Below are 69,634 nucleotides of genomic sequence, written 5' to 3'. Positions count from 1 at the left end.
TCGCGAATATCTCAAGGATCATCATATATGTCCCTGATATATTATAGTTCATCACGAAGCTCTAGCAGCTTGGTGGTAATGACTTCAGAGAAACATCACTATCTCATTTGGAAGATCAACTCCCACTTGATTCAAATGATTGTTGTACTCAGACAATCTGAGCACAAGCTCAACAATTGAGCTTTTCTCCCTTAGTTTGCAGGCTAAGAAAATCGTCGGAGGTCTTATACCTCTTGATGTGGGCACGAGCCTGAAATCCCTATTTCAGCCCTCGAAACATCTCATATGTTTCGCGACGTTCAAAAAACCGTCTTCGGTGCCTCAACTCTAAGCCGTTTAACTGAACTATCACGTAGTTATCAAAATGTGTATGTCAGATGTTCGCAACATCCACAGACAACGTTCGAGGTTCAGCACACTGAGCAGTGCATTAAGGACATAAGCCTTCTATGAAGCAATGAGGACAATCCTCAGTTTACGGACCTAGTCCGCATAATTGCTACTATCAACTTTCAACTAAATTTTCTCTAGGAACATATCTAAATAGTAGAACTGAAGCATGAGCTACGACATAATTTGCGAAGACCTTTTGACTATGTTCAGGATAATTAAGTTCATCTTATGAACTCCCACTCAGATAGACATCCCTCTAGTCATCTAAGTGATTACATGATCCGAGTCAACTAGGCCGTGTCCGATCATCACGTGAGACGGACTAGTCATCATTGGTGAACATCTTCATGTTGATCGTATCTACCATACGACTCATGCTCGACCTTTCGGTCTCTTGTGTTCCGAGGCCATGTATGTACATGCTAGGCTCGTCAAGTCAACCTAAGTGTTTTGCGTGTGTAAATCTGGCTTACACCCGTTGTATGTGAACGTAAGAATCTATCACACCCGATCATCACGTGGTGCTTCGAAACGACGAACTTTCACAATGGTGCACAGTTAGGGGGAACACTTTCTTGAAATTTTAATGAGGGATCATCTTATTTACTACCGTCGTTCTAAGCAAACAAGATGCATAAACATGATAAACATCACATGCAATCAAATAACAGTGACATGATATGGCCAATATCATATAGCTCCTTTAATCTCCATCTTGGGGCTCCATGATCATCTTGTCACCGGCATGACACCATGATCTCCATCATCATGATCTCCATAATCGTGTCTCCATGAAGTTGCTCACCAACTATTACTTCTACTACTATGGCTACCGGTTAGCAATAAAGTAAAGTAATTACATGGCGTTGTTCAATGACACGCAGGTCATAAATAAATTAAGACAACTCCTATGGCTCCTGCCGGTTGTCATACTCATCGACATGCAAGTCATGATTCCTATTACAAGAACATGATCATCTCATACATCACATATATCATTCATCACATCCTTTGGCCATATCACATCACATAGCATACCCTGCAAAAACAAGTTAGACGTCCTCTAATTGTTGTTTGCATGTTTTACGTGGCTGCTATAGGTTTCTAGCAAGAACGTTTTTTACCAACGCAAAAACCACAACGTGATATGCCAATTGCTATTTACCCTTCATAAGGACCCTTTTCATCGAATCCGATCCGACTAAAGTGGGAGAGACAGACACCCGCCAGCCACCTTATGCAACTAGTGCATGTCAGTCGGTGGAACCGGTCTCATGTAAGCGTACGTGTAAGGTTGGTCCGGGCCGCTTCATCCCACAATGCCGCCGAATCAAGATTGGACTAGTAACGGTAAGCATATTGAACAAAATCAACGCCCACAACTACTTTGTGTTCTACTCGTGCATAGAAACTACGCATAGACCTAGCTCATGATGCCACTGTTGGGTAACGTAGCATAAATTCAAAATTTTCCTACGTGTCACCAAGATCAATCTGTGGAGTCATCTAGCAACGAGAGAGGAGTGGATCTACATACCCTTGTAGATCGCGCGCGGAAGCGTTCAAGAGAACGGGGTTGATGGAGTCGTACTCGTCGTGATCCAAATCACCGATGATCCTAGCGCCGAACGGACGGCACCTCCGCGTTCAACACACGTACGGAGCAGCGACATCTCCTCCTTCTTGATCCAGCAAGGGGGAAGGAGAGGTTGATGGAGATCCAGCAGCATGACGGCGTGGTGGTGGAAGTAGCGGGATTCCAACAGGGCTTCGCCAAGCGCTGCGGGAGGAGGGAGATGTGTCATGGGAGGGAGAGGGAGGCGCCAGGGCTTAGGTATGGTTGCCCTCCCTCCCCCCCCCCCCACTATATATAGGGCCAAGGGAGAGGGGGAGGGCGCAGCCTTGCCCCTTCCTCCAAGGAAGGGTGCGGCCAAGGGGGGGAGGAGTCCATCCTCCCCAAGGCACCTCGGAGGTGCCTTCCCCCTTTAGGACTCTCCCCTCCTCTTGTCCCTTTGGCGCATGGGCCTCTAGGGGCTGGTGCCCTTGGCCCATGTAGGCCAAGGCGCACCCCCTACAGCCCATGTGGCCCCCGGGGCAGGTGGCCTCACCCGGTGGACCCCCGGGACCCTTCCGGTGGTCCCGGTACAATACCGATGACCCCGAAACTTGTCCCGATAGCCGAAATAGCACTTCCTATATATAATTCTTTACCTCCGGACCATTCCGGAACTCCTCGTGACGTCCGGGATCTCATCCGGGACTCCGAACAACTTTCGGGTTATCGCATACTTATATCTCTATAACCCTAGCATCACCGAACCTTAAGTGTGTAGACCCTACGGGTTCGGGAGACATGCAGACATGACCGAGATGACTCTCCGGTCAATAACCAACAGCGGGATCTGGATACCCATGTTGGCTCCCACATGTTCCATGATAATCTCATCGGATGAACCACGATGTCAAGGACTTAATCAATCCCGTATACAATTCCCTTTGTCTAGCGGTACGATACTTGCCCGAGATTCGATCGTCGGTATCCCGATACCTTGTTTAATCTTGTTACCGGCAAGTCTCTTTACTCGTTCCGTAACACATCATCCCGTGATCAACTCCTTGATCACATTGTGCACATTATGATGATGTCCTACCGAGTGGGCCCAGAGATACCTCTCCGTCACACGGAGTGACAAATCCCAGTCTTGATTCGTGCCAACCCAACAGACACTTTCAGAGATACCTGTAGTGTACCTTTATAGCCACCCAGTTATGTTGTGACGTTTGGCACACCCAAAGCACTTCTACGGTATCCGGGAGTTGCACAATCTCATGGTCTAAGGAAATGATACTTGACATTAGAAAAGCTTTAGCATACGAACTACATGATCTTTGTGCTAGGCTTAGGATTGGGTCTTGTCCATCACATCATTCTCCTAATGATGTGATCCCGTTATCAACGACATCCAATGTCCATGGTCAGGAAACCGTAACCATCTATTGATTAACGAGCTAGTCAACTAGAGGCTTACTAGGGACATGGTGTTGTCTATGTATCCACACATGTATCTGAGTTTCCTATCAATACAATTCTAGCATGGATAATAAACAATTATCATGAACAAGGAAATATAATAATAACTAATTTATTATTGCCTCTAGGGCATATTTCCAACACGGCCCTCTCTATGGCGCGCCCAAGGGGGAGTCCTACTCCCAGTAGGAGTAGGTTCCCCCCCCCCTTCCTAGTTGGAGTAGGAGAAGAAGGAAGAGGGAGAGAGAGGGAAGGTGTCGGTGTCAAAACCGGCGGATCTCGGGTAGGTGGTCCCAAACTGTGCGTCTAGGCTGGATGGTAACAGGAGGCAAGGGACACGAAGTTTTACCCAGGTTCGGGCCCTCTCGATGGAGGTAAAACCCTACGTCCTGCTTGATTAATATTGATGATATGGGTAGTACAAGACTAGATCTACCAGGAGATCGAAGAGACTAAACCCTAGAAGCTAGCCTATGGTATGATTGTTGATGTGTATGTTCTCCTACGGACTAAAACCCTCTGGTTTATATAGACACTGAATAGGGTTAGGGTTACATAGGGTCGGTTACAATGGTAGGAGATCTGAATATCCGTATCGCCAAGCTTGCCTTCCACGCCAAGGAAAGTCCCTTCCGGACACGGGACGAAGTCTTCAATCTTGTATCTTCATAGTCCTGGAGTCCGGCTGAAGGTATAGTCCGGCCATCCGGATACCCCCTAATCCAGGACTCCCTCAGTAGCCCCTGAACCAGGCTTCAATGACGATGAGTCCGGCGCGCAGATTTTCTTCGGCATTGCAAGGCGGGTTCTCCTCCAAATTCCATGTACCTGTTGAATAAAGTCCGGTTTCTTGTAGATGTTGCACTCCTTGGCTTCTGTGCCCAATAATGGCCGCTCCCCACGTGTCAAACAAATATGAAAGGTCTGAGTGTTTTTACATTCACACCCCTAGCCGCGTAAACTAGCTGACCTATTTAAGGAGACGAGGATTTAGATCCAAACCACACCTTCCCCCTTCGCGAGTGTTCATCAGAGTGCATTCGACAAAGATCCATTCCACCATGGCCAGCCGCCGCGACTCCTCCTCCCGCCCTTCCAGCCCTAAGCCTAGATATTGGGAAAGATGCTCCATCCCGCATAGCGAGCTAGTGACGCTCCAGACCAAGGGATTTCTCCCCCCGGCCTATATGATCCCGATTCGAGCCGGTCTTGCCGTCTATAACGGCGGAGAGCAAGCGGAGAGCGCCCCTAATCCCTCCAAGGGAGAGCGGGTGTGCCTCGTCCCTTATTTAATAAGGGGGCTCGGATTTCCAATTCATCCATTTCTCCAGAGGCTGCTGGAGTTCTATGGCCTCCAGCTACATCATCTCACGCCTGCCTCAGTATTGTATATCGCGGGTTTTGTAGCCCTCTGCGAGCTGTTCTTGGGTATTGAAGCTCATTTCGGACTGTGGAGGGAGCTATTTTGCCTCGTGCCCCGTTCCAAGAAGGGGTCTATGTATCAAGTGGGCGGAGCCGAAGTATGGCGCATCGCCGGGACCGGCTATCTGTCCGGAACCCCAAAGAAGGCATCCGAGGACTGGCCCTCGGAATGGTTTTACATAGAAGACGTCCCGCTGCTGGATCCTGTCCGGATCGGCCTCCCTGAATTCAACAATGCTCCCTTAAAGAAGCGCCTAAGCTGGCGCCCACGGAGCCCTCAGAGGGAAAGTGACAGGGACGTTGTTTACCTGATGGGCCGGATAAGATTGTTAGCTCATTCCGGACTAACCATGATCGGGGTCATGGCCGCATGCATCATGCGAGGGGTGCAGCCGCTACAGTATAGAGGCCACCCCATGTGGGATTTCAACGGGGAGGACGACACCACCCGCTACGGCCGTAAGGGGCCGGATTCGGCTGCGGCTCTAATAAAGACCTTGTCCGCTTTGTACAAGGGAGAAGAGGAGGATTTTCTCCGCGTTGACCCAAAGGGTGGATTTTCCATGTACAATCCTCCAAGCTGGGTGAGTGGTCACATCTTGCCCATCCGTTTTATATCCCCATTGTTAAATATTCAATCTTAGTGATTTCGACGCAGGAACTGCGCTAGGCTGTCAAAGAAATAAACAGCCCTCCTCCACAACCCGAGGACCCAGGACGGTCCCTCAACCCGGACTCGCAAGAGGATCCGGAGCTTTCGGTGGATCTGATTGATGGAGTGTTCCATCAATTGAGCAAGGACAACGCCATGATGGTTCATTACAGTTGATTATCTGGGGCTAATCCCGACCTCCCAGAAATGCGAGGCCGAACCTGCGGCGATAAGCCAACGAGGGGCCGCAGGGCCCCATGGGCAGAAAAGAGGTGCAGTCCAGACCGGGGCGTCAGCGCAAAGGTATGGCGCACCCCCTTATCCCAGGTGTTGTACCTTCAAGGCATATTAACACTTGTGCTCTCTTTAGGACAAAGAGACCTCGCCGAACTATATTCGGAGAGACCGCCAATCGCACCTCCACCAGCCAGGCTCCAAAGCCTGGCCCGGAAGCGGGGCCGAACACAAGGCGCGCACCGGACGCTCCTCCGACGGAGGATGTGGACAGGTTATCCGCCACCAACTCTGAGGTGGAGAGTGCTATGAACCACAGGCATCGTCGGACAATTCTTCGCGACGCTTGTTTCTCCCAAGAGGCGTTAGATGCCTTTAAGTCGGGAGATGCGTACCTCCGTGCCGCTCAAAATGGTCTAGCCAGAGCCACGGAACAATATGTAAAAGACATACGGGTAAGAAAATTTTGGTAATTATATATATACCAGTAGCCCCCGAGACTTGAAACAGTTAAAATAACTGATTTAAGGATCATTTGTTATGCAGGTTCTTATAGAAAAGAATTCCCTACTGTCCAAGGAGCTAGAAGAGTGCAAAGCCCAACTTGAGGCCGCACTAGCCGCGACAGGGGAGCCTAAGGAGACCCCCTCTGGTAATATACACTTCAAAAGATAAGTATTTTGCGAAGCACGGCCTTGGTGCGAATCTGACAAATGAAATTGCAGATGGCACCGGATTGGATCCGGAAAGGCAACACCTCCTACGCTAGCTAAAGGCTGGTGAGAGGGTGTTGTTAAAGGTTATGGGGGAGAATAACGATCTCCGAGATGCCAACACCAAGCTGGGCGTCGAGCTGAAAGATGTTCGTGCCCAGCTGTCAGACTCCATGAAGGAGAATCAGCGGCTTCGGCGCGGCATATTTAGTAAGTGCTTGAACGAACCTTTTGAAAGAAAGTTTGGCGGGGAAGTTGACTAACAGAGCAATGTCTGTAGGTATGCTGACAGGTCGTCCTGCAGAGGAGATGCCCGGTTCTACTAGTGACCTTCTTCCCGAGCTCTCGCAACTGCTCGATCGAGTTCGGCAGGCGATGTGAGGCGTCGCCCAGGCCCTGTGGCCATCCGTCTCCATGCCCGAAGGTTTTGGAGAGCTTGAGGAGAAGCTAAAGGGAGCACGACGGTGTTTCCGATTGTGGAAGATATCAGCTTGCCGTCAAGGCGCTAGGGAGGCCTGGGCCATGGTGAAGACGCGGTACGTAAAGGCTGACCCCAACCACATGGCCGAGGTCGGTCCTATAGGGCCCGATGGGAAGGAGATCCCTGTAAGCTTAGTATACGGCCAAGTAGAGTTGGCCACAAAGTATTCCCAGCAGGACTGTAAATTAGACAGCCTGTTAGATGGTATTGAAGAGGAATACAATCAGTCAAAATGACTATGTAATTTAATTGACATTTATAATGCCTTCTAGCCGGATTGTAGATCATTTGTCATGGCCGACCTTTTCGCTTCAGCCTTGGGACCTGACGGTCCGGAGTGTGTCCGAATTCCCATGCGGTTATATAGGAACCGGGGAATGCATGGAGACCAGGCATAGGGGTCATTAGTGTGTGAACAGACAAGTGCCCGACTAGTTATGTTATATTACATGGTTAGTAAGAAACATCTTCCAGGGAGAATAGTTCCGTTAGGGGTTCCTTTCCCTGGGAGGCATGCCCTAGGGTGCATGTCCATGCTACGAAAAGAAAAGCAGGAAAAACATCTGGGGGCGTATAGATAAAAATAAAAAAGATCATCTTTAGTTCACCGACCGAATATTCCCTTAAGAACGCTAGCTTTCGGCTTCACCCAGTCTGAGGTACACGTCCGGCTGACCCGGCAGTAACAATCACATAGGTGCTCCCTTTACCACCTAGCCGAACAATCAGGAACGTAGGGGTAAGCACAGGAGCCAGGCAACCCAGCTTGGCCAAAACTTAAGTCATATCGATGCATATAATGGTGAATAAAAGGTACATGCGGAAGTATGACGCATGTGTTGGGCATGAAGCCCGTATGAATAAGCTTCTGTTTAAAGAAGCCCCCGGGTTTAATGAGCACGGATGGCGCGTCACTTTATGAGCCTTTAAGGGCTATAAGAGAGAGAGAGAGAGAGGGAAGAAGAGAAATGCAACACAGAAAATATATAAAAAATGAACAGAGGAAGGAGACGAACATAGAGTCTGGCGCTAGGCATAGAATCTTCGGAGACGGGCTATGTTCCATGGGTTCGGCTCGAGTCGGTTATCCGATGCATCTCGCAGGCGGTATGCTCCACCAGTCAGGACTTGGTCAATTATGAAGGCACCTTCCCACTTGGGCTTGAGTTTGTCCTTTTTCTTGTCCGGTAGTCGTAGAACTAATTCACCAACATTGTAATTTTTGGCCCGTACTTCTCTGCTTTGGTATCTTCGAGCCTGATGTTGATAGAATGCGGAACGGGCTTTTGCCACGTCACGCTCCTCCTCCAATGCGTCTAAGATGTCCAACCGATCGAGCTCGGCTTCTCTTTCTTCGTACATGCGCACTCGAGGTGAGTCATGAATTATGTCGCAGGGCAAAACTGCCTCTGCGCCGTACACCATAAAGAATGGTGTGTATCCCATGGTGCGATTCGGCGTGGTCTGCAACCCCCAAAGTACGGAGTCGAGCTCCTCTACCCAGTGCGTGTTAGATTCCTTGAGGGACCACACTAATCTGGGTTTAATGCCGCTCATGATAAGACCATTTGCACGTTCGACCTGGCCGTTAGTTTGTGGGTGATAGACGGAAGCATAGTCGAGCTTGATGCCCATGTTTTTGCACCAGAGTTTTACCTCGTCGGCCGTGAAGTTCGTGCCGTTATCAGTGATGATGCTGTGGGGAATGCCGTAATGGTGTATGACCCCGGATATAAAGTCTATCACCGGTCCGGATTCGGCCGTCTTAACAGGCTTGGCTTCTATCCATTTGGTGAATTTATCCACCATGACCAGTAAGTATTTTTGCTTGTGGGTTCCGCCTTTAAGGGGTCCAACCATGTCAAGCCCCCAGACCGCAAAGGGCCAAGTAATGGGGATAGTTCGGAGGGCGGTGGGTGGCATATGGCTTTGGTTTGCAAAGAGCTGGCAACCGGTGCATCGTTGGACTAAGTCCTGAGCATCTGCACGGGCCGTCGGCCAATAAAAGCCTGTGCGGAAGGCCTTGCTTACAAGGGACCGAGCTGCAGTGTGATGACCGCCCAGTCCGGCATGAATTTCAGCCAGGAGGTTCCGCCCCTCCTCTTCGGAGATGCACCTTTGAAGGACTCCGGTAGTGCTTTTCTTATAAAGCTCTCCCTCGTGGACTCTATAGGCTTTGGATCGCCGCACTACGCAGTGTGCCTCATTTTGGTCCTCGGGGAGTTCCTGCCTAGTGAGGTAGGCGAGGAATGGTTCTGTCCACGGGGCGATGACGGCCATTATTACGTGGGCTGAAGGTGTTATTTCATTGGCAGAGCCTCCGATTGTGTCAGAATGTTTGGTGTCGGGCAGTGCGGTTGGGTCCGGGGTGTTTTTGTTTGGCTCCCCTTCCCATACTACAGATGGCTTGAACAGCCTTTCCAAGAAGATGTTGGGGGGGACTACATCGCGTTTTGCGCCGATGCGTGCCAGGACATCTGCCGCCTGATTATTTCCCGGGCTATATGGTGAAATTCAAGCCCCTCGAACCGAGCTAACATTTTTAGGACGGTGTTGCGGTAAGCTGCCATTTTTGGATCCTTGGCATCGAAGTCTCCATTTATTTGGGATATTGCGAGGTTCGAGTCCCCGTGCACCTCTAGGCGTTGAATGCCCATAGATACTGCCATCCGGAGACCATGTAAAAGGGCCTCATATTCGGCTGCGTTGTTGGAGTCTGTGTACATAATCTGGAGTACGTATTGAACGGTGTCTCCTGTGGGGGACGTCAAAACGACGCCAGCCCCTAGTCCGGCCAACATCTTAGAGCCGTCGAAATGCATGATCCAATTTGAATATGTGTCGTACTCTTTAGGGAGTTCGGCCTCCGTCCACTCTGCGACAAAGTCGGCCAAGACTTGCGACTTGATGGCTCGCCGTGGCTTATAAGTTATGTCGAATGGGAGGAGCTCAATGGCCCATTTTGCAATCCGGCCCGTTGCGTCACGGTTGTTTATAATATCGTTAAGTGGTACTTCGGAGGCTACTGTTATTGAACACTCTTGAAAGTAGTGTCGTAGCTTCCGGGATGCCATGAATACCGCGTACGCGATCTTTTGTTAATGCGGGTACCATGATTTGCAAGGAGTGAGGACAGTGGACACATAATAGACCGGCTTTTGAAGGGGGAATCTGTGTCCGTCCGCTTCTCGTTCGACGACGAGCACTGCGCTTACAACCTGATGTGTTGCTGCAATGTATAATAGCATTGGTTCGCCAATATTTGGCGCGGCCAGGACTGGGTTTGTTGCCGGTATGGCTTTTATTTCCTCGAGTCCGGCCGTGGCTGCATCCATCCATTCGAAGTGTTCGGTGCGCCGAAGGAGGCGGTAAAGGGGTAGGGCCTTTTCTCCCAAGCGGGAGATAAAGCGGCTTAGAGCTGCCACGCATCCGGTTAACTTTTGTATTTGTTTGAGGTCCTTTGGGATATCCACTTGCGACAGAGCTCGGATCTTGGCTGGATTTGCTTCGATTCCTCTACCGGATACAATGAAGCCCAAGAGCTTTCCGGCTGGAACGCCGAAAACGCATTTTTCCGGGTTGAGCTTGATGTCGTATGTTCGGAGGTTATCAAATGTGAGCCTCAAGTCGTCTACTAGAGATTCGACATGTCTTATTTTGACGACCACATCATCTACATATGCCTCCACTGTTTTGCTGATCTGGCTTGCCAGACATGTCTGAATTATGCGCTGATATGTTGCGCTGGCGTTTTTGAGCTCGAAGGGCATTGTGTTGAAGCAGAATGGGTTGTATGGTGTGATAAATGTCATTGCGGATTGGTCTGATTCTGCCATCTTGATTTGATGGTAGCCGGAATATGCGTCGAGGAAACACAACGAATCGTGTCCTGCGGTAGCGTCGATAATTTGATCGATGCGGGGGAGGGGGAAGGGATACTTTGGGCAAGCCTTGTTAAGGTCTTTAAAATCAACGCACAGGCGCCAGGATTTGTCCTTCTTTGGTACCATCACCAGGTTTGCTAGCCAGTCCGGATGTTTTATATCTCTGATGAATCCGGCCTCCAATAGCTTTGCTAGCTCCTCTCCCATAGTCTGTCTCTTAGGTTCGGAAAAATGCCGAAGAGCCTATTTGACAGGTAATCCTGTTTGGATATTTAAGCTATGCTCGGCCAGCCTACGTGGGATTCCTGGCATGTCTGAAGGGTGCCAGGCGAAAATGTCCCAGTTTTCTCGTAGGAACTCTCGTAGTGCGACGTCTACATCAGGGTTTAACTGTGCCCTGATGGAAGCTGTTTTATTTGGGTCCGTTGGATGGACTTGGAATTTGACTATTTCATCCGCCGGTTTAAAGGAGGTGGACTTGGATCTTTTGTCCAGTACCACATCGTCCCTATTCACCGTAGAGCACAGCGCAGTCAGTTCCTCAGCCGCTAGGGCTTCGGATAGTGCCTCGAGGGCCAGTGCGGCTGTCTTGTTTTCGGCGCGGAGTGCTATGTCCGGATCACTAGCTAGAGTGATGATCCCGTTAGGCCCGGGCATTTTGAGCTTCATGTACCCGTAATGGGGTATTGCTTGGAAGATTGTAAACGCTTCCCGCCCTAGCAGAGCGTGATAACCGTTGCTGAATGGAGCCACATGGAACATGATCTCTTTGGACCTGTAATTATCCAGCGTGCCGAACACCACATCTAGTGTGATTTTTCCTGTATAGCGCGCTTCCCAACTGGGGATTATTCCTCTAAAGGTTGTGCTGCTTCGCTCAATGCGGTTCCAGTCTATTTCCATTTTTTGAAGGGTTTCCTCGTAAATGAGGTTCAATCCGCTGCCGCCGTCCATGAGTACCTTGGTAAGACGAAAGTCGTCCACTATTGGGCTGAGGACCAATGCGGCTGGTGCTCGGGCTGTTCAGAATTTAGGTTCATCATTGGCGCTAAAGGTAATAGTCGTGTCACTCCATGGGTTTATTGTTGCTACTTGGTAGACTTCGGCAAGGCTGTGGAGTGTCCTTTTTTGCATATTATTTGATGCGGAAGTCTCGAAGACTGTTAATACCGTATGGGTGTCTCTGGGGTAGCTTCTGTGGCCTCCGGAATTAGGAGGTTTTCACCAATTTTGGCCACCTGCCGGAGTATCCAACATGCTCTAAGGCTGTGAGTTGGTGTGGCGTCCTCTGTACTGTGAATTTTATAGGGTCCGTTAAGCCATCCTTCCAGTACGGTTCCATGCCCTATAGAGGGTTTTAGTTTTTTGGTATTTGACCTGGGTGTCTGGTTATGATGCACCCTTTTATTTCGGACTGGGTTTGTATTTAGGGCCGGATTGTCCCAAAATTTTATTTTGGTTTTCCAGGCACTTTCCATTGCACAATACTTTCGTACAATGGACGCCAAGTCAGCGAAGCGTGTAATATCACGGCGACTTATGGCGTTGAGTATTCCCTTGTCCGTGCAATTATTGCAGAAGATTAAGATTGCATCTTCCTCGCGGCAGTCCCTTAGCCTGTTCTTAACCAGGAGGAATCTGGCCCAGTAATGATGTACTGTTTCGTCGGGCTCTTGCCTAATTTTGGATAGATCACTTATGTTGGGGTGGGTGGGTGGAGTTAAATTCGAAGCCTCACCCCGTCTGAGGCTCAGAGGCCAAGGAATTTTTGAACTCGAAATTTTGGATCCCTGGGTGTTGTCCAATGAATCCAGCCCATCGCGTGACTCTAAGTTCAGGTCTTGAGTGATATCCTCCCCTCCGCGGGTATCCGGCTTGGAGGGATTGGGAATCCGGATGTGGCAAGTCCTTAAGATAGACGAAGGATCGCCGCACTGTCCCTCTACCACGGCAACATGATGGGTGACTTGGGGAGAGTTAATCTCTCTCAGATCGGTTTTAGGCCCAATCTGGTCGTAATCCATAGCGACTCCCAGGGCGGCGAAGCGATCCAAGAGCTCATTTATAGAGGAAAGCTCCATTGGATCTAACTGTTCGGCGAGTTGCGAACTAACATGAAGATTGTTTTCGATGGCTCGAGAGGTCATCGTCGGCGTAGAAGCCGAACAGGCGGTCATAAGAAAACCACCTAGCCGGAGGGTTTGGCCGACAGCCAAAGCTCCCTTAGCAACAGTGTCGTCTTTAAAGACGGGGCGAGGCATCCTTCCCGATGGCGACGACATAGAGGAACTCTCAATGAAAGCACCAATGTCGGTGTCAAAACCGGCGGATCTCGGGTAGGGGGTCCCGAACTGTGCGTCTAGGCTGGATGGTAACAGGAGGCAAGGGACACGAAGTTTTACCCAGGTTCGGGCCCTCTCGATGGAGGTAAAACCCTACGTCCTGCTTGATTAATATTGATGATATGGGTAGTACAAGAGTAGATCTACCACGAGATCGAAGAGGTTAAACCCTAGAAGCTAGCCTATGGTATGATTGTTGATGTGTATGTTCTCCTACGGACTAAAACCCTCCGATTTATATAGACACCGGATAGGGTTAGGGTTACATAGAGTCGGTTACAGTGGTAGGAGATCTGAATATCCGTATCACCAAGCTTGCCTTCCACGCCAAGGAAAGTCCCTTCCGGACACGGGATGAAGTCTTCAATCTTTTATCTTCATAGTCCTGGAGTCCGGCTGAAGGTATAGTCCGGCCATCTGGACACCCCCTAATCCAAGACTCCCTCAGAAGGAAAGGCGGGTCGGCCCCCCACCCAATTCAGATTGGGCTTGGGGGCGCGCCCTCCCCCTGGTCGCCTCCTCCTCTCTCCCACTAAGGCCCAATAAGGCCCATTGACTCCCCGGAGGGTTCCAGTAACCCCCCGGTACTCTGGTAATTGCCTGAACTCATCTGGAACCATTCCGATGTCCAAACATAACCTTCCAATATATCGATCTTTATGTCTCGACCATTTCGGGACTCCTCGTCATGTCCGTGATCACATCTGGGAATACAAACTACCTTCGGTACATCAAAACACATAAACTCATAATACCGATCGTCATCGAACATTAAGAGTGCGGACCCTATGGGTTTGAGAACTATGTAGACATGATCGAGACTCACTTCCGGTCAATAACCAATAGCAGAACCTGGATGCTCGTATTGGTTCCTACATATTCTACGAAGATCTTTATCGGTCAAACCGCATAACAACATGCGTTGTTCCCTTTGTCATCGGTATGTTACTTGCCTGAGATTCGATCGTCGGTATCACCATACCTAGTTCAATCTCGTTACTGGCAAGTCTCTTTACTTGTTCTGGAATGCATCATCCCGCAGCTAACTCATTAGCCACATTGCTTGCAAGGCTTATAGTGATGTGCATTACCGAGAGGGCCCAGGGATACCTCTCCGACAATCGAAGTGACAAATCCTAATCTCGATCTATGCCAACTCAACAAGCACCATCGGAGACACCTGTAGAGCATCTTTATAATCACCCAGTTACGTTGTGACGTTTGATAGCACACTAAGTGTTCCTCCGGTATTCAGGAGTTGCATAATCTCATAGTCATAGGAACATAAGTTATGGAGAAAGTAATAGAAATAAACTAAACGATCATAATGCTAAGCTAATGGATGGGTCATGTCAATCACATCATTCTCTAATGATGTGATCACGTTCATAAATGACAACTCATGTCTATGGCTAGGAAACTTAACCATCTTTGATTAACGAGCTAGTCAAGTAGAGGCATACTAGTGACACTCTGTTTGTCTATGTATTCACACATGTACTAAGTTTCCGGTTAATACAATTCTAGCATGAATAATAAACATTTATCATGATATAAGGAAATATAAATAACAACTTTATTATTGCCACTAGGGCATATTTCCTTCATCCCCATCATGGGAAGATTATAGTGAAGACAAACACCATTTTCACATCTTCCTGTCCCACTTACGTGTAAGTGCTATTATTCATGGTGATTATTTTCTTGTTTTCTGCTGATTGAAAACATCAATGATTTACATTACATTGTTGTAAGTTGGCGAGGGTCAATCTGGATAGTCATGACGAGCAAAGCTTGCTTGCGCTTTTCAAGGAAGCATTGTAGCAGTATCGGTGTTACCTGAGAAAATCACACTTTGATGGCAAGTCTATAAACGAATTTCTAGTGAAGTCTCCTCTACTAAATTTAGAAGAAATTGAATGGAAAAACCTTGTTATGCACTGGTCTCGTTCCTAGGATGAGGTACTGTCTATGATATCACATGACAATTTGAACTTCTACTTTTCTGCATGTGCCTTACGGATCTCTTTTGCAAGAAATCTGCTCGAAGAAGAATTCCAGCTTGAAAAGGACGACAGGATATCGCAAATATGATGCCCGCTGCTTTGCTCTTGTTAGTACCTGTTGTCATGTATCATTGTACTTGCATTCATACCTGGTTCATTATGTGACAGCAGTATGCATGATAGCTTGCTTATCAATTGTTCGCTCCAAATTATCGAATCTGTATGAATGGTTACATTAGTGTAGAATATATCCAATGCCAATGAACTTTTTTAGCTCTGCATTGTTCTTGTAAGTACGTGTTGTCCTGTATCAGTGTACTTATATTGACATCATTCTGCAGCTTATTTTCCTTTGCCCTCCATTTTCTACACATCAGATCTGTATTTACTCTTACCATAAGGTTGGATAACACCGACGGTACTGAAGAAGTTTAGCTCTGCATTGCTCTTGGCTGTACCTTTTGCCTGTATCGCTATACTTACACTTATAGCTACTTGGTTATGTAGCATCAGTCTTCATCTTATCTTAAATATTCTCCATTTTTTTCTTATATTATCACATCTATATTTACTCTTACCAAAATGTAGAATAAAGGCAATGCTTATGAAGAAGATTCTATGGTAAACTTCTTGAATTGCCCCCCCCCCCCATCAGCATGGACAAGGGCTTTACAGAGCCTGACTTCACCAATAATGTAAGTTTGTCTTCTCAAGCCTTCAAACTTTGTTGTGTATACTTGGTTAGGGATGACTATAATAGCTATTTATTTTTGGTGTTTGCATCAAATTGCATGTTTAAAGTTTATTATGTGGTTCATAAACAAAAGTTTGTCCTTCTCAATTTAAATTTTCAGTTGTACAACCAAGTTCCTTCTTCATACCATGTAAATTAAACTATACAGAGCAAGTGATCTTCTTTTGCACTACATGTATGCTTCTATTCTTGATCTGTAATCCAGTGGTGTGGTGAACCTACCCACTATAGCATAATGTCATATTATGCAATGTCTTACTATGAACAATGTCATATCATTCTACTATTATTTAAACCATCTCTTTATTTGCCAATCTGAAATGGGATAAATTGACAGCACACTAACCATTGATACTTATGAGTTCTTAATCTGTAATCCAGTGGTGTCGTGAAGCTGTCAACTCCTTCACAATGTCATTTCCTGCCATGTCTTAACCTGAACAATACCATATTATGTTATTGCTATTTTAAACTGTGTCACTTTATTCGTCAGTAAGAAATGTGATGAATTGTCAGCACTGATACTTATATGTGCAAAACCTATCATCTGTCTGCTTGTTTATCTTTTAGAATGAGGAGGATATAAGTGTCAAACAAGCGTAGTCTCATCAGCTTGCTCAGCTGCTTGCGCTGCAGCTCCCGAGCAGGGCTAACCTTTCTTGAACTCGGTTGAAGTGTTGTCGGTTTTGTATATTATTTTGTCGGCGTGTTTACTTGCACTGGTGGCGATCTTTGATGCCCAGTGTATGTAATCTGATGTCTGCTTGTGCTTTATTATCATAGTGGCGAACTTTGATGCCCAGTGGATGTAATATGCCGTAATTTCTTTATTGTATAGTCTAAGTTTTTTCTTATTCACGATGCTGCAGTTATTTTACTGTATATATATCCTGTCCTCGCAGTAAACCGGTCAAACCATAAAATTACGGTACATAATCGGGCCCTCATGCAAATCACTATGTATGATCCGCACCATGGGGCCAGTCATCTTGGTACGTTAATAGGCCTAAATGTAAACTGACCCACTAGTAGATTCAGGCCTTTAATACGCTGAGTAAACCGCCAGCCCTATTTTCGCAAGAAAACTCAATGGGCTTTTAGGAGGCTGAAAAGTAGGTTGGGCCTGAAACGTGCCGAACAGCTCACGGGCCGACAGCAGGACGAAATAGACCCTGGCCCATGATTGTGCCAACCACATCACAGGCCGTTAGCAGGCCAAAATTGTCTTGGTCCTTGTTTGGCCCAATCAGACTATCGGTTGTGAGCGGTCCGGATGCAAACCGGGTCGTAGTTAGGCCCAAATATATGACGGGCTTTTAACAAGTCAAAATAAATATAGGGCCAAAATGTTAAACGGTCGAAACTAATATCAGGACGAATTACTAAATGGACCTTTAGCAAGTGGGCCCAAAAGTATAGTGTCCAGTTGACGGGCCGAATTTGATATGGGTCATAATTTAGCCCAAAGCCTCTTAAAGGGTCGGATCTGATCTGGGCCATAATTTGGTCCAGAACGTGGTAGACTTTTAACGGGTCGGATCTCATATGGGCATTTATTAGGCCCAGAATATGGCAGGCTATTAATGGATCGGATCAAATATGGGCCGGCATTTGGCCCAAAACATGGCAGCCTGTTAACGGGCCGGCCCACTAGTGTCCTCAAAATCTTGTGGCCCTTTAGCTGGGCCGTCCTATTATGATCGGCGAAATCTCGTGGGCCTTTAGCTGGGCCGGCCCATTATGGTCCACAAAATCTTGTGGGCTTTTAGTTGGGCTGGCTCATTTAATCTTTATGGGCCACTTTTGGGCCGGTCAACGTGTCAACATATTATAGGCGCATCTCGCCCATTGAATGAGTGACATGTGTGCCAACGCGGAGCTGACACGTGGTTCCGTCGGCCAATGAGAATTTTACACGTGGAAAATCGGCATTGGTCGTGGCTGTTAGGGGGTTATTGGATCCAAAACCAGACCCGATAGCTTAACGGCGACCCATTACGGTGGATGCCACGTGTCGGTCACCCTTAACGAAACCACTTCCATGATGCGGCATTTATCGTCGTGGAAGTGAACACTTCTGTGATGATAATTTTGATAATGTCATGGAACACTTCTACGACAGCACATGTATGACTATCTTGATTCTGCCATAAAATCATCATGGATGTACGTGCATGACAGAAAACGTGACCTACTGTGACAAACATGTATCATCACAGAAGTGTATTTTCTTGTAGTGTATTACTCTAAAAGAAAAATAAGAAGACAGATAACAGGTTTTCCACATATATATAAGCAACTGGTCAGTTGTTGGAAATATGCCCTAGAGGCAATAATAAAATTGTTATTATCATATTTCCTTGTTCTTGATAAATTTTACTCTCCAATCTCTATGCTATAATTGTATTGACCGAAAACTCAAATACATGCATGGATACATAAACGGACAACGTGTCCCTAATGAGCCTTTACTAGACTAGCTCGTTGATTAAAGATGGTTAAGGTTTTCTAACCATAGATATGAGTTGTATTTAATAACGGGATCACATCATTAAGAGAATAATGTGATGGATAGACCTAATCATAAGCTTAGCATCTGATCGTGTCACTTAGTTTAATTGTTAAGACACATGTCTGTATGATTCCTTGTGTAAATTGGTGTGTGACAACCCTGGTTTATGCAGCTCTGCATTTTTTACTATAGACAGTGAGAGATCCTAGATCTGGGCTTCACGGGCTGCCTTTTTGGTCCGTTCGCTCGAAAGGAGAGTGAAGTCGAGCGTGCCCTAAGATACAAAATGGCTTGGCCTGAGGAGGACTAATTTACCGTCACTCTGGTTTGTACAACTGCTCAAGCTTGTCGACAGCTTGACGCTTCAGTTTCAATGTTTTTAAATAGTGTTTTGTATCAAAAGGATGTTACTTTAGGCATCTTAATATATACTCCCTCCGTTCGGAATTACTTGTATCGGAAATGAATGTATCTAGAACTAAAATACATCTAAATACATCCATTTCTACAACAAGTAATTTCGAACGGAGGGAGTATGTGCTTTGTCCAACGTTGGAGAAGTTTCTAGGCCCGCCGCTACATGGTGGTCTAAATTAGTCATCTCACACCATCATAATTTACCTTGCATCGATCGATAAAATGCACAACAATAGTTAATCTTCCTTTAAAAAACACAATACAGACACAGATGATCACATACATACACACAAGTGCATCCACCACCACACACGCCTTATAGTTGATGGGCAAGTCATATCACTGAAAGAGTAGCACCAAAAAGACTGAAAGAGTGAATGAGCATGGACTCGAGGGACCAATGAATCACAGCTTTGGTGGAGCGGTGCTTCATCCTCCACATTCATGACGACGGATCTTGACATCGTGGCGCAGTGCAGATTCGACGTTCGATGTACGGGGATGGACACGCGCAGAAGGACGACGTTGTCTGGCATCGTGGTTGCGTCGATTGCAGAGAGGTCTGACACGGTTGATGCGTCAGTTTCTGCTCTGAAGATGGATCGATGGAAGACGGTGGTGTCGGGCCTTGCAGGATGCACATGTGGTGCCCGCTGTGAGTGCACCAGACCGGTGTGTGATCCAGTCCTGATCAGCGAAATGATTTTCGGTTTGTGTTTTTTTTTGTCCTTGGCCGAAATGGCCGAATTTCGGGAATTTCAAAAAAATCGGCAAAATCTCGGACGAAATTGCAAAATCAAAATTTGAAAATTTGGCCAAAATTTAACCGAAATTTGGCCGAAATTCGGCCGAAATTTGAACAAAACTTTAAATAAAATAGAGCAAAACATATCAGCACAACAACCATCAGGAGAGATCTTATAAACTTTAGCAAATAAGCTCTAGGGATTAAGAAAATTGAATCTACCCAACATAACAGGCACATGTTAGCTATAATGTTGCCTCCAACATAACAGTTAACAATCCAACATAGCAGACACACATTAGTTATAAAATTGCCTCCAACATAACCCTTAACAGTCCAACATAACAGGCACACATTAGTTATAAAGTTGCCTCTGACATAAACCCTTAACCGTCCAGCATCAGTTCAACCATCATAGCATAGTTCAAAGTTTAAATAGTCCAGTACAACCAAAAGACTTTAAAGCATTAAACATAGAAACATCTCCAAAAGACAACCATCAGCTTATTTGAAGCATCAGCTCCAAGCTTCCCAACATCCAAAAGCTTCTTGATATCCTTTGCTCACGTGCCATGTCTGGTTTGGAGAAAACAGAGGAAGGGTCATGATACAGAGTGCATACATCTAAGTAACTAGCAGTTCCAAGTAGCAACTAAAATACTGTGTTAAGTAGCAATTAGAACAACACTACTAAGTGATTGGTAGCAACTAGAACATCACTGGTATGTGATAAGTAGCAATTATAGCAACAATACAAGAAGATAAGTATCAATTACAGCAACACTACTAGGTGAGCAATTAGAACAGCAGTACTAATCATACACAGTGAGCATAAACATTAGAGCACGAGAACAATTAAAGATCAACCTACTTAAAGAAAGCAATATACATCAAGCTATTTAAAGATCAGCCGCTTTGAACATATACATCAAGCTAGATTTTTCTAAGTAACAAACCTGAATCAGAAACACCAAAAAGAAGAGACTTACCAAATTTACGAGTAGAGGCTGTTGACGTTCTTGGTCTTCTTCCTAATAAGTCGTCCAGATCTAGTCTCCAAATGGCCAGTGCTTGTTGGTGCCTCCTTTTGAACTTGTACTTGTGTCTCTTCTTCAAGTTGCATTTGTGTCTCTAGCTGATCTTGTTCACCATCCTCATCATCCTCACTCACCCCATCATCATCCTCGATGTCATTATCAACATATTCATTCTCTTCTCCATCATCCTCACTCTCAGTTTCAAGAAACTCATTCTCATCATCATCATTCCTCTTTCTTTTCTTGTTATTACCCTTTGAACCAACATAAGACGCCTTCCTGCTTGAGTTGAGGCGCCTTATTTGCTCAAAAACAGCACTAGCTGCATCAGCTCCATCCACAATCGGATCCTCTACATCCTCATTCAGCCACTCCATTATTGGGTTTGTTTCATCAAACATTGTGGTATCCATTAGCAATGCACTTGGATCAATTTCTTTATCTATATCTCTCTCTTTCTCTTGATCTTCTTCAGCACGCATCTTCAAGGTTTGAATAGTAAACAAGTAAATTATATGGCATGCAAGGACAACACAAAGTAGAAAGTAAAAGTGATGGTTTATACCTTTAAGTTGTAGCGTACAGAAACTAGCTTGTGGAGCTTGTCATATAGAAGACGACTTCTTTGCTTTGTGTGCACCAAAGCAAAAGCGCTCCAATTTCTCTCACACCCACTAGAGGAGACACATTGTGAGCAAATTCTCATTGCACATTTCTGCAATGCAGGAACATCCCCTCCAAACTGAAACCACCATTGGGCTGCAAGATAACTTACTTGGCCCCATTCTCGCCGCAGCTTCTTCTGCCAATCTGGTCCCAAACCTCCCTTGGCACTCCCTGAACTTGCTCACTTCATCAATGGCTGAAAGAGCACTCACTGGGTCTAATATCTTCGCTATCGCATCTGTTAGTGAAGTGGCATAATCTGTGTGGTTGCAAAGGTTCAGCTTGTAATGTGTATATGGGTCAAGGACAGCAGCTGAAAAACAATAGAGCCACATGAGTTAAAGAACAGAAAAAAGAGAAACATAAATTGCGAAGGCCGAATCATTTATCACTACCTGCAACCATAAATGTATCTTCTTCCATTGCATCTATCCTCTTGCCCACCTTGCGCATGAACGAAAGGTACAACCTTGATGTAGGGCCAAGATGGGCTTCCATCCTTTGTATAGCAAGCATCATGCTTTTTTTGAAGCCAGAAAGTGTGCATTGTTTTTGTGTATCAGCATACCTCATGGCCGTATAAAGTGGCCTCAATGAACTCAATACCCACTCTAGTGCGTTCCACCAAACATTACTAGACAAACACTCTTCAGCAAACACATACCCAGGCTCATACCTCCACTGACACTCCTTCCAATCCTTTGAAACCATCCACTCCCTAAATTTATCTTTCTTTGAATGGTAACTCTCAAGGAACATGAAGACAGTCCCAAAACGGGTGGCATTTGGTCTAATTAGTTCACCACCTATGTTCTTCTTCATGTTATCATGGAGGTTATTGTGCTTATGCATGAACCTACAGATTGTCTTGGCACTCTTGACTATCACATCAACCTCAGGAAATTTTGCTATATCTTTTAGCATAAGATTGACGGTATGGGCCGCACATGGTTGCCAAACAATATGAGAGTATTTTGGTTCTTCTATAAGGGTTTTGCAAGCTTTCTTATAATTGGATCCATTATCGGTTACTATTTGAACTATATGCTCATGCCCTATCTCTTCGACAACCTTTTCAATCTCTCTATAGATAAAGTCTGCAAAATTACGTAAAATGCATATATACCTAATGAGAACAAGCCATTAAGAACATAAAACAACTATAGGACAGATCCAAGTATTCAAGAACAATATTGTAATAACATACGTAAAATGCATATATACCTAATGAGAACAAGGCATTGAGAACATAAAACAACTATAGGACAGATCCAAGTATTCAAGAACAATATTGTAATAACATATGTACATACCTAATTAGAACAAAGCAAATATTTTAAGAACATAAGACAATTGTAGGACAGATCCAATTATTCAAGAAGCAAGTAAAGTGCTAAGAAGAGAAGGAAGAAGTAACCTGAATTCTGAGTTTGTCCGGATGCATCAATGGTATTGAGGAAGAACATTCGTGCATTACAATACACCATGAAGTTTATGATGCTCATTCCTGTAGGACCAGTCCAAGAATCGCACATAAGAGTCACACCAAAGTTCTTCCAGTCTTGTTTGAATTTTTGAAGAAACGAATTAGCTTCATCATAGTTGGCCTCCAAATATGGCCCATCAATCTCCTTCGCGGTTGGTATAGGAATAGGCCCTAATTGTTGAGTGATCTTCACAGCAGCTCGAAAGTATGGGCAATCAGCTTTACGTCCAGCAATATCATTGGCATGAAAAAACTTGGACCAAGCTAGACCAAGTGCATCTCTTGAATTAGGATCCAAAGCACTACTGATCCTGGGCTGCATAGATACTTTGTTGCTAGATAATTGCCTGTCAAAATAGGACTCCTGATATGTGGCTAGGCTGGGGCACGCACCTGGTGTTAGATATTAGACTTTGGTTCACAAAATATGCTCTCTCACCTAAACTACCTTCTCAATGCTCTTGGAAATCTGCACATTCCCGAGCTACCACGACTCACTCATCAACTGGAATGAAATTAGTAGGCAATAGCTTATGAACTTTCTGAACATGCTTTCAATGATCCACTAATATCTGAAATTTAGGTAATCTCACTAAGAACGATTTATATCTTCTTTTTTCCCTCCTCCCTAACAACGCATACTTTATTTCTGCAGGTTCAGGTTCAGAACCACTCATCGTCATCTACAGCATCTAAGGTCCTTTTCGTCACATATTCATATTTACTTGAGTTTGTGCTTACTTTGTTTGGAACATTTAAGAATTGAGCTTCTCAATATTGCATGACAACTCCGCATAACAAAAAAATGCCTCTACAGCATCGTTTTGTCATCCTACTGATGTAGGATGTTCCCCATTTTTTACCATGGCATAGATGAGGAATCATCGTCCGCATGCGTTGCGATCAGGGGATTGTTCCCCATTTAAAGATCCGATGAATACACCTACTCATGAGACTGCAAATCAAGCACATTCTTCGTCATCGCTCGATGTGCCACGAACTCCTTTGAGCAACATAATCAACTCAGTTGTAAATCAAGATGGTGAAAAACCAAAAAGTGGTAACAATTGGTATGTACTGAATCATGTTGTATTAATAAGTATAACACTAGAATTAGCTTGTCCAATAGCTTAATATATTTTACAATAGATTTCACTTTTTGGGTTTTTTCTTCTAAAGAAAAAAATACTTAATATTGGTATATCCTGGACCTTTTTATTTGAACTCCATGCTACCCTGGTAGATATAACAGTTATCTTGTTTCAGTTAGGAGGAAAAAAGTGAATTTGTTTGTCTGACCTTACATAATCTCTAAATATTGCGGTCGTATTTTATATCTTATCTTTTAGTTTATCTAAATATTGCGGTCAAAACTGGTATGCCAGAAGAAAGTGGGGAATTTTAGAGCGAACCCAGGAGACGTTTCTATGACTTTGTGATTGTTTTCTCAGTTTAAATGCAGCTCTAATGGCCCATGGAAACGTACAGAAGTTCAGCCTTAAATAAGTTAGAGTTTCAAAATGTATTGCAAGTTAAGAGCGAAAATAGTCCACCACTAAGAATGCAGATGTTCTATCGGGAAACTTTGGAGTTTCATGCTGCTCTTCGTCTCATGGAAAACTATAGACATGTCATGAGTGCACCTTATTTGCTTTCTTTTTTTGCATACATGTCATTAGGAAACTTATTGTGATACTAAAGTTAATACATTATGAGTATGGTACCCGTTCTTACAAGAAAAATAAATTCATACAGTACATTATACTATTTTGATATTGTCGGTCCTTTCATGCTTGTGATGCAGGATGTTATAGAGTTTATGAATCACACATTCATTTTCTTTGTTGATCCTTTTATAAAATGAATATATGTTTTCAGGCGATCACTTCTGTGGAATGATTGGAGCGCCCGCCGAACACTCGGAGGTAATGGGCACTCTATGCCATATTTGTGTGCTCGGCTCTAGCCTTCAACAAGTCATTCTGTTTTTGTGACGTGGTGTGCAAGTGGTCAGCAAGTTGCTACTGAAAATATTGATTATTTCGGGTGGGCCAACCGCCTCCTTTCCTTTTGAGTTGGGTTGTATTCACTCCCTCTATGACTTTGTGATTGTTTTCTCAGTTTAAATGCAGCTCTAATGGCCCATGGAAATGTACAGAAGTTCAGCCTCAAACAAGTTAGAGTTTCAAAATGTATTGCAAGTTAAGAGCGAAAATAGTCCACCACTAAGAATGCAGATGTTCTATCGAGAAACTTTGGAGTTTCATGTTGCTCTTCGTCTCATGGAAAACTATAGACATATCATGAGTGCACCTTATTTGCTTTCCTTTTTGCATACATGTTATTAGGAAACTTATTGTGATACTAAAGTTAATACATTATGAGTATGGTACCCGTTCCTACAAGAAAAATAAATCCATACAGTACATTGTACTATTTTGATATTGTCGGTCCTTTCACGCTTGTGATGCAGGATGTTATAGAGTTTATGAATCACACATTCATTTTCTTTGCTGATCCTTTATAAAATGAATATATGTTTTCAGGTGATCACTCTTGTGGAATGATTGGAGCGCCCGCCGAACACTCGGAGGTAATGGGCATTCTATGCCATATTTGTGTGCTCGGCTCTAGCCTTCAACAAGTCATTCTGTTTTTGTGACGTGGTGTGCAAGTGGTCAGCAAGCTGCTACTGAAAATATTGATTATTTTGGGTGGGCCAACTGCCTCCTTTACTTTTGAGTTGGGTTGTATTCACTCCTAATTTGACTAGGAATGTAAAGAAAACATAGTCGATTCCCCATTATACAAGGCTGCTAGAGAATGAAAACTGCCTCCTTTCCTTTTGAGTTGGGTTGTATTCACTCCCAATGTGGCAGCTTTATAAAAGTCAATGGTACTGACGTCATTAACTCGCTAGAGAATGAGGATAAATCATGAGACAAACTCTGCAATGCTGCAACTAAATTGACAAGTGCACCATTCAAATGACAAGATTGGATCATTGACTAAGGTACTAGCTTCAGCATGAAAACTTGCCACCTTTGGCATTTGGATTAAGGGTGTATAATTGATATACACATTTTTGTAATTGGACATTGAAGTTATGCATCACAAACATCATGGGGATCTAGGTTTCAATAGCGTAGAACACATTATGAGAGATGTCGAAGGGGTTGCGTGCATGCTTACTACTCCCTCCGTTTTGAATTACTCATCGTAGAAATGGATATATCTAGATGTATTTTAGTTCTAGATACATTCATTTCTACGACGAGTAATTTAAAACGGAGGGAGTAGTTAATAAAATGGCTGCATGCATCCGGGAGTGCATCCTCCTTTTCAAAAACAAAACTAAAATAAATTCAGAAAAATACTATCGCCCATGTCAAATCTAGATCTTACACCTGGTTGGCCAAGTTCGACGAAACCTAGCCGTCTCAGCTGTGCTCATTCACTCTCCCTTTTCTTGCATCGGTCGACCATCGAAGACGATGGATGGACAGAGTGTGGAACGAAGCATGGTCCGATCGAGATTGGCCGCGACCAATCCGCCAAAACAAAGCGACAGCGACGGGCGTGGATGCTTCGCCTCCTTGCTCCTGTCTCCTTCCCAAGCCATATCAATCCACCTGTAGCAGCCAAGATAAGGGAGTGTGGGATACTAGCCCGTACGTACGTGGACAGACTGGAACCCGGGCCCCAGCCCCGTCGTCGTCTCCCTCGGCTGAACAACTAGCCCATGACGGCAGCAAGGCAGTACCAGTAGCTGTATCGGTGCCGGTGCCCCCCAATTCCTTCCTCCCTCCGCGACCATGCCGCGCGGTCTTCCGAGCGGGCATATACTGTGCAGATCGCTTCTCGCAACTTGGCGCGCGCATGCATGCTAACGTTGTTCACGCACCCCGGCGCGCCGCTGTAGCTGGCGGAGTAGCTAGTTAAATTGCCGCTGCCTCAGCTGCTCTGCCTCCAACCTCTTCAGCAGCCTTCTTCTTCTTCCTCGTGCCCAATAAAGAAATATTTGGAGATGGAGAGCTGACGACGTACTACGTCTCGGTTTCTCGGATCACGCGCGCGCGGAGCCGGAGGAAGAACCGAAGAAGAGGAGGGAAGGTGGGGCGCTAGCTGAGGCTTCGTACTGACGATGGCTTCCAAAGGTGCCCGCCGTAACCATTTCGCTGCTGCTTCATTCTTCTTCGGTTTCTGAGTCGAGTGTCAGGCTGCCAGCTAGTCTAATTCGAATTCGGTGCCGGTAAATTTGAGCAGACCTGCTCGCGAGGACGTAGAACTGCCCGCGGGTTGCTCCCATGACTAGTTTACTTCAGCTAATATATTTTTAATGCAGTTAATTTCAGCTAATTAGTTTTGCACTGACCCTAAATTACTGTACATCTAAGCTTAGGCTGTTCATGGGTGCACGCGGTTGAGAATCCATTGACTCAGCTCGATCACTCTCAGCCACCAGTGTAAGACAATAGACTTTGGGGGGAACCAGCACAACCCTCTAAGGGTGGCCTATCACATATATATATATAATGAGGTTTTTTCGAAAAGGAGGAATACCCCCGGCCTCTGCATCTGGTCGATGCATACAGCCACTTTATTAATTATTAGCACAAAACCTTACAAAGTCGTACAACAGTAAGACCAAAGCCACCATCTTCGCAACCTCTGTCGCTACTCCTATCTAACTGATGAAGGGGCGCTGATGGTCTGGGCCTAATACCAAACAGACCTCGCAGCCAAACCTAACATCTAAGACCTGAGGTCCCAACCTGGACGCCTACCGGGTATGGGCACCCACCAGTCCGGCGTGCTCCTCGACCAGGCCGCCCGCCGGATATGAGGCCGCCACAACCACCTACCACATATCCATCTTCAGAGCTGTACTGTTGTAACGGCCTTGCCCGGTCTCGCTGCCGCCGACGCCACCACGACGCCAGACAGCGTCGACCTCCTGCGCGTGTCCGTCACCACACATCTGACGCCAAGCCTCCGCTGCTCCATGCCGCCAAGAGCCGCCGCCAAGAATATGTAGAACGAAACACCGCTCCACCGAAGGGAGGCAGCACACCCCAACCCCTCACCTGCAGACCCTTCCATCCGATCCCAATGTCCTTGGCGTCGCCTCCAGGAAGGTTACGGTGCACAGGACGCCGCCGACGCCCGATCCGCATCGGATCTTGGGCTTTCACCTGGACATGGGTTGGAGAGGAGAAGATGGTGCCCTCAGCAACGCCCCCAAGGAGGAAAGCGGCGCCAAAAATCAGCGTCGCCGCTGCCGGTCAGCCTAAGGCAGCCAAGGTTTCCCCCGGACACCGATCTGCTCCACCAGAACACACCGGAGGTGGATCCGGCAAGATCCAAACCGAACCGGGGACTGGGAAGGGATGCATGGAAGGGAGAGGGGCCGCCGCCAAGGACCGGCGCCAGCACGGATCGGGACAGATCGAGCCCGCCGACACAACCCGCCGGCTGCACCGCGCCCATCCCGCCGCCACCATCATTGGGAGGCCCTCAGGCGGCGGCAGAGGGAGGGGAGGCGAGGGGGAGGCGCGGCGGCGGCGCTAGGGGGCGTCACCACCACGCCAGATCCACCTTCCTCGCCGCCAACAGAAGCCGGCGGGCCATCTCCAAATATATAATGAGGTGGTATACAACGTTACAATATACACATGTAAATACAGTCTAACACCCTCCCTCAATCTTAGCCACTTTCTAATGAATCTAGAAGGGTAAGATTGCGCCTGCAAGTCTCAAACTATGGCAAAGGCAATGGCTTGGTGAAGATGTCAGCAAGTTGATCCTTGGAAGAAATAAACTTGATCTGTAGTTGCTTCTAAGAGACACGTTCACGCACAAAGTGATAGTCAACTTCAATGTGTTTCGTTCGGGCATGGAATATCGGATTTGCAGAAAGGTATGTAGCACCGATGTTATCACACCAAAGAACAGGAGGCTGTGATTGGGGTATACTTAACTCCTGAAGCAAGGACTGTACCCAGATGATCTCTGACGTGGCATTGGCCACAGCCTTATACTCAGCCTCAGTACTGCTACGCGAGACAGTAGCCTGTTTCCGAGCACTCCAGGCAATCAGGTTAGAGCCAAAGAAGACAGCATAACCCCCCGCGGATCGCCTGTCATCCGGATTGCCAGCCCAGTCTGCATCAGAATATGCTGAAAGACAACCAGAGTCAGACGGCCGAATATGCAAACCATGAGCCACCGTGAAACGAATATAGCGCAAAATCCGCTTAACAGCAGACCAATGAGTGTCACGGGGTGACTGCAGATACTGGCAGACTCGGTTAACAGCATAGGAAATGTCTGGTCGCGTGATCGTCAAGTACTGGAGCCCACCAACAATACTCATGTACTCTGTCGCATCAGAAGAAGAAAGAAGCACACCATCAACAGCATTGAGCTTATCAGTGGTAGACATGGGTGTAGTCGTCGGTTTGCACTTAAGCATCCCAGCTCGCTGCAACAAATCCAGAGAGTACTTCTTCTGCGTCATAACAAGGCCAGCAGCACGAGAAGTAACCTCCATACCAAGAAAGTAATGAAGCTTCCCAAGGTCCTTGACCGCAAAATCAGCACCAAGTGAGCGAACAAGCGCAGTAGCAGTCGACTGAGAGGAGCTGACCAAAATGATATCATCTACATAGACCAACAAGTACATAGTAACCTCAGGCCTTTGAAGAAGAAACAATGAGGAGTCAGCAGTTGATGATGCAAAACCATGAGCACGAAGAGCCATTGCAAGACGAGCATGCCAAGCACGAGGAGCCTGCTTTAGACCATAAATTGCCTTGGACAGACGACAGAGATGATCAGGGCGATCCAGATCAGAGAAACCCGGAGGCTGGCGCATGTAAACCTCCTCCGCCAAGACACCATGAAGAAAAGCATTTTGACCATCAAGCTGACGAAGAAACCAACCTCGAGTAACAGCCAGAGAGAGAAGAAGTCTGATGGTAGTAGGCTTGACCACTGGACTGAAGGTGTCTTCATAGTCAAGTCCAAAACGCTGTCGAAAATCACGAGCAACTAGACGAGCCTTATAGCGCTCAATGGACCCATTAGAATGCCTCTTCACTTTGAAAACCCATTTGGAATCAATGACATTTACCCGTGATTGTGGAGGAACAAGAGTCCATGTCTGATTGCGAAGAAGCGCTTGATACTCCTGCTCCATGGCCTCTCTCCAATGAGGAATGCGCATAGCAGCTTGATACGTGCGTGGCTCAGAGGATGGATCTGCGAGAGCAGCAGACATGCACGCCGCTAACCAAGCAACTGTGCCATCGTGACGTTGCTTAGGCTGAAAAATGCCACTCCGACTGCGCGTATGTGGACGTAGAGCAGCAGCAGGAGCCGGCGGAGGCGAAGGTGACGGAGACGTGACGGTCGCCGGAGATGCAGGAATCACCTCAGGCGAGCTCGGGACAGACGACTCCGGGCTGCATGGCGAAGACTGGCCCGACGACAGGAGCTCAGAGGCCATGGGCGAACCGAGAGTGGGCGAGGCCAGCTCCGGTGACACCGGCCCAGACGGCCTTGGCGAGGCGAGAGCAGGCGAGGCCGGCCCTGGTGAGAAGGGCCCAGACACCCTGGGTGAGGCAGGGGCGGGCGAGGCCAGGCCTGGTGATGACTGCCCCGACGCCCTGGGCGAGACGGGGACCAAGGAGGCCGGCCCAGTCGGCGGGGTTGCAGGGCGCGACGATGGCGAAGGCAGCCCAGAAGCCAGAGGCGACCGGGCCAGGACGTCGATCGGCCGTGCATGAGCACGGAAACCGAGGCCATGCAGGGGCGCCATGTGCTCCTCATGCACAACAGAAGGTGCCGAGGATGAAGGCGATGGCGACGAAGAGGAAGATGACACTTCCAGAATCTCCAAACGAGCCCCACGACCAGTGCCTGCACCATGGTTAGGCAACAATAGAGGAGAATATGCAACATCATCAAATTGGTCAGAAGCAACAGAGGATGAATGCATGACAGGTGGCTCGGTAGTGGACACAGGGAGTTTGGCAAAGGGAAAAACATGCTCATCAAACACAACATCCCGAGAGATGTAGACACGATTAGTGGGCACATGAAGACATTTGTATCCTTTATGAAGAGAGCTATAACCAAGAAAAACACACTTCTTGGAACGAAACTCGAGCTTACGCTTGTTATATGGACGGAGATGGGGCCAGCAAGCACACCCAAACACCTTGAGAAAGGTGTAGTCCGGTTGTTCATTAAGGAGAACTTCAATGGGAGTCTTCATATTCAAAACACGAGTGGGAGTACGATTGATGAGAAAACATGCAGTGGTGAAAGCATCACTCCAAAAACGAAACGAAACAGATGCATGGGCCAAAAGAGTCAGACCAGCTTCAACAATGTGACGATGCTTACGTTCTACTGAACCATTCTGCTGATGTGTATGTGGACATGCTAAACGGTGAGTGATCCCAAGCGACTGAAAGAAGGAGTTGAGGTTGCGATACTCGCCACCCCAGTCCGACTGAACATGAACAATTTTGTGCTTGAGAAGGCGTTCAACATGTTTTTGGAACTGAACAAAAATGTCAAACACATCAGATTTACGTTTGATAAGATAAAGCCAGGTAAAGCGGCTGTAAGCATCAACAAAACTGATATAGTAATTATGACCACTAACAGAAGTCTGAGCAAGACCCCATACATCTGAAAACACAAGTTCTAAAGGATGTTTCACCTCACGACTGGACTCCAAAAAAGAAAGTTGATGACTCTTCCCCTGCTGACAAGCATCACACACTGCTACATCTTTATTACTAGACACACTAGGAAGCTCATGACGACGCAAAACATGCCGGACAATAGGTGTGGCCGGGTGACCAAGACGAGCATGCCACTGTGACGGAGATACCCGAACTCCACTGAAGACGCGAGCGACGCCAGGATGCTCCAAACGATAGAGACCTTGGCAGAGCCGCCCACTAAGAAGAATGTCCCTCGTGCCCCGATCCTTAATAAAAAGATCAAAAGGATGAAATTCACAAAGCACATTATTACCACGAGTGAGTTTAGGAACTGAAAGAAGATTACGTGTCACAGATGGAACTCGAAGAACATTGCGAAGTTGAAGACTCCTATTGGCATGTCTAGTGAGAAGTGATGCTTGACCAATATGAGAGATGTGCATACCTGCTCCATTGGCGGTGTGGATCTTGTCGGAGCCATGGTAGGGTTCACGAGTGTGAAGCTTCCCCATCTCACTGGTCAGGTGCTCTGTCGCCCCAGAGTCCATGTACCAGTGGGGATCAATGGAGTAGGACTGAGTGTGTCCCTGTGGCTTCTGCGGCGGCGGACGATCAGCCATGGCGACCTGACGAGCAAAGTTGCGTGTATCCTTCCCGTCATTGCCGAGACCAAGAAAACCCCGCTGGAAGCGCTTGTGACACTTCGAGGCCCAGTGCCCATCGCGACCACAAAGCTGGCACACACGTGGACCGCCAGCCCCTGGTAGCGTCGCAGTAAGAGGAGGGGCCGAGGCGGGTGGTGGTGACTGCCCCGAAGGAGCCCTGGATGAAGCAGATGAGCGACCACCCTTGGTGGCGGCGTTTGCCGAGAGGGCGCCGTTGCCCCTGGATCGGCGCGTCTCGACTCGTTGCTCAGTAAGCAGGAGGCGTGAAAAGACCTCGTGTGCTGGCATGGGCGTGGAGTTGCCCCTCTCATTGATGATCTCGACTAGGGCGTCATACTCCTCATCAAGACCATTGACAATAAACGAGTTGAACTCGGAGTCGGTGAGGGGCTGTCCAATGGAGGCCAGCGTGTCGGCGAGACTCTTGACTTTGTTGTAGAACTCAGTGGCGGTGGAGTCAAGCTTCTGACACTCCCCAAGTTGGCGACGGAGCCCAGATACACGAGCCTGCGACTGTGCCGCAAACGAGCGCTCAAGAATAGTCCATGCCTCGTGGGACGTCTTGGCGAAGACAACAAGCCCAGCAACGGCCGGAGAGAGCGACCCCTGGATGGAGGAGAGGTTCGCCTGATCCTGCCCTGTCCAGACACGGTGAGCCGGATTATAGACCGGACCGTGCACGCTGTCAACCAGCGCAGGAGGGCAAGGGAGAGAGCCGTCGACATAGCCAAGCAGATAGTGACTCCCAAGAAGCGGAAGAACCTGCGCGCGCCAGAAGATGTAATTGTCCGACGACAACTTGATGGTGATGAGATGGCCGAAGTGAAACGGCGGCGGCGGCTGCGATCCCATCGAGGAGACTGGCTGAGGTGAGACCACCGTGGAGACAGTCAGAGGGGCAGCCGGTGCGGTGACAGAGGGCGCGATGGCCGCGGTTGACGCCGCGAAGCCTGCCAGCGCGACGTCCTCCGCCACCAGCGGCGCAGTGGCCGAGGGCGCGACAGCCGCGGTTGACGGGGCGGCGGCGGTGTGGGCCACAAGCGCCTGCCCGGGCGAAGTAGCAGCCGGCGGGAGCGCGAAGAGGGAGCCGACGCTCCGTGTCCCGATCGGCGCCTGAAGGGAGGCGGCATCCAGCGGCCTCGAGAGAAGTGTCGCGAGGGAGGCCGGCAGAAAACCGGTGGCGGTGGAGCCGGACGCAGCGGCGGACGTCATAGCAGTCGGGCGACGGCGACGGCGGGCGCGGCGGCGGCGGCGGCGGCGGCGGTGGCGGCGGCGGCGGTTTAGGGTTTTTAGGCGGAAGCGGACGTAACCTAGCGTGATACCATGTAAGACAATAGGCTTTGGGGGGAACCAGCACAACCCTATAGGGCTGGCCTATCACATATATATATAATGAGGTGGTATACAACGTTACAATATACACATGTAAATACAGTCTAACAACCAGTATCACTCTTCTGATTAGTAAGTATTTCAGTGTACCTACACAGCCTTGCTGTTAACCACTGGGACTGAATCAAACTAGAACTGAAGGAATGAATGAATTCAGATCGATAAACCAAAAGTGGAAATGCAACACCAGCTGCCTGATTAGTACTGCAGGTGTGATGTCCTGAGGCTGAGGGTGAGGGGAGGAGGAGGAAGACATATACGTACATGTGTATGTGTGGTGGCAGCAAATTCCGTGTTGTGAATCGATCTTGCTTGCTTCCATTGGGTTGGCTGGATGGATGTGGATTGAGGGCGATACTCTTGTGTGGATGAGACAGACACTTGCCCTGGAGTGTCCCTTTTAGTTGGCCCAGCCCGGCTGGTGGATGCACTACTGTGCTTTCTCCTCTCTTCATCGTCACTTTCAACTTTCACCTGACTTGCACTCAACTTGCTGATGGTGCCACTACTAACATCTCACATTAGAGTACGTAGAGACAAACAGTAGCTAATTAATCGCACTCCGACTTGCACCTGCAGCCGACATGCGTCGCACTCACTCTAGCTAGCTACAGAAAATATCTCGTCAGCCCTGGGGATCGATGCTGTGGTATCTGAATCCCATGGCCCGGGAATAAAGCGATGCAGATCGATCGACATGCATAGAGAATCCAGTTAACTTTCTGTGGTAGCAAGCATGATGCCGCCCTTTTCAACTCAACCACCAGTCCTACTCCTGCCCACGAGAGGAACAAATCCCGGATTTGGTTTGGTTCTCGGGCCAGTAATATGTATAGTACAGTATGTAGTACGACAGGCACCAAGAAACAGTTAGCACGCTCTACAGTGCTCCAGCTGACTGATTTGATAGAGAAACGCACCAAGAAGATCATTCATGCTGGCAGCTGCAGATGACACTATTTGGATTAGACCTTAATTGACTACTGTCTTGCCACTGTTTCTAATTCAGTTCGTGATAATTCAGAAGCCCTCGAATCCATCCATCGATCGGCCGATTTCTGAATGATCAGCCCGCAGCATCCTAAATGTATGATCAACGGTTTCCGCTGGAGCCTTTAGTTGTATGATTGTATGATCAATGATTTTCAGGGGCAAAATGCTTCTTCAATTTCGATCCAATTGCCAGCTTGACATGCAGTCCTTTTCCCCTTTTTCTTTTCGAATTGCTAGCTTAGTGGAGTGTTGCTACCTACTCCGTAGATAGCTGATGCTAAGTGGTGGTGGTGGCAGGTGCAGCAGCAGGAGGAGGAGGCGGCCATGACGAGCCTCCTCAGCGGCCGAAGCAGCAGCTGCCGCGCGACTCCCGCGGCTCGCTCGAGGTCTTCAACCCCTCCTCCGCCGCCGCGTTCCGCCCCGCCGCCTCGCCGTTCCGCCAGGACGACGACGACAATATCGATGATGTCGACAGGGCGACGCAGCGGGCGGCGGAGTGGGGCCTCGTGCTCCAGACCAACGAGCACACGGGCCGGCCGCAGGGCGTCTCCGCCCGCAGCTCCGGGGGCGGCTCCGCCCGCAGCAGCTCCGACGACAAGGCCGTCGCCGGCGCCGGCATCCCCCGGGTGTCCGAGGAGCTCCGGGCGGCGCTCTCGGCGTTCCAGCAGACGTTCGTCGTGTCGGACGCCAGCCGCCCCGGCCACCCCATCATGTACGCCAGCGCCGGCTTCTTCAACATGACCGGCTACACCTCCAAGGAGGTCGTCGGAAGGAACTGGTATCAAATCCATCATCCATCCATCCCCTTCAATCTATCCTCCTTCACCAAATCGATGGAATTGAATGTGGCAATTGTATGTGCTGTGCAGCCGCTTCCTCCAGGGCTCCGGCACCGACCCGGCGGAGATCGCAAAGATCAGGCAGGCTCTAGCCGACGGATCAAACTACTGCGGCCGTGTCCTCAACTACAAGAAGGATGGCACGGCATTCTGGAACCTCCTGACCATTGCCCCCATCAAGGATGAGGATGGCAGGGTCCTCAAGTTCATAGGGTCACCTCCCTAGCCCTTCTCTTCTTTCCCCGTGCACCAGTGCCACGAATTAGACGTATTTCTTACCATTCCTGTTCTGTTCCAGGATGCAAGTGGAAGTGAGTAAATACACTGAAGGGAACAAGGACACTGTTGTTCGTCCAAATGGACTGCCAGAGTCACTCATCAAATATGATGGTACTACTATCATTTTAGCTTGGTTTTTTTCAAAAAAGTGCTACTAGCTAGCAGATCTTTTTTATTTTCAGAAATTAAATTGGTTTCATATTGAAGAAAAAAACATATACCTGCAGCCAGGCAGAAGGACCAGGCCCGTAGCTCAGTGTCTGAGCTTCTGTTGGCTCTCAAAAACCCACGGTCACTGTCAGAATCAAGTAATAGCACCTTCAAAAGAAAATCACAGGAATCAGTAGGCGTGTTAACGGGTGATGGTACTGGCAAGAGAAGCTCAGAGAGTGGATCTCGACATACCTCGCACACTGGAGCAAGAAGCTCACTGCAGAAGATCAACGAAGTACCTGAAGGAGGCAATAAAACTAGAAAATCGGGTCTGTTTTCGCTTATGGGGTAAGCTCGTTGATACAAGTCAAAGAGTAGAATTTCAGCATCTCATTTCATGTTCCTGTTGTCTTATTCAATCTGTATGTGCAGTTTACTTGGTATGGGCAATGGAAATGTAGAAAAGAACATGCTGAAACCAAGAGATGAAGATCCCTTACTTGACAGTGATGATGAAAGACCTGAGAGCTTTGATGATGAGCTAAGGAGGAAAGAAATAAGAAGGGGTATAGACTTGGCTACTACACTTGAACGTATCGAGAAGAACTTTGTCATTACTGACCCAAGATTGCCAGATAATCCTATTGTAAGATTCATCAGGGACCCCACTCATCTTTTCATTCATATAGATATTAAGCTTTCTTGAATGAGCATTAATTTTTCTATCGGTGTTTCAGATATTTGCATCCGATAGTTTCTTGCAATTGACTGAATACAGCCGTGAAGAAATATTGGGAAGAAACTGCAGGTGAATGATGATATCGCCTTACACATTTATTGCGCAATTTCACTGGCATGGTTTTCTAATCTTTAGCAAGTTTTACCTCTTTGTAGATTAACGGTTACACAGTGTAGTAAAAATCCTGATATTGAATCTCTATTACTCTGCATATTTGTAGATTGGTATATGCTAGTGTTTCATGCAAAAGACTTATGCGTCACTTTCTTGTTGGTCCTCCTCACAGGTTTCTCCAAGGTCCTGAAACTGATCGTGCTACAGTGAGGAAAATTAGAGATGCCATAGATAACCAAACAGAGGTCACTGTTCAGCTGATTAATTATACAAAGAGTGGTATGTTACTCTTCACATGCTTTTCGTGTCCGTGCCATGCAAGAGTATCATGCAATTTCTGTTCAATACTGCTGTTCGCCGAAATGTTTGGCTGAGAAAAAATATATTTGTATCAGTTACTAACACTAAGATATTTTTGTGTTTAAATATATCCCTTAATGGTAAACAATCCAGCTAAATTACTTTTTGCCGTTTATCACTTCTACAGGTAAAAAGTTCTGGAACCTCTTTCACTTGCAGCCTATGCGTGATCAGAAGGTACTATAACTATGGACATCATATGGGAAATATTATCCAACTTACTCTATACAATGGAGTTTGCATGTAATTTGAATGCATCAATTTTGACTGTTGATCAGGGAGATGTCCAGTATTTTATTGGGGTTCAGTTGGATGGAACTGAGCATGTCCGAGATGCTGCTGAAAAAGAGGGTGTCATGCTGGTTCGTATCCATTTTAATTAAATCAAGATTATTTGTGCATGCATATATGCTACGAAAAGTAACAAAAGTAGATATATGGGTCTTCATTCTTCAATAGCTATGATTTTACCAGCGCCAAGAATTTACTTGCAAAATTTTGTTAACATCAACCAGCATCACATAATAATGTAATATGATATGATACACCATGGGTCGTCAACTCTAATGCTAGTAAACTTGTGGATTGTTATGCATATGGCATGTTAAAGTCTTTGAGTCAACGCTCTATTCTGTCAAATGCACGAACATGTTATGGCAATTTTCTTTAATGGATTTATGTTATTTTTGTCTGGATAAGCCAACTTGACCACTTAATATTCTATTGACCTTAAATTTTTAATTCGTCAGAACTAACCTGAGTTGTTCATGTTACAGATTAAGAAAACTGCAGAAAATATTGACGAGGCTGCAAAAGAACTTCCAGATGCTAATTTGGTAAGATAAAACCATTATTCCAGCACTTCATCAAATTAATATATTTCTAATGATCAAACAAGTATATGTGTGGAGTTCTGACAGTCATCCATTGCTTTCAGAGGCCGGAGGACTTATGGGCCAACCACTCAAAAGTAGTTTTACCGAAGCCACATATGAAGGATTCTGCGTCATGGAGAGCCGTCCAAAAAGTATGATATAGTTTTACCAAACTGCTTTTCGCATGTGATTTTAAAGTCACTGGATGAAACTAGCGTTATATAAAGAAATTAGAGATTTGGGTGCCTCTCGTTTTATTCATGGAAATATATACCTAGTTCCACCCATGCATTCTGCTGAAGAATTCAGTCCATTACAGAACAGTGATTATGTCTAATGTAGGAGTATTCTATATTGGCAAAACGAGGGGATTGTTGGAGACGTACATTTGGCATTTCTTTGTGATGATTGTGTTACTTCTTCTGTAGGTTCGTGAGGGTGGAGAAAACATTGATCTGAAACATTTCAGGCCTGTAAAACCTTTGGGGTCTGGTGATACTGGAAGGTAAATCCTATCATACTTTGTTTGAAACAGAATTAACTTAAATCTGTATAGTAGCACTGCTTGAGTTCTGTTGCCATCAGAAGTTTTAAATAGTAAACTATGTACATTATTGTTGAAATTGTAGCGTGCACTTGGTGGAGTTGCTAAACACAGGTGAATACTTTGCCATGAAAGCGATGGATAAAAATGTCATGCTTAATCGCAATAAGGTTTGATTCTTTTTTCACCTTCTGAAATGATAACAACATTAATTATCATAGGAAAATGTAGTTCACTTGTATAGTTCTACTTATGCTCATTGTTTCATTTTTCTGATAACATTATAATGTCTCTAGGTCCATAGAGCTACTGCTGAACGACAGATCCTTGATATGTTGGACCACCCGTTCCTTCCAACATTGTATGCATCATTTCAGGTTTGTTCATCAATATAAGGAAGCAAATTTATTATAGATCACATTGTACTTGTTCATGTGTAATCATCTTGATGAGTAAGCTTGTCTAGTCCCTAACATTTAACATAGGTCCAAGTTTGAATATAAATTTAAGCTCATTTGAGAAGAAACACACTAGGCTCAAGTTTTTACTTTGTTTAAACCCTACCATAGCAGCCCTGGCTCGCAATCCAATGGCCTTCTATCATGTTTTGGAGAGAGGGCGGGGATGGGGTTAGAAAGAGGTTGTCTTAATTGACGCAATGACTTTTCATGTTCTACAATCGAGTGACATTTTTGTTTCTGCTCAAATGTTGCAGACAAAGACACATATATGTCTCATTACAGATTACTACCCTGGTGGGGAGCTCTTTCTGCTCCTAGATAGGCAACCTCTGAAGGTTTTGCGGGAAGATGCAGTCAGGTCATAATTCAAACTGTTTATTATTCTTAGATCTGGTCGGGTGATTTCTGACATAAGATACTGATCACAGTCACAGGCGTGTCACTTCATTGTTTTGGGGTTTTGTCCACTCTAGATGTTGTACAAGAGGCAGTATTTAACATTTTTCATGATTGGAACAGGTTCTATGCAGCTGAAGTTGTCATTGCACTTGAATACTTGCATTGTCAAGGTATACCCCCCCCCCCCCACACACACACACACAATACACCAATGAAACTCCCTTTGATTGTGCTGCATCACAGCATTATTAATGGCAATTATGTCCACCTTTCAAATGCATATGCCTTCAGTAAGGAGTTAGCCCTTGCAGCATATTTTCTGTAAGGCCTTAAAAGCAATGTTTCCTTATCCGAATAAAAAAGAGCTGGCATAATACAGGTTGAGATTTCTACTGCTTATAAGGTGTCATGTTTACTCTTGTTTAATATTATTTATATCCTCAGGTATAATCTACCGAGACTTGAAGCCAGAGAATATCTTACTTCATAGAGACGGGCACATATCCCTGACAGACTTTGATTTATCTTGCCTGACATCTTGCAGACCGCAGGTAAAAAGACACTAAATTTGATTTGAAAAAAATTAACTTAATTTTGAAGCTCTTTCTCTTACAATAAATCATAAAAATGCATATAGTTTTTATGCATTGCTGGCCCTAAAAAGGGAAGGTTGACTTCAGTATATTCATAGGTTATGTGATGAGGTGAAGTAATTATCTGTTCCTGTTTTGGTAGGTCTTTCTTCCAGAAGAAGGTAATAAGAAAAGCAGGAGGAAAAGCAGGAGTTCACCCATATTTTTTGCGGAACCTATGCGAGCATCCAATTCATTTGTTGGTACAGAGGAGTACATCGCACCTGTATGTACTTTCTCTTGGTTTTTTTTTAGTTTATTCTTCACCGTTTTTGCAACATATCCATTGTTTCCCTGTGTTTTCGTGTGTGCATAATGTAGAGTATTTAATTCTGATACTGGTCCTTGTGTTGCAGGAGATTATTACCGGAGCTGGCCATACAAGTGCTGTTGATTGGTGGGCGCTAGGTGCATAGCTCTTCCACCAACTATGCAGTTTCTTTGTGCATATGTTATTATACGGTAATTCTAATGAAAGCCATTTGGTGATGCAGGGATTCTTCTGTATGAAATGCTGTATGGCTACACACCCTTCAGAGGTAAAACCAGGCAAAGGACCTTTGCCAACATCCTACACAAGGACATCAGATTCCCCGCGAGTATATCGGTACGGTAATTAAGAAAGCGGCTTAGCATATATTCCTATATTATTTCTGAAGAAAAATTTGGTTGACAAGGAAAGTTTACTCGGGGTTGCACATGGGTGATGTGTGAATGAGCAGGTGAGCCTCCCAGCGAGGCAGCTGATCTACAGGTTGCTGCACAGGGATCCTGCGAATAGAATGGGATCGTATGAGGGATCGAATGAGATAAAACAACACCCGTTCTTCCGCGGCATCAACTGGGCCCTTGTGCGGGGCACGGTAATGAACACTCACTCCATTATTATCATGACTAGCTAGCAATAATACCCAGCTGCCGCCGGTTATTTGTGACCTTTTTGTAAAGACGAAATGGCGCACCGTTTTTTTATGCCTGTTTGATAGAAGAAAACCAAAAACGAAATTTGTTCAGAGTCTTAGTTATTAGCTAGCTAAATAAATGGTTGTGACTAATTTGTTTGTGTGTGAAACTGGCGTGGTGCAGGCTCCTCCAAAGATGGACGCTCCACTGTTGTCGGACGACGTGGACAAGGGATTGGGCGACGCTGCTGCCGCCGCTGATAATTACACCGACATGTTCTGAACGAAGAAGGTGGATGGACAGACAGAGATGCCAAAGATGTATCCTGGCCGTGCTAGCTCAATCATGCGTGTTTCGTTTGCTGTTGCTGGCTGTTTTTTTTCTGTTGGTACCCATACTTCGGTAGGGGATGGAATAAGCGCTGGAGTTGTTGAGCGCAATGTAGTAGTCCTGTATCGGGATAGTATTAATAAGCAATTAAGGTGCGTATATGCGTGCGTCCAATGATGGATGGGGTATTGGGCTTGAAGAAACGGACTTGGGAGTTGATGCATAGTCTTCCAACAATTACCAGGAGGAGGAGATGCAGGAGCGGCGACGGAGGCCCCTGCCGAAGTTGCCGTCTCCGGCCGGCCGGCCGCCGCGCGCCTGCGGAGACAAGTTCAAATTTCTTGTGCCGCCGTCGAAAGAAAATAACAAGGGTTTGAAGGAGTAGATTTGAACACTGAGCGAGCCATGGAGCAAACTGGAATCCCGGCGGATAGGATACCGGCCACCACCAGTAGGATACTGTACATAATAAGTGTTTTGTTCTAAGTCCAAGCTTTAAAATGTTAACCAACTTTATAAAAAATAGTAGTAACATATATGACATCAAACTGGTATGTTATGAAATTACATTTCAAAACGGATCTAGTGATACTATTTTAGTGCCATAAATAGTGCTATTTTTTCCTAGAAAGTTGGTCCAAAATTTAAAATTTTGACTTAAGACAAAAACTAGATATAGACTTATTCGCGGACGGAGGGAGTACATGATCCTCCTGAATCCTAGATTAGATCGCCCCGCACGTACTATTTCCCAATTAATTCATTCTGGCTTCAGAATCATTTGTGCCACTGTGGGCGCACGGCACTAGTTTCATCTCGTGCTCAATCGTTCCCTTCAGGAACAGTGCATGATTTGCAGAATAGTTTCAATCCAGTTCATTTTCGCTTGATCTGAATTGGCAGAATTGTTGTTGATGGTTTTATTTTAGGATTTTGATAACCAGCGGACGTTCGTTGGGAGGGCATGGCAAATCGAATGATTTTCATGACAATTTGTGGTCTCCGTGGATGGCAAGAAAAAAAACACTAGCAAGCAATGGCAAATCCGTAAAGTTCGGTATTTTGCCAATATCCGCAAAACTCACCTTATTCTCCCTTTGAGTAATCCTCAATGGATGAGCCTTAAATCACCCAAGATTGATTTTGAAGACGACCACCACACCTTTATAAACTATATATAAAGCACACCATGCACAAGAAAGCTTTCAGATAATCTTTTCGGTGCACACCACAATCAAGGAATCTCCCGGCCTTGACTCGTACCACTTAGGAGCCCAAATCTCCAAAAGTAAAAAAAAAATACTCAATGAAATCAACGGGGAACTAAAATCGGTTTAGTGAAAGTGTAGACCGAGGGATCATCTCCATTTTCCCTCAAAGGAGTTTAGTCTTTTGATGGAGGGAAGAAGGGGATATGGAGGGTTTGAGCTTTCAAAAATGGAGTAGGAGAGAGAAATCAACTCAACTCAATTTCTTGGGGAAGGATAATTGTTGGGAAAGAAGGGGTGGGCTTTTATATCCCACATAGATTTCTTCCTATTATAGTTTCATTTCAGCAGCCCATAACTAATTCTGGAGGTTTCAGAATAGGTTTAGGTTTCAACCTGCCCGGATTTTTATTCGAGAGTACGCCAATGGCGTACCATATTTTTATAGAAGAGAGCAAACATAATTACAAGAGGCTAGGCATAGATGCGAACATCCTGCTAGCGGAACCCACTCGACATCTAAAGGAAAAAGGCCTAACTACTTACCAAACGGTGTATTCTTCCGACTCCGGCTTCATCCCATTCTCTAAGTTCGTCAAAGATTTGGTGCATCAATTGTCTCGGCCTCCTCTGTTGCTCCAGTCGCCCAAAAACTCTGGCATTTCTTTGTTTCCATATGGACCAAGCGACGAATATGACAATAGTGTCAAAACCTCTTCTATCCCTTGTCGCAATTGCACTCCGCACTTGAAGTCACCATGCCTCAAGTGAATCACCAGGTTGCGGCTGCTTAACAGTGACACTGATTTGTGTGAAGCATAGATGCCAAACCTCCCGAGCGTAGGGGCAATGGAGAAGTATGTGATCGACCGTGTCTTCCTCTTATAAGCATATGTAGCAAGCAACCGTACTGTCCTGCAGGTCGTGCCTAGCTCGTTGATCCGAGGTCCAAAGTCTATATTGCACCGCTCGCCATGCAAAGTTTTTACATTTGAGGATCGCCCCACTCCTCCAAATACACTCATACGTTGGAGAAGTCGCAAGCCCAAGATGCAGAGCCCGATACATCGATCGAGCTGTGTACTGCCCCGAAGCGTCCCAAGGCCATGTTCCGGAGGAGGTTTTCGGTTAGCACAACCTGCTGGAGTCCATATAGCCTTGCCGGAACACACTCCAGAACACTGCCTAGATTCCGGACCGACCCGGATTCCGAGCAAGGTTCCTGCTTAGCTCACATGTACTGGAGTGCGTGCAACCTTGCCGGAACACACTCCGGAACACCGCGTCGGATTCCAGATTGCTCGGAACATCATCGAGAAGTTTCGAAAGATATTCCGGCCAACACAAAAATGCCTCATGAAGTGGAATTTAAAGAGAGTTTCTTGGCGGATTTGATGGAGAACATAGAGAACGAACAATTTGGCTATCTTGATGTCAATGGGATGTGGATAGGAATGTACCAATATGAGTTCCACCGTAGATCCAAGGAGATACCTCTCTTAACAGTGTGACTTTCCTAGGACTCAAATAAAACTGAAAACCCTTCGAGTGTCCATCGACGTATTTCCCCTTTTCAAATTAAGGGCCATCCATCTCCCTCGATAAAACACCGAGCAACCAATGCTCTGAGATAAACTTGATAACTAACATTAGTCCTTACTAGCCCCATTGTCATCAACTAAAATACCATTTGGGGAACAATGCGCTTTCACATATGTACTTATGTGTACATGTGTGTGTGTGTGTTTGCGTAAATGATCCAAATCTATTATCAAAATTCACTAGAAGTACAAAGCACCTCAAACATTATAAAAATTACATTGCGATTATGAGACCACCAAAGGACCACTACCGTCGCCGAAACAAGCCACCGACTCGCCATTGTCGTTGCTTCCCTACCGGAGCCGGCTTGACCTTGTAATGACAACCAGAAAATCTTTGTGCACGTGCCCCTGGAGTCCCAGTTATTGCAGTCGAACCCTTGAAAAGATCTTAAGCACATGACACCAAATCTCGCCACATGACGAGAAACCCTAACCTCACCGCCCCAAGGAGATGACAGGAATCTACGTCGGAGCTCCATCAACTACGTCCGACGACGAACTCAAGGAGGATCGGAGCCTGGAAGACAAACTCGAAGAAGAAGTGACGCCATCCGCCCGGGCGCCGCACCTTTGAGGACTGAAAAACCCTAACATAAACTACTAACCAGAGCAGAGGCACTAGGATTCTCCTCCACACCATCGGCCTCCGGGGCGGTAGGCAAAGGAGAGGTGAATCCACGGACTCGTTGGAAAAGCCTAGAGGGGATAGTTTGCCCTAACCGCCAAGGGGTGGGGAAGGAGTTGTGTACATGTGTAAATTAATGCATTTCTTTTTGAAAAAAGTGTTCTCTTTTCTTTTTGCGGGTGAAAAAAAAGAGTTCTCTTTGATGCAAGAATTGTCTCCTTCGTATCAAAGATAATGCATAAGATAACCCAAAAAGAACTGAGTTTCGGGAACAAAATATCAGATTACATTATCAAGAAATGTTCCATCTTTGGACAAAAGTGGATTTGTCTTAAAGAAAAGTTCTAGAAGCTGATAATGGTAATCAAGGAAAGTGTTTAAGCAAAAAGAAAAAGGAAATTTCATATTCTAATACATAGAGTTATATAGGAAGCGAGATAGTATTTTGTTTTCTATTTTAAAGTAAAACTAAATTGCATTTGTAAACGCAAATATGAGGTTTCTCCGTCTCTTCACAGATCAACCTCCGAAGATAAGGGTAACCAGCTAAAAACGACTAAAGGAGGGAGTTTCAGCTGAAAGTTAGCAAGAAAAACCTGCCTCTCTAGAAGACACAAAATATGCATATTTTGCAAATTAAGATCAGCAAGTGTATTGTTCCATGAAAAAAAACAGCAAGTGTATTACCTGTATTACTGGGCTGACTTGGGTTGGGCTCGGCCAGGCCGGGCCGGGCAGAGCATGGTTGAGATGATTCTTCTATCCTAGTACTGCATTAGGCCTTGTACAAGCGAAGATGCTTAGGAAAGATGTTTAAAGAAATAAATCAGGCTTTCTTTAAGCACCAGTGCTTATTTGTACAGAATAGACGCTTAACTAAGGCCTTGTACAATGGAAGATGCTTAGGGAAGGTGCTTAAAGAAATAAACCAGGCTTTCTTTAAGTACCAATGCTTATTTATACAGGATAGACGTTTAACTAATCGTCTCTCATGTAAAAATAGACATCGGTGTTTCAAAAAAATCCGATTTATTTTTTTAAGCATCTCTCTAAGCACCCCATTGTACGAGGCTTACAGACCTGGAGAGATACCCAGAGCATCACCCCAGTAACAATGGCGTCGGCGCTCCGCCTGCTGCCGTCGACGGCGACGCGCCTCCGCTTTCGTCCCCGCCTCCCTCTCTCCACCGCCGCGTCACTCTTCTCACCGCCCTCCAAGGCCGTCCTCTACGACCAACACGGCCCTCCCGACCAAGTCCTCAGGTATCGATCTCTCTTCCGCACTGGCTAGATCACCATACGCCGAGCAGTAGCATCAATCCTCCAATTTATCGCCACAATCTTGCCAAGGGTGGAAGATGTGCCGCCGGTGGAGCTCGGGGAGCGCGGCGTCTGCGTGAAGATGCTAGCCGCACCCATCAACCCCTCCGACATCAACCGCGTCCAGGGCGTCTACCCCGTCAGGCCTCCCCTCCCCGCCGCCGTCGCTGGGTACGAGGGCGTCGGCCAGGTCCACGCCGTTGGCCCCGCCGTCACCCGCCCCCTCTCCCCCGGCGACTGGGTCATCCCTTCCCCGCCCTCCTTTGGTCTCCTTCTCCCCTGTCCTGCCACACTTTGCTTTTCCTCGGGCTCGCTCCCTCCCTGAATTGGATGGGATTCGTTGGTTGCGGTTGCAGGAACATGGCAGACCTACATTGTGAAGCCTGAAGATGTGTGGCACAAGGTTCGTGACGATGTTCCGGTGGAATACGCTGCCACTGTCACGGTGAACCCCTTGACAGCGCTCAGGATGCTGCAGGACTTTGTGAAACTCAAACCTGGTGAGCATGTTTCACCCTTGACCCTTGTCATCCATTTTTGCCACCTTGCTTGCTTCCCTTAGCATGCCCTCTCATGCCATGGCATCCATTATTTGCTATATCAGGTGATGCTATTGTCCAGAACGGCTCGACCAGCATCGTTGGTCAGTGTGTTATTCAGCTCGCCAAAGTGCAAGGAATTCGCACCATCAACATCATAAGGGACAGGTAAACCAACTTGGGAACAAAAAAGATAGTTAAATACAGCTGCTGTCAGCGTTCGCTGCATGATCATGATAGTTTGCTTAATATGGTGCTCTACTTTCAAGTTGTTTTATATTTCTTATATCCATATTACTTGCTTCATTCATATGTAACTGAATTTTTGTAGGCCTGGGTCAGAAGAAGCAAAAGAGAAACTTAAACAGCTTGGTGCAGATGAGGTCTTCACCGAAAGTCAGCTAGATGTAAAGAATGTCAAGAGCTTGCTGGTACTATTCTGCAGCCTGCATTTCCCACTTCATCATCCATGAAATGTATTTTGTTAATATTTGTTTGGTATGGTAAAATTCTTTTGTTTCAAACCAAAGTGTTTTCCTGACCTAGGAAGGTTAAACAACCAGTTGCTGTTAAAACAAATTATTAGTCATAGTAAAGTGTAATAAGCCCTATAGAACTCAAATCGTGAGTTTGAGTGGAAGTTATTATTTATGCTGAGGTGCAACCATGCAGTTTCCAGTTTGTTTATCTATAGGGGGACTTCGACCATTTCCTTATGCTGGTGCAATTTTGGTTTCTGTCATTTTAGGGTGCTTTACCAGAACCTGCATTAGGATTTAACTGTGTTGGAGGAAATGCTGCATCTTTGATACTGAAGTTATTAAGGTGACGCTGTTAAACTTGATGAACATCCAATTTAAAATTTGTCATTTTGCATAACTAGCTATAACCCTTCTCTTTAGGCAAGGAGGCACCATGGTGACATATGGCGGAATGTCCAAGAAACCTGTGATTGTTTCTACTTCGTCTTTCATATTTAAGGTCAGCCCATCCTATCCTACTTTTGACTGTACATATAATATGTTTGGCGGCTCTAAACATTTGTATGTTTTTTTTTGAGAATTAGTTTGCGCGTTAGAATTAGTTATTAGTCTGCACCTCATAAAGTGCTGGATTATTATATAACAATCGTACATCAAAGTTTGAAGAAATGACATCGTTTCATGCTGCTATGTGTCGAGTTGTTTCTCCTGTCAATTCTTTTACAAGATCCGATGCCGTGACAGGATCTTTCCCTCAGAGGGTTCTGGCTACAGAAGTGGATGAATTCGGACAAGTCAGAGGAATGCAGAACAATGATAGACTACCTGTTGGGCCTTGTGCATGAAGGCAAACTTAAATATGAGTATGTATCTTCAACTAACGCTGGGTCTTAAATGCCCATACACTTCCTATCGAGAAATGAATGAATGCTTTGAAACATTTTTGGCTACAGGATGGAGTTGACTCCCTTCAGCGAGTTCAACCTGGCTCTTGATAAGGCCCTTGGAAAACACGGAAGCCAACCAAAGCAGGTTCTTAGGTTCTGATGAGACGAAGATGATGATGAGGTAGCTAGTATTGTGTTGGCTGGTGCAAATATTTGTATGGTCGTATCACTTGTGTGCATGCGTGTGTGTAGTTGCTAGTCGGTGGTTGAGAGTTTTTTTGGTTTGCTATGAACTGTGGTTATCCTGGGCAATATAAATATAAATTGTATACCACAAGGTATATGATTGTACTCAAGTTCGAAAGAAGTATACCTGAACCGAAGAAGTTCAGTTCCTTCTATGTGTGTGACCCACGAGTCAACTTTAATTGAAAAAAAGGGATATGATTGTCGAGAAATTTGTAAGTTAGTGACAACTAGTGCATCATTTTGTGCCAGCAGTAGGTTTTTAGAGGTATCGGTTTGCTTGAACCATCATAAAAATTATTGTGAACAGACGGAGTCACATGCTTATCTTCCAAGAGAGGGATGTTTGGAGTTCTGGCACCATTTTCCCCTCTACCACGTTTATATACCTTTTAAATTCATGGGAAGTCAAGCGCAGATGATTGGATGCAGTGTGCGGCTATGTGTTCGCCTGCTTATGAATTACTACCTTCGTCCGGTTTATTAGTTCTCTTTGTATTTTGTGCTAAACTTTGATCTTGAATTTGATTAACAAAATAAGTTATATGCCATGAAAATCATTTTACTCCCTCCAATGCATATTACTTGTAGCTCAAACAGATATATCAAGCACGGTATGCGTTTAGATACATTTGTTTCAATGAAACAACTAATATGAATCGGAGGGAGTAGTAGATTCGTGTTAAAGATGTTTCCAATGATACATTGTTTGTTTCATATAAATTAAATTTTCCTAATCATACAACCACAAGTTAGTTCTAATTACCCTATTAGTTAGTTGTATGATTGTTTATATCCGAAAACGCTCCATTTTGATTATCACGGCGACCGAGAAGCCTACTTCAACCGCTGCGCCGCATTGAAACTGGCTTCCAGACTGGCTTTCGGTCCCTTCTCCTGGCTTTCGCGCCTATTTAAGTCATGCTCCGATGTTGTCCACATTGCATCTCTTCGAACTCGTTCTCTCCACACCCAGCCACCTCTCGTAATCTCCAAACTCCTCCTCCTTTCCTCCTCCACTATGCTCAAGTCGTGGTTCTCCTCACTCGCAGGCGGCAAAACGGCTCCGGATCTCCCTTCGGATCTTGCCCTGCCGCTGTCGCTCTCCGGGGCCCTCAAGCTCCACGGTCGCCAACTCCTCTGATAAGGAGATCGTCTCCTCTGGCGACGAGGAGGACCAGGTGTCGTCGTCGCAGCCGCGCCTCCTCTCGGAGGCCGCGACCACGAACGAGGGGTTCTTACGGCAGATATAGTTGTTAACGGAGCAGTTGCTTCGAGAACGTGGTCTGGCGCCGCCCTCACCACCGCCAGCATGCGTGACGGATGAGCCGCCCTCGCCATCGTGCTTCAGTATGAAACAAGAGCCAGCATCTCCGCCTCTCCACCGCATTAAGGCTAGCCACCCCCCCCCTCGACGTAGTCGCGGCGTCCAAATCGGGCGTCGCGCGAAGGAGGAGCCGCCCTTGCCGCCACAACCATTACGTCAGGATCGATGGGCATCAAACAACCCGGTCTAGAGAGGGCGCGACAGGTCACTGGAGATGCCACCACGTACGTGTCCGACAACCCAATCCCACCCCAAAACCCTCTCCTAGGTGAACGCACCTCCGCTCTTCGTGCTACAGTCATGTCGGTCCAGAGGGGCGGGATAGGTTACTAGAGCCGACATTGAAGCTGCGCACCGGCCGAGAGCGCTTCCCGCGCGGTGTCCTGGTCTCAGTGTCTGTTCAATGTCGGAGAGACCTGACTGAACAAGACGAGCAACTATTTATCGCATTCAAACCAGTTGCCCGTATGTCCGCCCGTCGGTATTAAACATGGCGGCGGCAACGAAACCATCTTCGGCACCCGTATTGAAACAACTTGCCATTTGGCCTGACCGGCGCCCACTATTTATACGTGGCCACATTCGACACGATCCACACAACACCACGTCTGCTTTCACGTCCTCCCCCATGCAACACCTTCACCATGATCACGAGCTCTAAAAGCGACATGGGAGAGCCTCTCGATGGAGTAGAAGCATGACCTGGCCGGCTTCCAGGCCCGTCGTGCACGGCAAATAGAGGCCGACTTGCCGACGAGTTCGCTGGAGGTGAGCGACGATGACCCGACGATGTAGGAGGCATCCGATGACGAGCCAATGCCCACGCCTGTCTATGTTGGCTTCACCATGGAGCAGGCGCATGTGCACTTTAACTCCGCCATGGCGAAGGAGCAACTAGCGTTGCATGTGTTTGGCATTCCGGCGGGCGTAGGAGGAGCAGCGCTACAACTTCGCCCTTCCCGCACATCACTGACTCACGGAGGGCCAAATCTACGTCTAGTTCTTGAGCGAGGAGGCCATAGTGGCTATGGACGAGAACGCCGGCAACTGCGGTTTCGCACCGGGCCGCTACAACCACAAGGTCGGCCCATTCACGTCCATCGCGGACCTCACCTCCGCTGACAATGTCGAGGCCATGGACTCAGGCGAGGAAGAGTGGGACATGGGAGGCAAAGGCGTTTGTGTTCCATGTCTCACTCTTCCTCATCGACGACCCACAACTTCACTTCCCGGAGCTCATGGAGCGGCGAAGATGCTAGACATGGGAAAAACAAGGACTTGGAGGCCCGACGCTTATAATGATTTAGGCTAGGTTAACTTCCGGTCGCATTTGTGTAACGAAAATATGTCGAAAATGAAATGAATGTGGTCCGATCTAAATGAAATTCATCCAGTTTGCATGAAAACCGTCCGGTTTTTAAATTCCGCTTGAAAATGTATGCGGATATTTGAGGTACATGGTTGAATGGTCGGCTCCCGTATCACTGCTCGGACGCATCCACAGATGTATGGCTTGTCAATTTTAGGGGCCCGCGTTGGAGGTGCCTTGAAGGGGATTGAAAGGGGTCGAGGGGGTTTGAATAAAGTAAAAAATCCCTATTGAGCCCTTCCAATCCTCTTGAGAGGGGCCGCACTGCAAAACCTCCGTGTATCTCGAGGACCCGCTTGTCATAAATTCACCGGCGGGGGTCGTCTGGTAAATACCCCTACTTAGACGAGAACCCCTCCCTCACTGCTCCTCTTCTTCCCATCTCTCTCCCTCCTCCCGCATCGCAGGGCAGCTCCGCTCCGCCTCCCCCCGCCCCGAGCACAGAAGAGAAGGGAGGGAGGCCGCCCCGAGGGAACGGAAGAGACGACATGGACGACTACGCGCGGGAGATGATGGAGCTCAAGACGCTCGTCACCCGCACCCTCGAGAAGAAGGGCGTCCTCGCCAAGATTAGGGTCTGTCACTCCCCCACCCCCTTCTCACTTCCGATCCACTAGGGCTAGGGGCTAGGGCGGATCTGCCTCTCCTCTCTCTCGCGCGTCCGTCCAGGATCTCCACATTTCGTGCTTCCGCGTCCCCCCTTCACCGAATCTCCTACATCTTGTCTCTTTTCCCCCACTGGAACTGAAATGCGCGCAAATGACCCCTCTGTGTGTAGAAAGTTTTGACCCTACGCGCCCCGTTCCTGTTAGATTAGCTACGCGTTTCAAATTCTACATGTAACCATTTGATAGTTTGAGAGGGTCCAGCTTTTGCGTGGGTGCTACTGCTCCGTTTCTTGTTCAGATTGCTAGACAGCCAAACAGCAATATAGCTCGCGTAATGATAGCTTCTCCAGTTTCAATTACATTATCTTGCAGAAAATGTTCTTGTGAGTTATCTGCACCACCAGATGATCTCAGTGCGACGAGGCGGTGGCATCTTTGTTTGCAATATAAGCATTAAGCATCAACGGTTTCTCCATTTTTGTTATTATTTTTACAGTGCTCCTTTTGTTATTCTCTATGAGGACATAGAACAGCTGGGCGTCTGGTTCAGTTAAATGTATGCAAGAAGTTTACATATATAATTGTTGGGTGAAGAACAGAAGATGTGTTGTTGTTTCCTTATCCATTAAACCTAGGCTATGTTCGGTAAAATCTACACCCATTGCTTCCTTATCTATTAAACCTAGGCCATGTTCGACGAAATCTACACACTTCCGTGAGCTGTTAGATCTACATGGAATTGCTCATTCTGGCACAAAACATCATTTTTTTTCATTAGTTGCCTTGCATGACCAGGCTGAACTGAGAGCAAGTGTGTTTGAGGCTATAGAAGAGGAGGACCGTGTGATAGAGGAGAACGAAGATGGCGGGAATCCTGCTTTGCTTGGTAGCTGCAACGACCGTGCTAAGCAGCTGCATGCTTCACCGTCAGGTTTGTGCTTTCAACAAATGGTACTTAGTGAATGGATCAATAAACTGTACCTGTTGCCAGATCTGGTCTGGTATATGCAACGCTCTAGGATTTTGTACTGGTGCTGGTGAATATATATTCCAGATGTATACTAGATCGGCACTGTATTGCATGATAATATTTTTCTCTGCTGTAGATATTGGCAGATTTTAGCTTAGTAACTTTTTTTAGCTAACAATAATGGAACTCAAATTACTTAGACTTGTTGCATACCTTTTTCATTTTCTTCTGCACTTCTGAAATATCTATCCTCGTTTCTCCTCTGTTATGACCAACTGACAAATGAATCTTTAGCTGCCATGCTTCTGCACTGATGTTAACTGAAAGAAGCATTTGAAAAATGCAACTTATTGCATTTGTTTATGTTGCTTCCAGTCTCAATCACATATGCCTTCAATGTTGAAGGTCTTCAATATTCGGCAAAATGTTTTTTTGCAAACTATGTTGGATGTGAGTGGTTCACATCCTAGAGTTTCTGTTGCTTGCAGGTAGGTTATTAACAGCACTTATAGGTGAATACTTGGAGTGGGCCCAGCTAAGTCACACGATGAAAGTTTATTTGCCAGAATGTAATCTGGTAACCATTTCTTGTATTTAATGGATCTAGTCCTGTTTATAAAAAAACAGCATCACTAATGTGCCTTGTACTGTAAATCAGCCCAAGGATTTTTGGAAGAATGAGCTAAAGGATTTCTCTAACAAAAATGGAGCTGAAGGGAGCAGGAGCGCTGAGAGTGGTCCCATGCTTCTAGATGTTCTTGAAGGATATCTCAAATATGAGGTTATTCTCTTGCTTATTCAGAAGTTCATCAAAATGGGCCTGTGTTAATTTGGCGAATGGCACATTTCTTGATTTAGTATTTGTATGTGGATTAACCAGCCTGTCAAAAAAATGCATGTCGAGCCATAAGAAAAAAGAATTATGATGCTTGGTAAGGGCATTCTAATTTTGTAAACAAGTCTTATGATGCTCAATTAGGATATCCTAACTGTTTAAGGAAGTTAAATATATTTGGTTTGGATCTAAGTGTAGAAGTTACAAAATATTTTGCCTATTTTGTTGATAACATCTATATTATCATTCTCTAAATATAGTCAATAAAAACCTTTATCTGCCATTTGTGCATACTTGTTTACTTGAAATTGTTCCGTTGTGTAGAATTTGTCTCAAACGAGGATGGCTGGTAGGAGAATGATCAATTCTGAACCTGAGCCAACATTGAATACTGAGCATCGGAACATGAGGAGGCCACCATCTTCATCTTCAATCGCTGGCATGCCTCCTATGGGAAGGTTGGCATCACTTATAACCTAGCAATGTTCCACCTTTATAATTTTGTTGCAGCGGTTTGTCTTCCCTTCCCTGTAAATGCGGGTAACACTTGACTTTTAATTTGCCAGGCAAATGCCACCTTCGCAGACATCAGGTACCTTACATTTAATTCATTCATCTTGTCACATACCCATGCTGTTGCTTTCCTAAATAAATTTCAAAACAAATGCTTTGGACATTCAGACCGAAGAGGGGGCTCTTCTGCTTCCAATACAAGGAAAGATGAGTACAACTGGGGATATGATGCTGATGATCTCTCGGAGGAAGTATTGCGTACATCCACTGCTCTAGAGAACATCCAGTTAGACCGGAAAGCCCGAAACCTGACGACATCTTGGAGGTTAGGACGGTTATCAGAGTTGTTTGCTTTTGTACCTTCCCTTTTTCTTTTCTTTGCCTTTGCCTTTGGGATGATAATTTATATCCTTGCAGGCATCCAGGCAGTGGTGCCGAGTAGAATCTTAAGGTGGAAGAGCTCCAATGCGCTGTTGGCTTGCTTGGTTCCCCCCGGGATTTCTGTATCCACTTTCGGTTGATATTAGACTGCGCGCGCGCGCGTGTGTGTGTGTGTGTTGTAATCCAGCTAATTATGCACCTGAGATGAGATTTTATAGTGAGCTAGACCTATTCATTGTAATCTTGTGCCTGATACTTGCGTGTGGGACAAATTGATTTGATTCAACGAGCTTCTTTTGTTGCAAATTACATCTAATACTTGCCCACGGCTGCTCAAGGATATCACTGAGTTTCAGAATACAAAGTCTGGGGATGGCCATTCGGTAGCGCTATTGTATTCTTTTTCGTTCTGAATATTTTATCATCATCACAAACGCACTATAGAGCATTGTACTTTCTTCTTTCGTCTTCATTGAAGTTGCACATGGTTGTGCTTTCCCTCATATGTGGTTACCAGCGAATTGTCCGATGAACGCTCCACAAACTTGCGTGCGTTGCATCTTGCTGTGCTGCATCTGTAGTAGCTCCTGCATATCCAGCAACCACATGTAAACAAGTCTTCGGGTAGAGGAGTTGATGATGTAGCTCTATAATTCAGTTCATACTACTTGTGTTTGTTGAATGCAGTTCTATGTTTCACACCTTAAACACAAACACTACATATTATAACTGGTATGTACCCCAAAAATTATATTATGCCCGAAAGAAAAACACAAGGGGCATGAATTCATGGAGGTGGCTGTTATGTTCTCAATTTGTATTACCTTGGAAATGAATTACCATTAACAGCCTTCTGACCATACTTGCGCCAACGGAATGCTGCATCCCCAGACGACCCGCATTCTGTTGGAGACTGGAATGCAGGGGCAGCCTCACCAGAAGTCAGGCCATTTGCGATGCTTGATTGCTTCTCCTTTCGGCTGAAAACGGAATTTCAAACAGATGTAGGTAACTTGCATAGTTACATGAGCAAAAACAATGACATGCATTACATACGTTCTTCACAATATAGAATTTTGACTAGACATACTCATTTCCAAACCAAAACAAAAATCAAGAAAGCAACTAGTCAGACAGACATTCCTCTTATTTTTGCAGCTGCGGCTACTGACTAGACCTGAACCTTGAGAGACTGCTGTTTTCCTGACCATACTGTACCACTAGGTTTTAACTCAAAATACAAAACTTTGCACCATATTCTCTTACATTAAGAGTTAGTATTCCACTCCAAGATGGAAACCCCATGAATCTCAACAGGTAGACACACTGCATTGTTTACAGCAGTCAGCTCAGTGGACCAAGGACACCTAGGATTTTTATTTCTTGTTTACCGCAAAGTTGCAGTCCCCTCAGTGCTACAAGGGTAGCACAATGCATAGTTCATAAGTACTCCCTCCGTTCTAAATTACTTGTCTTGGATTTGTCTAGATACAGAAGTATCTAGCACTAAAATGAGTCTAGATACATCTGTATCTAGACAAATCCAAGACAAGTAATTCGGAACGGAGGGAGTATAATTTTCATCACCATTATGGGATAACAAATTGGCAACCACGACATGGTGCTTGTTCATAACAGAACACCATAAGAACGTAACTGTAAGTGACTGTTAAAAAAACATAGCTGTAGTATGATCTTTGCCATTCTAACCCACAACCTCCACATGTTTTGGAAACTAACAAAGTTTCGAATCCGGATATTAAACAACATGAGCATACCTTGTGTTCCAGTGATAGACCGGACTAGTGTTTCCAAATTCATCGACGTAATAACAGCTGCTTTTGAATGCGGCGGCAACAGGATCTGAAACAAGAGCGAGGTTGCACCCTCCTAGCTGGCTTTCTGCTCCAGCATCATTGCTGCCATGGGCGTCAGGGACCACAACTTCTGTACTTGCCGATGACGCTGGCTTTTTTGGTGGATGGGGCTGGGGATGGTTGTGTTCACCGTTGTACACAATTTCCGCAATTTGGCCATCTACTGTTGTCTCCACTTTCCTCTTGACAGGGCAGGTTGGGTGAGTGCACTTGTAGTAGCTCCGCGGGAACTCGCTCCCTTTCACTTGCTTCTGCCCATACTTCCTCCAATTGTAGCCATCATAGGACAGACGGGTTTTCACACTGTGAATTGGTTTGTTGATATCGTGGAATGTCGTCATCTGGTCACAGGAGACTACTTGTTCTGGATCGATGACCATTTTCTCACGTGTGGTATCTAAACCAGCATCCTGTAACTGAAGTTTGGCACAATGTTATAACATGGTAACATTATAAGATCAAGGGATATTTTCAAAATCATCCAATAGATGGAACATAGGTATATTTGATTTGAAGTGTCATTCTTGGGAAGTACTCCCTCAGATCCATAACAAGTGTCGTGGTTTTAGTTAAAATTTGAACTAAAACCATGACAATTATTATGGATCGGAGTGAGTAGCAAACATTTGACGCTATCAGATGAACACAAATTTTATTTCTAAATTCAGAAGAAGGATAAACTGAATCTCAGTGAAGCACTGACCATGCTTGCAGCAACTCCTGCAGATAGATCACTTGGTGGCGGTGCGAAACGTGTTACCTTCGGCCGCCTAACTATAACAGTCTCTCCTGGAGAGGTGATCTTCGCAGAACCAGTCGCAGTGAAGTCTTTCAAGAGCTTCGAGAAGGAAGTGAAACTGGAGAAAGGCCTGGAGGCTACAGGCTTCACAGGTGTTATCTTCTCTTGACTTTGCATCTTCCACTGACAAAAGAGCAGGGGAGAAAATTCATGAACTACTAAACCTAATCAATCACGCTAGGTTACGTGAAAAGCAAGTTTATCATCAATATCTTTCAGCTAGTAACAGAAAATTTTGTGCTGAAAATTGCAAATCAAATATCAAGATATGAACCAAATTAAAGAAAGAGACTGGGATTGCATTAACCTATGAGCAGAGCACAATAAAACATAGGTGTGTGCTTTTTAATGGAAATTACAGGTATGTGCATGAAACCATTGAGAATTTGAGATGACAACAGAGAAAAGAGAACCCTTGTAAAAGGAAATGGAGGATCAAAGTAAAGAACCTTGCTAGATTAGAACATGAATGAATGAATCAACTAAATTACGAAATAAAGCAAAATTTAGCTGAATTTTGAAGGTTGATCAAGCAACAACAACAGCAGAACATACTAATGTAACAACGCAAATTCAAAGTGCTAACTTACTTTTCCTTATGCACGTATGAACAACTTGAGTAAGGAAGAACCATTCAAAATAAATTGAGCAACAAAAACAATGGAAATATAAGGTCCACGTACCTAGGCCCTTGTGCTCTGTGCTCGCTCAGTCACAGCCTTAGACTGGTAGATGCAACGGAAGGGCAAGAAGGAAGTTGAATTGCAGAGTTGACAATAAGAGGAGAAAAGGAAGATAGTTGGGGTGCATGCATGACTGTTAGGTCTGGGCTCCAGGGGTTAGGTAAACGCCAGGTGGCTAACCTCATCAGTACTCACTGTCTGCATGTTTCGCTTTGTAGAGTATCATAGATCTGGAACATGTACTCTTGCCTGTAAGGGAAACTGCACACCGCAGTAGCCCATTGTATTCATTGTACCAAAATGTTATAAACATTCAATACGAGAGAATACTTTGCAGCAAACAATCTCATCATTCAAATACCAATCAAACAGAACCGAAATGACGGAATGCGACATCACAGTGTTTGTTTATCGTCTCTTCACCTCAATGATCAAAATGAACAAGCTAATTATAGAGTACTGAAAGTTCCAGAAACAGAAAAGTACAAAGAAACATGTTTCTTATAAGATGAATATATAAATGGGAGAAGAAATTTACAGCACTGAAAATGTCCCTTGTGAAAGGAAGTATATGCATCTTCAGAGAATTCTTGCAGGGCACAAGAGATGTGCAAGAATAGTTACATGATGCTGGTAGGCCTGCTGAGAAAATTAGACTGCCACACCAACAGAAGAAACATACACTACAACTGAAGAACAGAATAGGCGTTCAACTGTCATAGCTTTGTTCTTTCTGTCTTGCCCCCAAACTGCATTTCGTCAGTTCTGTTTCCAACATCGTCTTGTAAACCAAGGATTGCAAAGTAGACATAGCTGAAGCTTGCAACTCAAATATGCATGCTAACATGCTTATTGTAACATTTTAGCAAAGAACAGTAGTAAAAGAACTTGTGCATGGGATCGATTAACATCCAAGAGCAAAGAACAGGAACACATCTTATACAGTACTAAGATATACAGAATTACTCTGCTACCATAAAGAGGACATGAACTCCAACAGGTGTGATCCACTATACTTCATCACCTTACGAACATAAGCACGGTTAAAATCACAGTATTAAGTATTGACCACATTTGAGAACTAACATTTGGCTGTGAAACTCATCCAAAACTTTACTTACACAAGCTCTGTTCTACGCTATTTCTTCTACTTTGAAGCACACTACGAAATCAATCGTTCAAAACATGACAGGCAACACTAAGGCAAGCTGCTACAGAACTTGGAACACTGACCAAGTAAGAGGTCAATCTTCCTTGCGGCCCTCACCGGCCTTGTTCTTCTTCTCATCCTCGTCTTGGATGAGGCGAGCGATCAGGTGCAGCAGCTCGGCCCTCATTGCCTTGACGCTTTCGGCGTCCACCTCCTTCCTCACCGTGTCGAACCAATCTGCTCCACCCTCCTGCTGCTGCCCTCGACGGTCCTTCCACCAGTTACAGATAGCCCTGGCCAATGCAATGACGTAGACGCCGCAGTCGTGCCCGTTGGCCTGCATCGGGGTAGGCCCCTTGACGAGCGGGGCCCCGTTGGCGGCAACGGGGAGCAGCGGGCGGAGCACGGCGGCGAGCTGGCGCGCGGCGTCGAAGTTGAGGACGCCGAGGCTGTCGTGGTGGACGAAGCGCGGGCGGGAGGCGCCGTTTGTGGCGTCGAGGACGAGGAGGGTCCAGTGGGAGCCGCCTTCGGCGACCGAGGCATCGGGGTTGTCGTTGACAGGGAGGAGGACGAGGCTGCGGGAGGCAAGGCGGAGCGGCTCAGCGACGGCAGCGACGGATTCCGGGTCCGGGAGATTCGACAGGAGGTAGGGTATGGAGGGCGGCAGGAGGAGGAGGTCGCCGTCGTCGTCGCCCTCGAAGGCCGCGGAGAGGTGGGCGAGGTAGAAGGCGATGATGCGGTCGTTGAGGAAGTGGGGACCACGGAGGATGGAAAGGTCGGAGCGGAGGAGCACGACGTCGCCGTAGCTCAGCACGCGCTCGTTCCCATCCTCGCCGGCGGTGGAGGCGGAGGCCGCACCGGCGGGACGCATCTCGCAGGCGGGTTGAGGAGATGCTTCTTCTTCCCTCCGGGAAGTGGTGGTGTGGTTTTCTGATTTACTCCCTACAAGTGTCCCGATCTGCCACGAACGAGGCGCAGGGGTGTAGTTTTAATACGTGAAAGCTAATGAATTGCGGTTTTGCTAAATCTCAGGTGTGTCCACATACCTCAAATGTGAAACGTCAAACCTATATGATCCACACACGTCGATTATACAATACAAATCGTTTCAATTCAACAATTTGAAACAAATACGAGAAAGCAAAACAAATCATAGTTCAACAATCCTGACATTGATTCCATGATTTGTTTTGCTTGCATCATTGCCGCATTCTCCGCTGCTGCCATACCGCCCTCGCCACATCGTACTTCCTACGGTCGTTGATCCCCTTCTTCTCTGCAAGCCACTTCTTTGCATGTTCATCCACTACAAAATTTGCTCTATTTTTTGCGACATTTCACTTGTGCCCTGTATAACCCTTTTTCATCATGGAAAATACGTTGGCGGCATTTTCCGGCCGTCACCCCCACCATCGCTGAAACGTCCTCATAGAAAATAAAATTTCAATGGTATCACTTTTTTCATCACACAGATCGCATTTCAGGTGACGAACCTAAAAATGTCAGCGCTGGCCATTTTCGGTGATGACCCATAATGTCACATATGATAACCCAATCGGTTTCCTAAGTTTTTTTTGGCGACGATATTCCCGTCACCCGTGATGGACCCGTAGGTTTGACCGGTCAAAGATACTAACAGTTGGGGCCAACAGTTGCTGACATGGCTTCTTCCATGTGGGTCTGATGTCTACTACACAACTTTTCTTCTTGTAGACTCGTGTTGGGCCTTCAAGCGCAGAGTTTTGTAGGACAGTAGCAAATTTCCCTCAAGTGGATGACCTAAGATTTATCAATTCGTGGGAGGCGTAGAATGAAGATGGCCTCTCTCAAACAACCCTGCAACCAAATAACAAAGAGTCTCGTGTGTCCCCAGCACACCAAATACAATGATAAATTGTATAGGTGCACTAGTTCAGGGAAGTGATAGTAATACAAGTGTAATAATGATAGTAGATATTGATCTTTTAAATAGGAAAAATAAAAAACATCATGGTAGCAAGTAACAAAAGTGAGCACAAACGATATTGCAATGCTTGAAAACAAGGTCTAGGGTCCGTACTTTCACTAGTGCAAAATCTCTCAACAATGATAACATAATTGGATCATATAACAATCCCTCAACGTGCAACAAAGAATCACTCCAAAGTTTCTATTTGAGAACGTAGGCCGAAACATTGGTGTCTACTACACAACTTGTTCTTGACTCGTGCTGAGTCTCCAAGCGCAGAATTTTGTAGGACAGTAGCAATTTTCCCTCAAGTGGATGACCTAAGGTTTATCAATCCATGAGAGGCGTAGGATGAATATGGTCTCTCTCAAACAACCCTGCAACCAAATAACAAAGAGTCTCGTGTATCCTCAACACACCAAATACAATGGTAAATTGTATAGGTGCACTAGTTCGGGGAAAAGATGGTAATACAAGTGTATTAATGATAGTAGATATTGATTTTTGTAATAGGAAAAATAAAAAACAACAAGATAGCAAGTAACAAAAGTGAGCACAAACGGTATTGCAATGCTTGAAAATGAGGCCTAGGGTCCGTACTTTCTGTAGTGCAATCTCTCAACAATGCTAATATAATTGGATCATATAACCATCCCTCAATGTGCGATGAAGAATCACTCCAAAGTCCTTATCTAGCGGAGAATATAAGACGAAATTGTTTGTCGGGTATGAAACCACCTCAAAGTTATCCTTTCCGATCGATCTATCCAAGAGTTTGTACTAAAATAGCACTAAGTTAAGTTATCCTTTCTGGTCGATATCTAAGAGTTCGTACTAATATAACACCATATGATACACATCAACCAACTCTAATGTCACCTAGATACTCCAATGTCACCACGAGCATCCGTGAGTTGATTATACGATATGCATCAAACAATTTCAGATTCATAATACTCAATCCAACACAAAGAACCTCAAAGAGTGCCCCAAGATTTCTACCGGAGAAACAAAGACGAGAACATGCATCAACCTCTATGCATAGATTACCCTAATGTCACCTCGGGAATCCGCAAGTTGAGTGCCAAAACACACATCAGGTGAATCAATATGATACCCCATTGTCACCACAAGTATTCATAGCAAGACATACTGTTGGGGAATGTAGCATGCAATTTCAAAAAAATTCCTATAATCACGCAAGATCTATCTAGGAGATGCATAACAACAAGAGGGGGAGAGCGTGTCCATGTACCCTCATAGACCAAAAGCAAAAGCGTTAGGTTAACGTGGTTGATGTAGTCGAACGTCTTTGCGATCCAACTGATCATGTACCGAACGTACGACACCTTCGAGTTCAACACACGTTCAGCTCGATGACGTCCCTCGAACTCTTGATCCAGTAGAGGGTCGAGGGAGAGTTTCATCAACACGACGGCGTGATGACTGTGATGGTGATGTGATCCGCGCAGGGCTTCGCCTAAGCACTACGGTGCTATGACCGGGGGAGTAAACTGTGGAGGGGAGGAACCGCACATGGCCAAGAGAACTATTGGTGTGCCTTTGGGGTGCCCCCGTCCCCGTATATAAAGGAGGGGAGGAGGAGGTGGCCGGCCAGGAGGGGGCGCACCAAGGGGAAAGTCCTACTAGGACTCCTAGTCCTAGTAGGATTCGCCCCCCCCCCTTTTCCTTTCTCCACCGGAGGGAAAAGGAAGGAGAGGGAGAAGGGGAGGGAGAGGAAAGGGGGGTCGCGCCCCCTCCTCCTTGTCCTATCCGGACTCCCTAGGAGGGGGCACGCGCCACCCCCCGCGGGCTTTCCTCTCTCTCCCTTAGTCCCGTGTAGGCCCAATACTTTCCCGGGGGGTTCCGGTAACCCCTCGGTACTCCGGTAAAATACCCGAATCACTTGGAACCATTCTGATGTCCGAATACTACCTTCCAATATATGAATCTTTACCTCTCGACCATTTCGAGACTCCCCGTCATGTCTGTGATCTCATCCGGGACTCTGAATAAACTTCGGTCACAAAAACACATAACTCATAATACAAATCGTTATCAAACATTAAGCGTGCAGACCCTATGGGTTCGAGAACTATGTAGACATGACCGAGACACATCTCCAGTCAATAACTAATAGCAGAACCTGGATGCTCATATTGGTTCCTACATATTCTACGAAGATCTTTATCGGTCAAACCGCAGTAACAACATACATTATTCCCTTTTGTCATCGGTATGTTACTTGCCCGAGATTCGATTGTCGGTATCATCATACCTAGTTCAATCTTGTCGGCATTCTGGGAACGGGGGTCCCTAGACTTGCCTGCCTATGGCCCATGGCGTGGCTTTGCTAGCAGGCCTGTCCGCCCCGTCTTCATCAACAAGGCATTCAAGACCCTCGCGAGGGGCCAAGCCTCGCGAGGCGGATGACGCAAGACCTCCTCAGGAGCGGCCTCGCCAGGCAGGCTCGCGAGGGGCCAAGCCTCGCGAGGCAGACGACGCAATACCTCCTCAGGAGCGGCCTCGCCAGGCAGGCTCGCGAGGGGCGGAGAGTTCAAGGCCAGGCAAACCTCGCGAGGTTCTCGTGATGTGAGCCATGACGATCGGCGCCAGGCGGGCGCCAGTGCGCACAGCGTCCTTGTTTCCTCTTTGGTGCTAAGGGGGCAAGCGCAGGCACGGAGTACCGAGGCATCAAGCCAAGGTTTCCATATCGGTGCAACGAGACCAAGACCAGTAGGACGGCAAGACGGAGGTCACCATGGAGCCCAAGGCGGCGTCACCACCAGAGCCTTTTGTAGGCGAAGACCACTTTTGTCAGGATAAGATGTACTAGCTGTCCCCTTTCAAATTGGCCGTTGTTGGCTCCCTTCCCACTCAATATTTGGGGAGAGGACCAGGGCCTCTATAAATAGGACTAGCCACCACCGTAGAGAGGGGTCTCATCTTGGACCGGATCCACCCCACCAAGACCCTCACACACACAAGTTCACCAAGCACAAGAACACCTCAACCTTAGGAGGTTGTTCTTCCCCTTGTACTGTTCATCACCAGCCCTAGAGGCAATCCACCACCACCACACTAGAGTAGGGTATTACACCACAACAGTGGCCCGAACCAGTATAAGTCTTGTGTCCTCTGTGTTGCGAGTTCGTCGAGTTAGTTCGTAAGATCTCAGCTGAGTTAGGACGTGGATCGGTAGGGGGGGAATCTTCGCGCGCACCCCAGTGTTCAAACCTTAAGGGTTTTGCCGAAACCCATGATCCGACATTTGTCACGCTAGGTAGGGGTGCGCCGGAGTCTTTCTTCCATCAATTTGCGCTCCACCATCTCCACGCCTGCTCCGCCATGGTGGGCGTCCCTCCAGATGGATCTACCGGGGCCCGCAGCGGCGCTCGGGGGCTCCGAGCCCTTGCCCCTGCCTTGCGGCAGGTGCAATGGCCACCCAAGTTCAAGCCGGAGATGCCGCCGCGCTACGACGGCATGGCGGACCCGTCGGCTTTCCTGCCGGCGTACGAGGAGGTCGTTCTGGAAGCCGGGGGAGACGGTAAGGTCATGGTCAACTGGTTCCCAGTGGCCCTTGTAGGCACGCCGCGCGCCTGGCTCCTCCATTTGCCGGAGTCTTCTGTCGCCACCTGGGAGGAGATGTGCAACCTCTTCATCACTCACTTCAGGGAATCAGCGGCCCCCATCGTCGCAACTCTTCTCGGTGGTTCGCAAGCACCACCCTTAGATCGGCATGTCAAGCCGTACTTTCGTCAGATCGGCGCCGCTTCCAAGCGTCCGGGGGCTCCGCCTGGCTGGGCCGCTCCTGAGGCCGACCTCACCTTCGACTCAGAGGATCATCCCGCCTCCACCGTTGGCTCGGGTGCGTTCCCGATGCTGTGCGCGCCCACCATCTACCACGTATCCATCACCAAGATGTTCATCGACGGCAGCGCATGGCTCAACGTCCCGTCCGTCGACACGTTCGACAGCCTCCAAGTGCCATACGACCAGCTTCAGCCTACCAAGCCTTTCTCAGGAGTGACCGACGGCTCTACTACCCCGATCGGGCAGGTCCGCCTCCCCATTACCTTTGGAGAACGCAACAACTACCGCACCGAACTCATCGACTTCGACGTCGCCTACATCCTCCTGCCATACAACGCCATCCTCGGGTACCCAGCCCTGGCCAAGTTCATGGCGGTGACCCACCACGGCTATAATGTCCTCAAGATGCCGGGAAGCGGCAGAATCATCATAGTCCTGTGCGAGGAAAGAGACGTGGTGTGCTCCCTCGAGCGTGCCTTCCAAGCTGCAGCAATCGACGACCCCGACAGCCAGGGCGAGCACCCTCCTGAGGCCACCCCCAAGAAGAAGAAGCAGTTACGCCACGCAGGGCCTCAGGCAAGCGGCGCCTCATCGGGATCGGCACTCGCACCTGGGGCGCCTCCCTCCATCGCATAGGAAAGCGCGCCCAGCGCCCCTCTCAGGCAGGGCTCGGGGGCTCTCTTCTGGAGGGCCTCAGACTTTTCCAACATCATGGGGGAGGCACTTGGGCACCACTTGGAGGCGTGCTTCGCATCACGTTTCCCTCAGGAGAACACAAGGCAAGGAGTGCCCACCGTTCAGGAGTTCATCACCGAGACCACTCAGGAACTGCAAGACGCAAGGGCCATGCGCGGCGGCCGCCGCTCACCAGGCGTAGCTCCCCATCCAGGCGAGGATGCCGGGCTGCACATCTGCATCGACGTCCCAGGGCTCAACCGGGCCACCTCTCAGTTGCTTTTCTGGCCTTCGCGCGTGGGATGCTGCGAGGGCCCACCTCACATCTACGTTCGCATGCCTTTTGGCCTGCCGAGTGTGGCGACCGCCTATCAGCGCAACCTGCGGAGCGTCCTGGCGGCTCAGGAGTCTAGGCACCATGCTGTGCTCACGAAGATGAAGACGGTCCTCAAGGAACCCCCTGGACTCCCAGAGCCTCCCCTTCGCCGCACACCTTCATCTGCCCCAACTCTCCTTCATCAACATAACCAGGTGACATTTTCCAAGTTCATTCAGCTGGGAGCGCCCCCAGGGCTGCATCATTCCCAGCCCGCGTGGGTCCGTCCCTGTGGCATGTATCTTTCCTTTTATGTCTTTAGCTTACCTTGTTGGGGGCGCCCCTCGGGCTGCATCATCCCCAAGCCGCTCGGGCAGGACCCAGTGGCGCGTATCGTTATGCATTTACCTGAGTTAGGTTGCCCTTCATGCTTAATCTATGTATGACTATCACCTACTTGATCGCCACCAACCATGGGAGCCGCGCGCCGGCCGTCTTTCTTCAGGACCCCTCGTGTTGTCTAACCATCTCGCAGGACCAAGACAGCAAACAAGAACCAAGACCAGGCGCAACCCGCCTTGAGGTAGGGCCTCGTGAGTCCCGCGCTGGCTCACGAGTGTCCAGACACACCTCGTCTAGCCCTGTCGTGCAAGCCACGTGTCAGGGTGGACTGTACACGCCCCGGGGGCTCTCCGCGGTAGGGAGTCCCCTCTCACTCGCCAGTAGCAAACCAGCAATCACCACGGCAACCGGTGCCCTTCCTCGTGCTAACTTGCAGGAACTTCCTGAGGGCCGCAGCAGGCGGTACCGTGGACTCTCCCTCTTCTCTCATGCGATTCGCTTGCATGTTAAAAGGGGGGCTCCTAAGCATCGCGACTCATGAGCTCTTACTGGCTCTCCTGCCCTCACCCCCTGGTCTTGACCATGGCACGAGACCTGGCATACCAGCGGCGGCTGAGCTCGCTCGAGGGCCAGGACCTGAGGACACAGAGCACCAAGAAGAACATGGAGGGGAGGGGGAGACCCCCACGAGCCTCACCTAGCTACACTATGGTGACCGACGTGCGAGTCCGGCACGACTCGAGGAGCCGACCCCGGACAGCCAAGATAAGTTCTTGCTCTGGATCCACCAGTCGCTACGACATGAGACCCTCGCTCACTCCCTTCGATGCCCTAATGCGGCAACGTTTTCTTCCTTTCCCATCCTAAGACAGCTGCTTGCGCGCTAAAGGGGACCTCTTGAGCATGGCGCCTCAAGAGCTCTTACTGGACCTCGGGCCGCTCACCTCCTGGCCTTGACCACGGCATGCGACCTGGCATACCAACGACGACTGCAGCCTGCCTGGGGATTGGGACCTGTTAGCGTAGAGCACCAAGCTGCCGCAGGATTGGAAAGGGGAGGCCGAGCCTCAGCAGGATATGCGCATGCAAATCTTTATAATGAGGGCTATATTGACAAAAGGCATTACTGACGCTTTGCACGCCCCCACGGGGTTCATTTCTGGATTCCTCGCAGGGAACAAATGGGAAGGAATTCCTAGGAGTTCTATCTACACGCACCAGATGTCGCCGACGCCATCATCAACAGTGGGCCACGTGAGGCCGGCGCCAACCCCATCCAGATCAGCAGCGACGACGGCTGGGCGCTGCAGCCCTGCTCCGGGCTCGGCGGGAGCTCGGGGGCACGTAGCTGTCATCGCTCGTCTCCGGAGACTCTGCGAGTTCAGGAGAGTCGCTGGACCACCAGGAGTCGCCGCTGTCGCTGGAGGAGCTGCAGGCGAGACCTGTGGCGGACCTAGTGCCCACTGCAGCGTTGTCCTGGCGACCTTCTTCAGGGCAGCACTCCAGGCGGCAGCCTTCCTCGTCGAAGACCTTGAAGAACAACACAGAGGCACCATTGTACTCGAAGTGGATCGCGAGGGCGCCCCCCCCCCCGCACGGCAGACTCGGGCAATCTCACCCCAGCCTCGGGTCATGAAGATCTTCCCGGAGGCAACAACTCCAATCTCCGCTCCAGTCGCTGGGCGTCGCAATTAGCGTGTTGCAGCCAAAGCTCGCGAAGGCCCCTCGGCGGCGAAGAATTGCAGGAGGCGTATCCAGGTGCTCGGGGGCATCGCCGCCCACAACACGAACTCGCGTGAAGAGTCCGTAGTGTGGACCCTTGGGGCGACAGCGTGCGCCTCCACGGCAGGGCCACCATGGCCCTAGCGCGGGCGGCACTGCTCACCGCTCCTCCCTCCGGAATCGTCGGCATGAGCGTACAAGGGCAACGGTTACCCAGGAGGCGGCCTCTCATACCAAGGCCGCGACACCACCAGCCTCATGACCATCTCACGGTGATGAGACCTCCTCTTCTTCGACGGGAGCAACTCGGGCTTGTTGAGGGGATCCTTGCACTTCTCTGTGGCCGAGAACCTCCGGATCGGCGCCATGTCTGCAAAAGCAAGGAGTGGAGCAAGGAAGGAGAAGAAGCGGGAGAGGCAGAGGAAGGATGGGCGACGCGGGCTCCGCCCCCTCCCATTTATACTAGGAGAAGGCCAACCAGCGCCCCCCATGATCACATGTAGTGATGGTTTTCCTTGCATGTCGCAGGGACTTGTCAAGTCGGGCAGTTGCCGAGGCAGCGTGGGGAAGCGGAGACGCCCACGACCAATCGGCCGCCACACGTCAACCAAGGCCGCAGGCTATTGGGGCCCGCGGCGCTCCGCACTTGACCCTTGGCTTCGCCTCGAAGCCAAGCCCGAGCGCGGCTTGGGCCCGAGGGTTACTATCAGCGTTCTGGAAACGGGGGTCCCCAGACTTGCCTGCCTGCGGATCACGACGTGGCTTTGCTAGCAGGCCTGTACGGCCCGTCTTCATCAACAAGGCATTCAAGACCCTCGCGAGGGGCCAAGCCTCGTGAGGCGGACGATGCAAGACCTCCTTAGGAGCGGCCTCGCCAGGCAGGCTCGTGAGGGGCGGAGAGTTCAAGGCCAGGCAAACTTCACGAGGTTCTCATGACATGAGCCATGACGATGGACGCCAGGTGGGCGTCAGCGCGCGCAGCGTCCTTGTTTCCTCTTTGCATGTCGGTGCAACGAGACCAAGAACAGGAGCGGAGTATCGAGGCATCAAGCAAAGGTTTCCATGTCGGTGCAACGAGACCAAGAACAGCAGGACGACAAGACGGGGGTCACCATGGAGCCCAAGGTGGCGTCACCACCAGAGCCTTTTGTAGGCGAAGACCACTTTTGTCAGGATAAGCTGTACTAGTTGTCCCCTTTCAAATTGGCCGTTGTTGGCTCCCTTCTCGCTCAATATTTGGGGAGAGGACCAGGGCCTCTATAAATAGGACTAGCCACCACCGTAGAGAGGGATCTCATCTTGGACCGGATCCACCCCACCAAGACCCTCACACACACAAGTTCACCAAGCACGAGAACACCTCAACCTCAGGAGGTTCTTCTTCCCCTTGTACTATTCATCATCAGCCCCAGAGGCAATCCACCACCACGACACTGGAGTAGGGTATTAGACCACAACGGTGGCCCGAACCAGTATAAATCTTGTGTCCTCCGTGTTGCGAGTTCGTCGAGTTAGTTCATAAGATCTCAGCTGAGTTAGGACATGGATCGGTAGGGGGGAAATCTTCGTGGCACCCCAGTGTTCGAACCTTAAGGGTTTTTCTGGAACCCGTGATCCGACAAATCTCTATTGGCAAGTCTCTTTACCCATTCCGTAATACGTCATCCCACAACTAACTCATTAGTCACATTGCTTGCAAGGCTCATAGTGATGTGCATTACTGAGAGGGCCCAGAGATACCTCTCCGATACTCAGAGTGACAAATCCTAATCTTGATCTATGACAACCCAACAAACACCTTCGGAGACACCTGAGCATATTTATAATCACCCAGTTACGTTGTGACGTTTGATAGCACACAAGGTGTTCCTCCGGTATCCGGGAGTTGCATAATCTCATAGTTAGAAGAATATGTACAAGTCATGAAGAAAGCAATAGCAATAAAACTTAATGATCATTATACTAAGCTAACGGATGGGTCTTGTCCATCACATCATTCTCTAATGATGTGATCCCGTTCATAAAATGAAAACACATGTCTATGGTCAGGAAACTTAACCATCTTTGATTAACGAGCTAGTCAAGTAGAGGCATACTAGGGACACTCTGTTTTGTCTATGTATTCACACATGTACTAAGTTCCCGGTTAATACAATTCTAGCATGAATAATAAAAAAATTCATGATATAATGAAATATAGA

The 69,634-nt window shown here is 47.2% G+C and overlaps 6 protein-coding genes across 10 annotated transcripts; 3 read left to right on the top strand and 3 right to left on the bottom strand.

Moving 5' to 3' along the window:
• Positions 1-19,871: 19,871 nt before the first annotated feature.
• On the bottom strand, positions 19,872-23,128 carry LOC123103258 (pheromone-processing carboxypeptidase KEX1). 2 transcript variants are annotated; one of them, XM_044524787.1, is made up of 3 exons: positions 22,707-23,103; positions 20,576-21,105; positions 19,872-20,162 (listed from the first exon to the last, which is right to left on the bottom strand). In XM_044524787.1, exons 1-2 carry the CDS (start codon positions 22,761-22,763, stop codon positions 20,581-20,583), a joined length of 582 nt encoding a protein of 193 aa, XP_044380722.1. In that variant the 5' UTR covers positions 22,764-23,103; the 3' UTR covers positions 19,872-20,162; positions 20,576-20,580. The 2 variants fall into 2 exon arrangements, with proteins under 2 accessions (XP_044380722.1, XP_044380723.1); XM_044524788.1 differs by lacking the exons at positions 19,872-20,162; positions 20,576-21,105 and adding an exon at positions 22,401-22,602 and having other exon boundaries at positions 22,707-23,128.
• On the bottom strand, positions 21,167-22,252 carry LOC123103257 (uncharacterized). The gene is made up of 2 exons (XM_044524786.1): positions 21,685-22,252; positions 21,167-21,602 (listed from the first exon to the last, which is right to left on the bottom strand). The coding sequence occupies exons 1-2, from the start codon at positions 22,211-22,213 to the stop codon at positions 21,298-21,300; spliced, it is 834 nt and encodes a 277-aa protein (XP_044380721.1). The 5' UTR covers positions 22,214-22,252; the 3' UTR covers positions 21,167-21,297.
• A 3,416-nt stretch (positions 23,129-26,544) lies between the features above and the next one.
• On the top strand, positions 26,545-41,353 carry LOC123103254 (phototropin-1A). 4 transcript variants are annotated; one of them, XM_044524785.1, is made up of 23 exons: positions 26,545-26,932; positions 34,870-35,344; positions 35,436-35,618; positions 35,704-35,795; positions 35,912-36,185; positions 36,270-36,483; positions 36,575-36,645; positions 36,863-36,969; positions 37,178-37,227; positions 37,329-37,412; positions 37,827-37,886; positions 37,988-38,077; positions 38,354-38,430; positions 38,555-38,639; positions 38,766-38,846; positions 39,185-39,288; positions 39,450-39,499; positions 39,774-39,880; positions 40,065-40,187; positions 40,318-40,369; positions 40,456-40,568; positions 40,684-40,824; positions 41,048-41,353. In XM_044524785.1, exons 1-23 carry the CDS (start codon positions 26,920-26,922, stop codon positions 41,144-41,146), a joined length of 2,745 nt encoding a protein of 914 aa, XP_044380720.1. In that variant the 5' UTR covers positions 26,545-26,919; the 3' UTR covers positions 41,147-41,353. The 4 variants fall into 4 exon arrangements, with proteins under 4 accessions (XP_044380720.1, XP_044380719.1, XP_044380718.1 ...); XM_044524784.1 differs by having other exon boundaries at positions 34,864-35,344; XM_044524783.1 differs by lacking the exon at positions 26,545-26,932 and adding an exon at positions 34,208-34,660.
• A 4,328-nt stretch (positions 41,354-45,681) lies between these two features.
• LOC123103253 (enoyl-[acyl-carrier-protein] reductase, mitochondrial) lies at positions 45,682-48,260 on the top strand. Its single transcript, XM_044524781.1, has 9 exons — positions 45,682-45,894; positions 45,982-46,217; positions 46,308-46,451; positions 46,556-46,658; positions 46,822-46,921; positions 47,239-47,315; positions 47,393-47,471; positions 47,717-47,835; positions 47,926-48,260. The coding sequence occupies exons 1-9, from the start codon at positions 45,746-45,748 to the stop codon at positions 48,017-48,019; spliced, it is 1,101 nt and encodes a 366-aa protein (XP_044380716.1). The 5' UTR covers positions 45,682-45,745; the 3' UTR covers positions 48,020-48,260.
• Positions 48,261-51,133: 2,873 nt separating this feature from the next.
• Positions 51,134-54,417, top strand: LOC123103251 (protein TONNEAU 1b). Its single transcript, XM_044524779.1, has 8 exons — positions 51,134-51,376; positions 52,205-52,340; positions 52,868-52,956; positions 53,038-53,160; positions 53,539-53,672; positions 53,781-53,806; positions 53,896-54,052; positions 54,145-54,417. The coding sequence occupies exons 1-8, from the start codon at positions 51,290-51,292 to the stop codon at positions 54,167-54,169; spliced, it is 777 nt and encodes a 258-aa protein (XP_044380714.1). The 5' UTR covers positions 51,134-51,289; the 3' UTR covers positions 54,170-54,417.
• A 24-nt stretch (positions 54,418-54,441) lies between these two features.
• Positions 54,442-59,602, bottom strand: LOC123103252 (WRKY transcription factor 44). The gene is made up of 8 exons (XM_044524780.1): positions 58,735-59,602; positions 58,150-58,156; positions 57,663-57,728; positions 57,234-57,237; positions 56,689-56,907; positions 55,887-56,401; positions 54,933-55,088; positions 54,442-54,695 (listed from the first exon to the last, which is right to left on the bottom strand). Exons 1-8 carry the CDS (start codon positions 59,486-59,488, stop codon positions 54,578-54,580), a joined length of 1,839 nt encoding a protein of 612 aa, XP_044380715.1. The 5' UTR covers positions 59,489-59,602; the 3' UTR covers positions 54,442-54,577.
• Between the last annotated feature and the right edge of the window lie 10,032 nt (positions 59,603-69,634).

This window comes from Triticum aestivum, chromosome 5A, assembly GCF_018294505.1.
Source record: "Triticum aestivum cultivar Chinese Spring chromosome 5A, IWGSC CS RefSeq v2.1, whole genome shotgun sequence".
NCBI lineage: Eukaryota > Viridiplantae > Streptophyta > Magnoliopsida > Poales > Poaceae > Triticum > Triticum aestivum.
The sequence above is the reverse complement of the archived record's forward strand: the minus strand, read 5'-3'. Positions and strand labels throughout refer to the sequence as shown.

Excerpts from the sequence above, each read along its gene's own strand:
- LOC123103258 (XM_044524787.1), bottom strand. The coding sequence starts at position 22,763 with ATGCACGAATGTTCTTCCTCAATACCATTGATGCATCCGGACAAACTC. Across the intron at positions 21,106-22,706 it reads CGGACAAACTCAGAATTCAG|ATGCGTGCTGAAGAAGATCA; the intron begins GTTACTTCTTCC and ends CAAACCTTGAAG.
- LOC123103251 (XM_044524779.1), top strand. The coding sequence starts at position 51,290 with ATGGACGACTACGCGCGGGAGATGATGGAGCTCAAGACGCTCGTCACC. Across the intron at positions 51,377-52,204 it reads GCGTCCTCGCCAAGATTAGG|GCTGAACTGAGAGCAAGTGT; the intron begins GTCTGTCACTCC and ends TTGCATGACCAG. Across the intron at positions 53,673-53,780 it reads GGCATGCCTCCTATGGGAAG|GCAAATGCCACCTTCGCAGA; the intron begins GTTGGCATCACT and ends TTAATTTGCCAG.
- LOC123103252 (XM_044524780.1), bottom strand. The coding sequence starts at position 59,488 with ATGCGTCCCGCCGGTGCGGCCTCCGCCTCCACCGCCGGCGAGGATGGG. Across the intron at positions 56,402-56,688 it reads CAGGAGTTGCTGCAAGCATG|TTACAGGATGCTGGTTTAGA; the intron begins GTCAGTGCTTCA and ends GCCAAACTTCAG. Across the intron at positions 54,696-54,932 it reads AATGGTAATTCATTTCCAAG|GAGCTACTACAGATGCAGCA; the intron begins GTAATACAAATT and ends CTGGATATGCAG.
- LOC123103254 (XM_044524782.1), top strand. The coding sequence starts at position 34,636 with ATGATCAGCCCGCAGCATCCTAAAT. Across the intron at positions 36,970-37,177 it reads GATTAATTATACAAAGAGTG|GTAAAAAGTTCTGGAACCTC; the intron begins GTATGTTACTCT and ends TCACTTCTACAG. Across the intron at positions 38,078-38,353 it reads CATGGAGAGCCGTCCAAAAA|GTTCGTGAGGGTGGAGAAAA; the intron begins GTATGATATAGT and ends CTTCTTCTGTAG.
- LOC123103257 (XM_044524786.1), bottom strand. The coding sequence starts at position 22,213 with ATGCTAAAAGATATAGCAAAATTTCCTGAGGTTGATGTGATAGTCAAG. Across the intron at positions 21,603-21,684 it reads AGATACATTTATGGTTGCAG|CTGCTGTCCTTGACCCATAT; the intron begins GTAGTGATAAAT and ends ATTGTTTTTCAG.
- LOC123103253 (XM_044524781.1), top strand. The coding sequence starts at position 45,746 with ATGGCGTCGGCGCTCCGCCTGCTGCCGTCGACGGCGACGCGCCTCCGC. Across the intron at positions 46,659-46,821 it reads ATCAACATCATAAGGGACAG|GCCTGGGTCAGAAGAAGCAA; the intron begins GTAAACCAACTT and ends GAATTTTTGTAG. Across the intron at positions 47,836-47,925 it reads GAAGGCAAACTTAAATATGA|GATGGAGTTGACTCCCTTCA; the intron begins GTATGTATCTTC and ends TTTTGGCTACAG.